General features: G+C 40.3%; 3 protein-coding genes across 4 annotated transcripts; 2 read left to right on the forward strand and 1 right to left on the reverse strand.

Annotated features, from left to right (window-relative positions):
* Positions 1-14,670: 14,670 nt before the first annotated feature.
* LOC139458937 (uncharacterized) lies at positions 14,671-19,733 on the forward strand. Its single transcript, XM_071240373.1, has 2 exons — positions 14,671-14,850; positions 18,893-19,733. The coding sequence occupies exons 1-2, from the start codon at positions 14,694-14,696 to the stop codon at positions 19,489-19,491; spliced, it is 756 nt and encodes a 251-aa protein (XP_071096474.1). The 5' UTR covers positions 14,671-14,693; the 3' UTR covers positions 19,492-19,733.
* Positions 19,734-26,350: 6,617 nt separating this feature from the next.
* On the forward strand, positions 26,351-29,385 carry LOC139459636 (uncharacterized). The gene is made up of 2 exons (XM_071241226.1): positions 26,351-26,544; positions 28,357-29,385. The coding sequence occupies exons 1-2, from the start codon at positions 26,397-26,399 to the stop codon at positions 28,989-28,991; spliced, it is 783 nt and encodes a 260-aa protein (XP_071097327.1). The 5' UTR covers positions 26,351-26,396; the 3' UTR covers positions 28,992-29,385.
* A 1,204-nt stretch (positions 29,386-30,589) lies between these two features.
* On the reverse strand, positions 30,590-60,732 carry LOC139458938 (uncharacterized). Of its 2 annotated transcripts, XM_071240375.1 has the most exons (5): positions 60,659-60,732; positions 44,097-44,551; positions 39,054-39,547; positions 33,531-33,694; positions 30,590-31,864 (listed from the first exon to the last, which is right to left on the reverse strand). In XM_071240375.1, exons 3-5 carry the CDS (start codon positions 39,539-39,541, stop codon positions 31,302-31,304), a joined length of 1,215 nt encoding a protein of 404 aa, XP_071096476.1. In that variant the 5' UTR covers positions 39,542-39,547; positions 44,097-44,551; positions 60,659-60,732; the 3' UTR covers positions 30,590-31,301. The 2 variants fall into 2 exon arrangements, with proteins under 2 accessions (XP_071096476.1, XP_071096477.1); XM_071240376.1 differs by lacking the exon at positions 44,097-44,551 and having other exon boundaries at positions 60,659-60,726.
* Between the last annotated feature and the right edge of the window lie 216 nt (positions 60,733-60,948).

Genomic DNA, 60,948 nt, shown 5'->3' on the forward strand with positions numbered 1-60,948 from the left:
AAATTCAATAATATAAATGATGTCATTGGATTTATCAAAAAGGACAAGATCAGGTTTGTTGGGCTGGAAACGTCTGAGGCTGTATACGGGCCTATTCCAAAGAATTTTGTATTTATCATTTTCCCTGACGCCCTCTACATATTCTACGCCCTCTACATAGGATGGAAAAAACCCACAAGCATTGCAAAGACGTTATTTTAATTTTTATTATAATTATTATTATTATTATTATTATTATTATTATTATTCTCCTGAAAAAGTAAGCTTTTAAAGCCGCACTCAGCAATAGTCATGACATATGACAGCGATCACGCTATGTATCAACCAAGTCACTGAACCTGACCATCCAATCCAAAGGCATTGACATTGTACTCTGGGCCACAAGAACCGTGAATTCTGAAATAAAGTATCTTGATTCTTGGATCTTTATAAGGTGATGTATATATACGAGTTTTACCGTACCTGGGGATTAATTATTCTCCAGTGGTCTGCCAAGTGTTTGTGTTACGACAGCAAACTCGCTACAAAGGCATATACTCGTAAAAAAGCATAGAGCCGAAACAGATATACACTCCCTTTCGCCTTCTCACTGCCCGGTCGCTGTTTATTGAAATAACATTGCATTTTCATCTTGAATTCCGAAATCCGCGAGTAAGTGTCAATAGCCTCGCGTCTCTGACCACACATGGCCAGTTATCTTTGTAACGCCTCTCAAATAAAACCTATGACGAATGCTTCTATTTGATGAAGAGGATCTGGCCAAATTTGACCAAGCCATCATGATTAAAAGACCTGCCAGCGAGACCAAACGTGTAAATATCATAGGTGGGATTTGATCGGTGACTGACATTTAACTGACATTTGCTAATTTCAACAGGTGTGAGTTCTCTGTTTACTACAAACATGATAATAGCCAAATCCAGACATTTTGTCTTTCAAACGACATGCGACTTTGAGAAAAGTGATAAATCCCAAACCCTTCTGAAATAGACTGTCCGGCAAAAGAAAGTATACACCCATGTTTGATTGTGGCTAAATGAAACAAACAAGAAATTTACGTATTACCAATCAGTGATAATTTAAGTCCTGGCTTCCTGTTATCCCTCGCTTTCGCATGTCAGTGCTTTTGCGTGTTGGCTTCCATTTGTCCATTGCTCATCACCTATGGGCGCACTTAACTGTTGGCTTCTCTTGTTAAGTTTCCACCTTTGTTATCTTATTACCTTTCTTGTTCTTACAGGTACACATATGTTTTCTGCTTCATATTCACCTGACCAAGGAGTAAGTATATACTCAGAATCGTTGTGTTCCTCATAATAAAGAAGCTGACATCCATACATTCTCTTCCTTAAGAAATGGTTATTCGATGGTGATGTATTTGGTACCGGTATCATAGGCAGTATTACATGCCTCATGCCAATAAATATGTCACAACAGGTCAGTTAAGTTTTCGTAACGTTGACATTTCAAAACCTATTTCCAAGTGTATACTTTCTTTTTTCCGGTAGTCTATGAACAAAATCCCTTCAAACATACGTGTAACGGGTGTAACGGGTGTAACGGGTGTAACGGGTGTATGGCCCGAAGGGGTTCACAAAGTAGACACAATTTATGAATAACGACTTCTTTAATACTGTAAAGGCGACGTTTCGGTATATATCCTTATCATTGTGTAAACGATCTGGTTTTAATGGCAGTTACTGTTCTCTCACTCGTGTTTTGAGAGCCCGCTGGTGGGCACTTGCTGCATCAACTATCGCACAAAATATTTAACTCAACTAAGTCACTGTACTTATGAACGCGTAATGACAAACTCGTTACATGTGTCATTATCGGGGTGAAAGGGATTTTATTAGCTGTATAATCCTAAAGTTCAAAAATAAAAGCGACAAAACCCTTTCCATAGCCAAAAGAAATATCTGCTAAAAGCAGTCGATTGTATGTTTCCGACTGTATCGTAATCATGTGTTTATGAATTACTAACAAATAGTCATGATACTAGGTGATCGCGAAAAGGTGAACATATCCTGACCCTCCGGTGGCAACCCTCATTAACACATGCAAAGGTAAGGCAGTTGTTAACTGAAAAAAACAAGATATGGTACAGGTCAAATTAGGAATTGCATTGGACATAATTTGTGTCACTGATGCATCAAATTGTAAATGTCCTCCATAAGCCTACCACAAGAAAACGTTTTGAAAGCTTTACCGAGGTCTTGACTGGTGTAACCTTGATGAAACAATTTTTGAGCAAGAGTCGTATGACGCTCTCTTGGACCTTCGAAGAAAGAGCATGCTCGATTGTACCTCAAAAGTTGTGAAGTGTAGACACCAAAGGTTGGAGCCGCAGGAACATTGAACGACATGTGAAAGTTGACTCTTGGAAAGTTGAATTCATCCTTCTTGACATAGTCTTGGGGATAGATTCTACACACTCTTTATGCACTGATATAAATACTAAACCGATGAGGCGGTCTAACTGGTCTTCTTTATTTCTAGTTCAAGTGGGCAAGTCAGAGTAAGGGCCATTTGATGTTATTGAACGATATTAGATCATCAATATACCCAAAGCTTAAGTTAAATTTCTTTTCCAGATTACCTTGTTTTGACCTTGCCAATCCGAGCAGAAACTCTTATTCATACACACTGAGAAGCAACTCAGTGTGAAGGAGAGCACAACTGGTGTCCACGGGGATGTCTACTCCTTGCCTCCATGTCCCAACACGTTTGAAATTTAAAAAGTAGTCAAAGCTGGGTCATAATCAAATACTGTTTACAAGCCATTGTTTATATATTTCAGATAAAGTACAAGCCAAGAGTGGCTGTGAAGCATTTTATGAGAAATTAATATTAGCTACACTCTACGGAATCTCTTTCGGTGGATTTTCGAGAAAGGTTATTCTCTGGCGTTGACGTCATGTATATGCATTACCATCCAATGAGTACACATTGGGTGTTTCTAGATGCGCAGAGTTCAAAAGTTTGTAACATAAATCTGAAAAGAAAAGCAGTCAACTAAATAGCGCTTGGCGCTTCGTAGGTCAACTCAATCTAAAGATTTCTTCAGTTAGTATAGAAGTAAGCCAGTTTGCTTCACCAGTGTCACAGAACAGAGCGTTGGTTGTTCACACGTATATATATTACAGTAACTACAACACTTGCCGATTTATTTCATGACACAATGCAGACAGTTAAACAATATTATTGACAATAATTAACGGATTTAGGAAAACCATTGCAGTTATACTGAGTTTAATCCAACAACTATTATTTAAAATTCGTAAAGATGCCGTATACTGTTTTCCAATATGACGATCAGCTTTCATCAGTAATAACAAAACAGAAATCTCGTTTGAGATACCCCATACACGTCTATCATATAAGTAGATGAAGTGCGCTATTTTACTAATATATATATACATATGTATATACATATATACATACATACGTACGTACGTACGTCCATGCATACATACATACATACATACATACATACATACATACATACATACATACATACATACATACATACATACATACATACATACATACATACATACATTGGGTACCGTACGCATTCATGCATAGGACACGTTTCAAAAACAGGTCTTACCTATTTGTTTTTACCCACTAAACCTATGGACCACATTTTGATGAATAAAAGCGACGACACTGTTCCATAATTGAAAGGTTGACATGTTTGAATTTTTATTGCTTTTAAAAACCATGAGTAGCTAGTCCTATAAACTTCTCTCCCTTCAAAAAGGAATCACGACATACTGCGGTATGTGTTTACAATCCGGGTAAGATTGGCGATGGCTATATTCACGTTATGGTCACATTCTAACTTGTCATGTTATGCTGCACTTCAGCCAGAATTTACATCGTCATACACTAAAGTATGAACGCGTAGATTTACATGTACGCTTATTTACAATTAATACACTAATGACAGAAAGTAAGAGTAGAAATAGAGAAACTTATGTACATTAAAATTGCTCACTTAGACATATTTTTTTTTCTTTATATACATTCTATGTATGTACTTTCCTAAAAATGTTCACATGATTAGGTAAAGCTGCATTGCCAACTATCATCAAGTCAATATTAACATCACACACTGCAAACACGAAAACGTCGTTTTTTTTCGTATATGGTCATTGGACGGAAAAACGACTAAAAATTCATTAAAATTGATTAATTGGTGAGCGTCTAGAAACTGTGCAGAAAAGGGTCGAGTTTTTCAAGCGTAAAATCGACGGAAAAACGATGATTTTTGCTCCGCCTTGTACACCTGTTAATGGCCAATCAGATGGCGCTGGTCCCCCGACGCACGTGATTCCTAAGGCTTCCTTTCGAAAGCTTTAGGTTTCGTATTTCTGGCATGCCTTGCTCTAGTATCTGTTGCGCGCGAGATTTGCTGATAAGCCAGTTTTAGGATATGTAACATGTTAATCGAATTCAGGCACGCGCCAAGAAGTCAAACCAAACAATGTTACCAAGTTTATTGTGGTAACATATCCCTCGGCTATGAACAGTTACCCCTATCGAATAATGGGTTGTGTTCATTTGGTTATAATAAAAACTATTTTTTTAATGTGAAGTTTACAAGATATACGGCTAGGACGAGAGGTCTGTCACATGACTTTCTTCACGTGACTGTATTCTTGAAATGGCGTAAACACTGACTACTTCCACATTCCTGGGGAAAACCCTTGGAATTCCCTGGTACGAATTCATACAGAAGCGTGGTTGCATGCCCTCGCTACAACCCATCCCAGAGAAAAAACAAACGAAAAAAACATCCAAACTATCGTAGTGACAATCTACAGCAATCTATGAATTTACCTTAGTATCTATTTGACACATCTTTACAATCACCTTTCAACGATCGGCCAATTGATCAGTGATCACAAAGGCTTGAAATAGTCACAGGTTAATTAACAACTTCGGAAATATCTCCCGTCACGTTTATCGTGCCGGCCATTTTGACGTATTGTACTTGATGTAAATGTATTACGACGCTCTGTCATTGTAATTGACGTACTGAGGTAATTCTCATCTAATGAGGACATTGTTTGGAATATATTTCTCGTAAACATACTAAAACATGGGGATGGGGGGGGGGGGGGGGGCTATTTTATTCCGGGATGGCCTATTAAAGTTAGCAGTAAGTCAAGGCACCATGCGTGTATATGATCTGTTATTATATGTGTTTAAATTACGGTTTGGGGCGTTAGTAAAAATACACTGACGCACTATTCAAATCAATTGGATAATTGAATATGCTTTATTTTACATATTACATAACAGCACTGCACAACATTTGAACAGTTGCAGTAACACACTACGGTAATCGCATTAAACACCATTTTCAACTCTACAGTATTTCAGTATATCAGTTATATCACGGTGTACAAACTGATGTGGGATTTAAATCCGAATTGGTTCAGGCCATCCAACGGGTGTTCGGGAAAAGGTGAGCGTATCCTGCCATACAAGTGGCACCCGTCACAAACACATGCAAGGACAAGTCAATTGTTCACCTGAACAAAGCACGGAAACACACAATGATGCCCGTCCTCACTTGTACCGAGCATGTAAATTATATTGTCCGTCAAAAACATGGACGAGTATAAACAATATGTTCATTCACGTAATACATGTCATACATTTTGACCAGACAATCCAGTTATCATCACCAAGAGCACCGATCTACGCAATTGGGATACGATGACATGCATCAACCAAGTCAGCGAGCCTAACCACCCGATCAGGTTAGTCGCCTTCGAACAAGCATGGGTTGTTGAAGGCCTATTCTAACCCGGATCTTCACGGGTAACGTTTTTGATAATAAGGTACAATGAAATTTTGTATATGTCCATAATAAGTGTGTAAATGGATAATATATCGATACACGTCAATTAAACGGCTGCATATGGTTATTCGATTAACTCTTTTACAAGTCTATATTTCAAGACATGTATTTGATATTCATAATAACTCCACAATAGCTACACAATGGCGACAAAACGGTACCAGCATCACATATCTATATAATTACTTTTAAGTTAAATCATGTATCTAAATAGTAAATTAGAACAATTAAAAATATACTCTTCCGAAATTTTTCGGGGTTTTTTTCGTTTGGAGAGAGGAGTAGTGACAGTAGTGACTGGTATGTGATGGGTGCAAACAGGTGTCGAGTGGCTGTCTCAGATGGCTCTAATTTCGTAGCTCTAAAGATCATGACGGCGATAAAGACCGTGATGCAGTTTGTCTCACAGTCCCTGAACCATATTATTTTCCCTTCCCCCCAGGCCTTACTGCAATGCTATAGCCCCAAATGAAACAAGCCTAGATGTTCAACGGGTTCAGGCTGAAATTTCCATCTCACTTGGGCTCCTTTTAAATTAAAATATAGTTTCTCGTTTTAACCAAAATAATGTATTTTCAGGGACTAAGCGTTTGTCTAGCCGTGAAGTACAACTATCCAAAAGATCCCATGCATGTCTATATTTCTTCAGACATTTCTTCTCTCCATGTTCCTATCTATATGTATCAAAAAACAAATGAATTAAATATTACAGCACTGGTGAATAGGTTATATGCGCATGTAAGCGTCGATCTTCAATATCTTTTGCGCAAAATACATATATACTGATGAATTAACGTAGTAATACTACGCAAATATATGCCCAGATGTATACATAAGTTTCATCTCGTGATCTTTATTCGTGATTTAGCTCTTTTTCTACATTTGATTATGAGGTGTTACATCACACCAGAAAGCCAGGATCAAATTCAAGTCATAATTTCATGGTTCGTCTTGTATGTTGGAAACCAATATCGCAACATGGCTGAATATTGCTAAACGTGGTATTTACCCAATTACTCACATAATTATTGCATTTTCTTCGTGCACGTTCTACAATCATCTACGATCGCTATCTATAAGGAGGTATATCTATATTCATCCAAATGTACATACATATATGTCCACATACATATGTATTAAGCAAGTCCCACATTCTTCCTTAAAAGATAAATGCTAAGCATTTCCTCTGTATGTATTTATATATGTAAAAATCGTTTTTATGACTACAGTGATTTTTGCAAGGCTACTCTCATAAATGTCATGACGCATTTGAGGACAGGGTTCTTCTATACTCGCATTAATGTGCTGACTTATTATTGCGTTAATTTCATGATTTACAGTATTCATGAGGAACATTTCACGTGGGACCAACAGAGGGAAATATGACTATCGACTATTTTTTTATATTTAGCTAGCTCAAACGATCTATTGGTTTGATTTATTGTTATGGTATCCACAAAATAAGTAGGATCCGGTTTTTTTCCGTTTTTGTTGTTCTTTGTGTAACGCCGCACTAAGCAATATTCCAGTTATATGACGGTTGTCTGTAAATAATCGAATCTGGACCAGACAATCCAGTGATTGATATCACGACCACCGATCCACGCAATTGAGATACGATGACATGCATCAACCAAGTCAGCGAGCCTGACCACCCGATCCCTTTAGTCGCCTCTTACGACAAGCATAGTCGCCTATAACGGCAAGCATGGGTTGCTGTAAATCTATTCGGAACCGGATCTTCAAAGGTCAAGTGGGATTCAACTGATATGTTAAGATGAAATAAAACTGAATTATATGTGCTGTACATATCAAAGTTTGCCAAATTGTTACAAAATGTTTGGCCACAGCAAGGCTACGTGTTCACAACTTATTGTGGTAGGCACAGTATAACTCACGAGTCTGGACTGAGGGAGGGCGGTATTCCTCCTTGTGGGTCACCTGCTTGGCAATATGGGACGGGAAAACTGCAGGGGGTGAGGGCAGTTAAGTTGATGGTACAGACAGATAACAGAGATCATTTTACAAATGTGAAACCTCATTCCACAAAGGAAGAGGCGAAAGCTGAAACTTGGTGAGATTTACCGAACAAAGGCAGTTATTTCTAGTTTCTTACTGACTCTCGAGGATACATTTAATAAAAATTCGTGTGTGCGACACTAAATGTGGATCACAATCTTTCTGTCTTCTTTCATTTGTCATCTGAAATACCATCCCTTCGTGCACTTGTGCTTCCTGCTCAAGTTACCAAACACATCCTGTTTACGTACACCTGCAAGATATATATTACCCCGAGGAGAATTTACGATTCTACGTTGATACGTTTAACTGCTGGCCTGGTAAGCAATGTCATATTTCTTATCGCCAGGGATCACAGGTGTGATACCAGTCTCCCTCAAGGAGACGTCTGATTAAACTCTTTGCTTCGTCAATGCTTCGTCTAGCCCAAACCGGTAACTGGTACCACTAGCAACGATACAATGGCTACAAAGACTTACAATGAGTCAAGCATCCGTCACTCGATTTCCATTTTGATTGATTGTTTGATTGATAGATTGATAGATTGATACATTGTGAGTGAGTGAGTGAGTGAGTGAGTGAGTGAGTGAGTGAGTGAGTGAGTGAGTGCCTGTTTCACTGGTATGTCCGGATCTGGTTACGGGTCACCGGCTTAGCGTCACCGATCTAGATATATCTATGCAGGAATAGGTCATCCATGCGGATAGCGTAATCTCGAATAATGTATTCAGGAACCTTTCGTGAACAACATTTATTGAAAATGCTACCGAAGAATCAAACAACTTTAAGATTTGGCTTCTGTGGTGGAATCATTCTAATATTTCACATAACCGTTAACGTACTTCTTGAATGTTGTCACGCCATTCATTCAGACAGATCTCGAAGATATGTTAATATCTATGCGAGGACAGCGGATTAGATATCGCGAGGCCGGTTCACAATCCGTAAAAGCCTGTGATATGCCATGAATAGCCCATTGCATCTCCTGTACAAAGCCTTTCTTTTGTACGTGTTGTCACAGAGCCACAAACTTAGGTCAATTGATCAGATAAAAGCAGGACTACTGGAATCGGTTGAGGTGAACTTCCCGTGACATAAACTCCTACTTGACAACCGCTTTAAGAAAGTGCCGCCATTCATGTACACAGCCCTGTGGATGAATGAACGACCTAGCGAAGCCAGTAGCGCCACCTAGTGAGATATAATGGAAGAAGAACAACCGAGAGTTGAATCTTGACATACTCCGGTGCCATCTGCAGAACCTTGTTAGCAATGGCACAGTGATTTATGAGAGTTTAAGTGAGTCGGATTTTATGCCGCCTTAGCAATATTACAGCAATATCACGGCGGGGGATTCCCACATTGTGCCTATGATATGCAGAGAATCGAACCTGGACTTTCGGCACGAGGAGCGAACGCTTTTACCACTAGGCAACGCAAGCGGCCTTGATCATATGATCAACCTAATGTGTTTTCATATTTCAGATGTTAAACTTTGCAATCACAGATTATATTTATCACCACTGTAAAATGCAAGGATATCAGCATATCATCACCATCACCATCATCATCATCATCATCATCATCATCATCATCATCATCATCATCACCATCATCATCGCCGTCACCATCATTATCATCACCACCACCATCATCATCATCATCACCATCATCATCGCCGTCACCATCATTATCATCACCACCACCATGAGCATCAGCATCGCCACCGGTATCGTTATCACAGGTATATACGGTACTCCACACACAGATTAACGAAGGGCATATATTTGATCAGGGGTTAGTTAAATATCTATTACAGCTGTGTGTCAGTACATCCAGTTTCTGTAGGTGCAGAAAAATACCAAGTCGGTCAGCTGTGAACACGGTTCTTCAGCATCGGACATCAGCTGTCCTTGACACGAACATTTCAGCGCATTTGAATGGATTTAACAACAAGTAAGGTCATCTTGTGCGGGACGGTTTTCGTAGGCAACAGATGGATTAGCATATGAACTATGATTCTCCTTAGGTAGAAAAAGATCCACGATGTTCGACCTGGTAGAAGTGTGTAATCAAACCGCACAGCATTAGTCTTTGATTGACTGTGGCGTCAAAACAAACTCATTCATGTACTTGATCTGAATGTTCATCTTAATTGTTATGGATAGTCACGGAGCCGTGATCCAGAGAACAGGGTGTCATTAGATAAAAATGAAGTAATAATAGGATTACCAGAAAAAACGGGGTATAACACCCAAGCCAATAAGCTACGGTCGGGAACACCAGAGTAAGTCAGTACAAGATTGAAAACTGCCCCATAAGAATGTATGACAGGCTAGTCGGGTATTGCTTCTTGTATATGTGAAAACAAAGTTATTAAAATTAATAGCAAAACTGATGAAAGTCACCAATAAACGTGTATACGTGTTATATCGTCACTGCAAAAATAATGAGAGTTGTCTTTAGTATTAACATTCAAATACGTGATATCTGTATTAACGATATTGTCTACGTTCCACCGGTGAGTAAGCGTTAGCCTTACTATCTCGTAGTATAAATGTTGCAAGAAATTGTATTTCTGATGACATCACGATACGGTTTTTTACGATGCATCACGTCTGCACCAGCGCTTGATAACAGTCTTGTGTTAGGGTGTTTCAGTAGTTTAAATTGCTGTTCTTGATGTTGTTGAATAAACTTTGATACTATGAACAATATAAGGTTATATGAGAGTATGACTTTAGAATGGTAACTTTCGTTAATGTATATCTGATATAATAGGATGACATAAATAGAACAATGAGTAGTACGTCCAGATTAGTGTATAGGCAACATTTAAAAGTAGATAAAAGAACACAATCGCCCGGAATACAATGTATAATTCTGGTGCACTTCCATGTGACTATATAGCATACAATAAGCTTTCGGGTCCCGTTTGGGTCGGTTTGGGTGGCAGCTTAGATGTCCATAGAGTAGGTTCATCTCGGAAACTCCCATATAACTGGGGCTCCTCTTCAATTTAAATGGAGTTATTTGTTTCTTTCAAAACTATACAGTTTTAGAGACTAAGCATTAGTCTGAATAGATATCACCAGTTTGGAATTTGAAACGAATCCGTTTACAGTATCAGAACACTGTTTAAGTGTCATGTACAAATGAGAAAGTGGAATCCCGTCAATTAGGCGGACGAACCTTTAAACTATTAATAAACATTAAAATAAGCAATATCGGGAAAATGTATATGCATATACTATCTGGCAATAAACACCAAGATCACCTTCTAAAAAAATTAGTTTTTAAAGCTGCTTGATATTCTTTTGCGTATTTGACGAGTATATAACTTTCGAAAGTATAAATCCTTTTCCTATACTCAGATGTTCCTGAGCCTTGCGCTTTCCTAATTATTTTGACTAAAATTATTACCGTTATCATTGTATTTGTTAATGGGAAATACGCGCCGATCAAGTACGTGCCATAAAATAAAGCGACATTGTACGATTTCGAACTCATCACGAGACTGTGTTTATGAATCACTGTCAAATAGTGGTGACATATAGGAAATACGGAAAATTTGGACAAGGCATTTAGCAATCCGCATGCGCAGAACGATTGATTTCAGTACTTCCGCTAAGCGCTTCGAGTACAGCGTCAAACTCGGCCTGTAATCTGACACGCGAGAACTGACCAATGAAATCTGAGAAGTAGGAATACTGGTAGACGCTGTTGCTTGATTGACAATGCCAATCAAGAAAGGGAGGAGCTTGATGATATCGTTCTCTCCCAGTAAATTCCGATGTCAAATAACGACGTTATTTGGACGGAAAAACGATGGTTTGAAAGCGTCCAAATAACGTCGTTTTTCCGTCCAATGACCATATACGGAAAAAAACGACGTTTTCGTGTTTGCAGTGACAGGTACCTTTCACTATAAACAAAAATAATTTTTCTACATTTATGTAATGTTTGATTAAGTTTTTATGTTGTTAGAACAAATGTAGCTGTATCACAAACCAGACATGGTAATGGTTGACAGCATGAGTATCATTTCACGCCGTCGGGAAGTCAACACTAGTTCATGAAACCAAGAGTTACCTCCCCTTTCGTCTTGTCAATGAAATCTTTGTTTTTCTTTGAATGGACGTTTTGAAAAACTGTTGTTCATGACAAACATGATGTATCTCCCTTTTCGTCTTCTCAGTATGCATAGTTTGTACTATTGTTGTCACTTTGTTATGCCTGCATAGGGTATTCATAGTTTTATGTAAACGGAAGAGTATGTAATGAAATGGCCAGATAGGCAATGGAAGTCGGGAAGTCAGAACACTGTAGTTCATGAAAACTAGAGTTATCTCCCCTTTCGTCTTGTCAATGAGATCTTTGTTTTTCTGTGAATGGAGGTTTTGTAAAATCTTTGTTCGCTCACAAATCGCCTAGCGGGGACAGAGGATTGGTTTACAGTGACAGCGGAATTGATGACCAAGTTAATGTACACAAGTTCTTTTTACATAGAATAGAATACATAATTGGTAATTATGAACATACAAAACGTTTTAAGAACACTGATCTTATTACACTCTGCTGCAGATGTACCATTTATGTTTATTAGAGAAGAAGCTAGCAGACCACCACACATTGTAACAATAAGACCCCCATACAGGTATATGTCAACACTGATGACAAGGGTCTAGCAGAGACTTGTGGAACCCACAGCCCTGTTTATGTTGAGAGATATTTGGATGTATTCTTATTAGCTAACCCTGAGGCGTCGACGACAGTTTGACAATTAGCAAACCAAATTAAGGGTTGTTAGATTAAGTTGCTTAGCAAAATTATTTCTGTTTGAAAATATTAAGGCCTGCATTAGACAATCTATGGCGTTATAAGCTTGACGTCTCTATTATTCAAGATTAGGTGAGGTTAAATGGTTCAACAAATCCTTTGCTGGGTTCGTATCCTCAATTATGAACATATGACCTGTATGTCTTCTGGTTTTTCCCCACCTTCACCTGACACTCGTGATATGACTGCAATACCCAACATAAGCTTTCTCTTAAGAACTCTCTAGCCATCTAACGGTAAATGTCCAATGGTGACATACGTGGATGATCTCAACATATCTAAACTACCTGGAAACAGAAAGTATTCACCCATGTTTGATGGTGGCTAAGAATGAAACAAACAAGAAATCGTTATTCGATGCTGATGTATTTTATACGGGTATGATAGTTGTGTTTTGGACCTTAAATTTGCCGTGTTTCGGCGACTGTTTTGGTAACGTTTTGATAGCGTCTGTAATGTATTGTTCAATCCCGATTTTCAAGTGTATATTTTCTTTTGCCGGACAATTTATAAATAGATATTGAGGTGCAAAGGAATGTATACCCAGTTTGTTTTGTTATGTAATAATTGAAACTTGAAAGAACGTTGTTAAGTGTGATTACGTCTGTTTTACCCATCACTTATTCTTCCAACAGTTTGTAAAAAGAAATCTGTGGCTGGGTAATTGTATGTAAATATAATGAAGACTGTGGTGTATTTCAGTTTTTAATTACAACCATTCAGGTGAGTTTGCCTGTGCAACTGTTGGGAGACACCCTGGAATGAGCACATGGCTGAATAAACTTAGTCAGATGAGCTCTCCTGTTGAGTCTTAATTACCAATACATGACAAAGACTGACATGACTTTTCTGTAAATTGTACTGATAAAAATCAAATTGATTGTTTTTAGAAGATAAAATGTTTCAGATACCCATCTGCTATTTTGTATTTTTGCGATGTTTTTTTTATATTTAAATGTTTAAAATTATCTTTTCAAAATTAAAACCACGTGGAAGTGTTTTTTGGGTGCTTGCAAAGCGCCAGTACAGTTCATTTCTGGCTACAATATCACTAACTGCGTATATTTTCTATAAAACTAACTGAGTGTAGTTTCGTTTGCTCCTCAGTGTAGTATCACAAATATAACATAAACATACCACGAATATGGTTGGAAATATATCAATCTTTAAAATTCAATTGTTATAATTTTCAGATTTTGGTTTTCTCACCCAGCTAGAAAGTAGATAAATGTATGTGTTTACATAAAACGGACGTCAGTATCGCATGTGTGTCAAAACAAACGACTTGTAACGTTGTAGAAAAACTAACAAATGATTAGCTGCGCCAGGACGACCTTTGTCAACGAAATCGGGGACATACAATTATAGAAATAGTCGTGTAGGATTAGATATGTTTGAATCAACGCTATATGCACGTCAACGAACGACTTCAGGAACGTGACGCGGCCTCTGCTGCTGATGTTGTTGTGTGGACATAAGGATGAAAAGGACGTAACTCTGCCCCGAAGTTAAACTGAGGCGACCCTCTACGCGTACGCTGTGTATTCAATCGAGGTACCTTTGGGTTTTCTTTGTCTTTTAAGCAATATTCTTAAGTGATGCCACGACCTGTTGGTACAAAGGTCAAGACTCTGAGGGCAACTTGTGTTTAGAAAAATGTATCATCTTTTCTCCCTTTAATCCTTGGACGGTAACAAGCTCCAATTACGTGAAGCAAGCCAATTCCACTTAACCTGTAGACCTAAAACCACAAGCCAACTCAAGGGCACTTTTAGGTAATAAAAATCAGCCCCTGTTAATTGACATAGTGTTTGATTTGACTTAGCTGAAATACACCCTAACATAATTAAAGCTTTCGCAATATTTCCATTGCAGGGTGTTGGATATAAATGCCCGTGATCCTGTCACTATCCTCACATCAGGTTCGTCTGTTGCTGAATACCATCCCTCGTCCACAATGTCGCCTCTTCGTGCTGCTATCTTGGTTTTTTGCCTGTTTGTAGGCGTGGCTGTGACTCAGACTCAGGACGGCGACACCGACGGCAGCAACAACGTCGACGAAGACCTTGATGAGACAAGCTGCAGGGCCACTCTTCAGCAGGCTCTGGATGCAAGTAAGTTCATCTTCATCTTTTCTTAAATGAGTGGAGTAAGTTCATCTTCATCTTTTCTTAAATGAGTCGTGACATCCGCCAATAGAGTGGTGTACGGGACTTTACAAGTCAAAAGGTCTAGACAGCCCCGCCACTGAATGTTGAAAGTTATACTTTATTCATAGGCTCAAGTGGCCCACATGTCTCAGGCGCGCCTATAAGGTCCCTTAAGCAGGCCAGAATCCGATAATTTGGAGTTTGAATTTCAGATTCACACAGATTATGATTCCTGGTTTACTAACGTTATGCCCATGACCCTGATTTAAAACAAAGTGGTGAACGCTGCTTTGAACCGTTTTTCACTTACAGAGCGTTAGTTAAGTGTAGGTGAAAAAACTTTAAAGTGGTTAAAGCGTTTGTTCGTCACGCCAAAGACCCGGGTTTGATTCCCGACATGGGTACAATGGGCCCATTTCTTGTGTAACCCGCTGTGATATTGATGGAATATTACCTAAAAACGGCGTAAAACCATACTCACTCACTCCCCATCGGTAATTGAGGTCGCGTTGTCCCTAAATAAAGAATCCGACAAACATAATTCAAAAATTCATTTCGAACCACGCTAGGATTGTTTAGCCGTCAAAAGGAATGCGTCATATTAAGATATAATAAAAGTAGTTCACGAAATAAATTAACATTTTATCAATACACGTCGATATATATAAATGTAATATTAAACTATCGATCTATCTGATGAAGAACGGATATTTACTGTTTGGATCGGTTTTTTTATAATAAAAAACACGTCAGCTATTCCTTTCTTATAATGGAGTTGGGTGGATTTCAAATCTACATGTACATAAAGTTCTTTAAAATATACTTTTATGAGTCAGTTCCAGCGTTTGCGCTGTTGCATCTTTTTGTTAATTGTATCATGTATTTTGGCCTTTAGCCTGTACTGAATCAACGTTGTCAGGTCCCACGTTGCAATTATTAATGCATCGTAAACTTGATAACATAATATCGAACAATGTGGTATGCCTTTGGTTGGTTGGTTGGTTTGTTGTTTTACGCCGCACTCAGCAATATTCCAGCTATATGACGGCGGTCTGTAAATAATCGAGTCTGGACCAGACAATCCAGTGATTGACATCATGAGCATCGATCCACGCAAATCGAATCGATGACATGCATCAACCAAGTCAGCGAACCTGACCACCCGATCCCGTTAGTCGCCTTTTACGACAAGCATAGTCACCTTTTACGGCAAGCATGGGTTGCTGAAGACCTATTCTACCCCGGAATCTTCATGGGTCATGTGGTATGCAAGTATGAGAGTTGAATTGTCAATGCAAGAGAATAACCAGTCTAAAGTACCACCGAAACAGATTTCATTTAGCCTAACATTCTACACACACTACATCATTGGATAGGTGTCAATAATGTCTTGCACAGCGTACCATGGGACCGACAGTGCCGGTTTGAGTCTGTTTAAACAGTTTACAATTAAATAAGGTACATACTCGTTTATCCTTTGTCTCCATACCCCGCCTTCGTGGCATGGTCTAGTGGTAGAGCGTCTGCCCGGAGAGCGGAAAGTCGGTATTCGATCCCAGGCCGCGTCATACAAAAACATTTCAAAAGATGGCACTTGTTGTTACCCTGCCTGGCGCGCGGCATTTAGGGGCTAAAAACAAGGAATGATGGGCTCGGAGTCAGTATACTGTGTCTAAATTGGGTATTCATGTTAAATTGCGGCATGGTGTTGGTGTGCTAGCTCTATAATATAGGCATTAGTCCGGACCAGTGAAAGCACACACACACACACACGCACGCACGCACGCACGCACGCACGCACGCATGTGCATGAACGTCGTAAAATAAGTGTAACAATCTTGAACTCGACGTTATAACCCATTTCACCTCACCGAATATCACGCAAGAAGCAGACGTCCAATCAGATTTTAGTGACTGTTCCTTCGTGGTTGAAACAAGCGATAACATCACCAGCACTCGACCTTTTAGTCTGCCTCACAGACCAGGGGAGGACATTAAGAAATGATTTGACAAGTCTAGATTGCCTCAAGTTCTGGTCTCCATTTGTTTTTTTAATTTTTGTAAATAAGATTAATTTATTTCTGGAACTTAATGTTAGTAGATCGACTGTCATGTGCCGCTTCATATACAACATAAACGTCTTGTAAAGAATAAATTCCATCTGCCTGCCTTGGTGCGCAGGATAGTACAGTAAACTACAGTTATAACGAACCCAAAGGGACCACTAATTTTAGTTAATTATAACCGTAGTTCGTTAAAAACATAACTACAGCAAATAGTCGGGACAAACAAAGTAAGTTCTTTATATCCGTCAGTGTTCGTTATAAACGTAATTTACTGTATATCGATCATATACCCAACAACAAAAGTTCCTGTGACACCAATATTTTAGTGTATTTTTCAAACAAGTAAAGTTTGGTTTTCAATATTGTAGTACATGTATGGAATCAAGTCGCAAAAACGCAACTGCTGCAGAAATGCAAAAGTTGACTTTTATGCAAGCCCCATGCGTTTCACTACCCAAGAATGGGTATAAAAACATGTGCGTTAACGGGATTCCATATGCATTGGTTAGCATCGTCCTGACAGCAACCACTCAGAAAAACAACAAAATTACGCATCATTCAACATTACGAAATGCCACGCCTGTCCGAAAATGAGCGCCTGCGAGCCATTGGTATTCTTGAAGCAGGATCGAGTCAACGTCCACAGAAACACCATTTGGTGTTTATGGTAACGTTGGCAACAGACGAATGCAGAGACAATCCTCGGAGTGGCAGACCACGCGTAACCAATAATCGACAAGACAACTGGATTCAAACAAAACACCTACGAAAACGATTCCAGCCAGCAACAGTGACAGCAAGAAACATCCCTGGCCTTCGTCTACGCTGGACGGCCATGTAGCGGGGACAAGTTCTATTCACTGACAAGACTCGTTTTCACCTCAGCCACAGCGATGAACGGATTCGAGCGTACCGACGTCGCGGTGAACGTTACGTCAATCATTGTGCCATGGAAGAAGATCGGTTCGGGGGCGGCAGGGTTATGGAATGTGTTGGGATTGCAGCAAGACAGAGGACCCGTTTGATAGTGGTAGAGGACAATGGACAGCGCTACCGCGACGAGATCATCGGCCCAGTTGTTCTACCGTTTTTGCGTCGTCATGGCCCAGGCATTACCTTTCAACACGCCCGGTCTCATATTGCTCGATTTGTACAGAATTCTCTCTAACAAAACAACGTGAATGACATTCCCTGGCCGGCTCGCTCTCCTGATCTCTCACAAAATCGAACACATGTGGGATGAGATGGATCGGCGCCTTCGACGTCAACCACGTGTTCCACAGACATTCCTGGAACTTCGAAACATGGACAGATATCCCACAGGACTTTGTGCGACGCCTGGTCCATTCCATGAGACGAAGATGTGCTGCTTGCATCGCAACCAGAGGTGGACACAAACGCAACTGATTTGTAAATTGACATTTTGGAATGTTCATGTTTGTTATGAAATCACGCATTTTCTGAAGTCAGTATGGCAAGTTAAACCATTTGAACACTTACAGGAGTCTTTTATCTGTTGCAAACCGAAAGTGTTTCAGATTTGGTAAAAAACATAACTTTGCATTAAATCTTATTCAATGTCACAGGAACTTTTGTTATTCAGTATATATGAATTTAAATGAAAGAGCAATTGGACAAGAATAACAAACGGGAGATTAAACACACCGGGTATTGGAAGTTAAATGAGCTATAGACTTAAAATAATCAGCATTTTTGACAAATATACTACCGGTAGAAAGAAAGAAACTTGCCAAAAACATTACAACTGTTATTAAAACACTGCAAACATAAAATCCAAAACACAGCTATTTGTTTCGTTTTTAGCCGCCATCAAATATACTTTCTTTGCCTGACAGTTCATGTCATTTTGATATTTCCGGAAGATTGCTGAAAGCTCGAACCAATATACATTTCCTCATTTATTCCGATTTATTTTTCAGAGAACAGCCAGAACAAGAAGGGAGGCAACCGGAAGAAGCGACAAATAAACCCTCATTACCCCTACGGTAATGTCATCAACAACGCCTACCTCCGCGACACCTACTCCCACCAACACCACTACAACTACAACTACGACAGACGTCTCCTTAGGTTCCCCTCCGTCCCTCTCCTTGAGAACCGCTTCGACAACCTCCCGATCTACCGCTTCTTTAACAGCTTCACCCCAGCCGGCACCGTACGCTCAACTAGTCGTCTTGTCCGCAACTATGCCCGTCTCAACACCAACTACGCCGACGCCCTGTACGACTTCGGCGTCCTCCCCCTCGTCAAGGTCCAAGAAGTCCGTTCCTCGTCAGTCACCAGAACCGTGGTTCAACCTGACTACGTCGCCGAAGTGTTTGGAATTCCAGGGACTGAGGTTCGTCTGATGAGAAATGGCTGCCCCCTAGCGGATTACCCCCACACTGCTTTCCCTTGCCTGACCTTGTCCATTAATAGTAGCCTTCCCTTCGGTCAAGTCATCCGCCGCTTTGCCTACATCCCAGGATTCGGTTTCGACAACAACATGGTCGTCAACGGACCATTTGTTGCAAAATAACTTTTTAATCTCGTTTGAAGCATACAAGAATGTTCATGGTTGTTAAATATGATTTAGCATGAAGTGTCAAGCAGATGATGTATCACCTGGATGATTTATTTGATTTGGATCGACCACGTTTAAATGCATCTGCACATCCTGACATTCTGGTATGTGTATCTTCATGAATATGTCAGTTTTGATAACAACGGTCATCTGCGATAGCCTGTTTTCGTGTGTTGTCTTTTGTCCAATAAATTATTGCAGTCTGATCAAAGTCTTTGATGTATCATATTTTGATGATGGAATGATAGATACAGAAAACCTACAGCTGAAATCGCGCTGGATTCAGCATTCTCCATGTCCCGAAAACGGATAGGGGATTTTTGAACTGCCATAACATAGGCCATCTTAAACTTTTTTCACTGTGTTCAATTATATGTGCATATTTCATTCAATTTGTTTGACAAGGACGAAACTTACCATGGTGATAGTCACATGTTCTGCAGACATAATGGCAATACTGATTGTCATGTCACAAATCGCGTACATTGTACGTCCACGAGGGGGGCGTTCCGATCAGTACTCTGGTGTGACCAGTGTGGGCTGTTGTCACTGCTTTACGCCTTTACTGACAACCTGATCCCGTCAGTCGCCTGTTACGACAAGCATTGTCGCCTTTTACGGCAAGCATGGGTTGCTGAAGACCTATTCCACCCAGGATCTTCACGGGTCATCCTAAACAATAGGTATGGACGTAATTTCATGGCAAACAATCCATGCTTATGTCCGAGGTATAGACGCTATGTCAGGCCAAACGATAGGTACAGACTTTATTTCAGGTCAGACAACCCATGCTTATGTCCGAGGTATAGGCGCTATTCATGTCAAACAATCCATGCTTATGTACACTCTTCAAACGCACAGGTAGATTTTTAGTAAATTTATTGTACCTATTGAAGTCGATATATTTAATTTAATATCATAGATACAAATATGACATTTTGGAGCTCGATAGTCATATGTAGTCGTTGTACAAAGGCATTGAAAACTGTTCATTGTCATGTCACATAAGGCCACAAGGTTGCGCTGAACTCAGTATCTCGTGTGACCGCCCTCGGCACTGACTGGATAAGTGTACGAATTCTGTCCTGCGGAATTCTGCGGAAATCTGCTTGTAACGCGTTGGCCAGTTTTGAGAGTGTCTGCGGCGTGTTCTGACGTTGACGTACACGTCGATCGAGTTTATCTCAGAGGTGCTCGATTGGGTTGAGATCTGGAGATCTCGACGGCCAGGGAAAGACGTTGATGTTGGCAGTATAAATGTAGTCTACCGTGACACGAGCTATGTGCGGTGGAGCGTTGTCCTGTTGAAACAGCTCCCTCTGGCGGTCAATGATTGGAAGAAGGTGAGGTTGAAGAATTTGATTCATGTAGCGATTTGCTTAACCAAATTTCCCTGAACCACAACCAAGTCAGATCTCGTGGTGTAGGACACACACACACACACACACACACACACACACACGCACGCACGCACGCACGCACGCACGCACGCACGCACGAACGCGCACACACACACACACACTCACTCACACTCACTCACACTCACACTCACTCACACAAACACAAACACACGACGACGATAAACACCTTGTCTTCCATCCCGCCGGTGAAGAAGAAATCGTGGTTCATCGCTAAATCACATTCGTCTCCAGTTTCTCAAATTCCAAGGCTGTAAGGTGTGGCACCATCGCAAGCGTCGCTGTCGATAGATCTGTTGCAAAACGGGGACAGTAACTGGTCTTCGGGGTCGGATTCCAGCCTCGCGAAGATGGTTCCTGACAGTCTGGTCCGATATCCTCCTCAAACCAGGGATGCGTCCTGTATTCTCAGTAGCTGTGGCATTGCGATGACGTAGGTGGAACAGTCGATCCCGTGCAGGGGCAGTAACTCTTGATCGGCCAGTTCTCGGACGGTCTGCAGTGAAATTGAACTGTGTGTATCGGTCACAAAGGCGGCAAATGGTGCTGTCGTGGACGTTGAAGTTTACTGTTTTCCTCCATGACATTTTTTAACAAATGTGGAAACAATGCCGTTTAAGACATTGCAAATCGACAATGGTTGCGTTTTGACACACCATTTGTCGAATATCAGGCCAGCAACATTTTCCAATAACATATATCCAATTTATATACCGGAAATTTTGTGTAGTCAATTTCAGTGAATTACATACTCCCTTTGCGTTTATTTTTTTAAAGAGTTTATGTGGTATAGACGCTATTGTTTTATCATACCTCAATGTCAGAATGGTGAGAACTGATTGGTCTACGTAATCTTAATAGTATACTGTGTATCCCGTCTTGGAAGAGAATTAATTTCTCACCTGGGGTATAAATCCCTTATACCCCACCACGAGCAAGTCAGGCTGCTCGTGTATTTCTGAGAGGCAGAATAAATCCCTTTTACCCCTTTTCAAAGCATAAATCCGCACGCTTTTTCCGAGTCAGACATAACGCAAGCCAGCCTCAGTTCAATCGAAGAGCTCTTTTCTATCATTTTTTAATTCTAAAAAAATATTTTACAATGTCATATTAAAACAGGTTGGTGAGATAAATTCGTTGTAGCAGGATCATTCGGGGTGCATGGGGTTTTATACGTCCTTCGTTAGGTCCCTCGTTAGGTCCCTCGTTAGGTCCGTTAGGTCGTGGTATAAAACCTAATGCGGGACGCATAAACTCCAATGTACCTCGAGATATCCTGCTACAACTTTTAATGTCATGAATTTATCTTACCGCAAACCTAATTATATTTCAGGTATGCCTAAAGCGTGCTTATTCCTGCTTTGGTCCGAATCGGTAAGAATAACACAGTTAAACATCTATGGTAAGAGTAACTTAGAGTCATTCCCGCAGGATCTATATATATATATTGATATGTTTCATTCGGAAATATCGTAAACATCGGGGGAATGGCGTCTTACATCATTATCTCGAGATACAATTACGGTTGGTATGTTGCAAATGTAATGGCAACATTTCGGCAATTCGAGCGGGGAAAATAAGAAATGTTTCCTTGTTTAAACGGATTACTTTAAAAATAATAGAATGGGCATCCGACATGAACGTGTAATGTAAGATAATAACTGTTACATTGATGTACTTAATAATGCAGACAAACCGATATTTGAACAATTTTAATTAAAATTGCTTCGACTCCCCATTTTCCCCATGCTTCGCGCCCCTTTATCAAACTTGCCAGTGTTTATTCCCATCTGTATCTTTTGATGGTGTCAGCGGTTTGTGGTTAATACGGCCAGTGTGCCTGGTCAAATGTCACTGTCACCATCTGTACACTTCTCTATTTACATACCACCTGTGTCGCACACACTTGGTGAATGGTGAGATGGGGTGAAATGGGGTTCAACGTCACGTCCAAGATTATTGCACTTATATAGCAACGTGCATGTACGTGTGTGTGTGTGTGTGTGTGTTTAACATGAATACCCCACTCAGACACAGTATACTGACTCCGAGCCGACCAATCCTTGTTTTAGTCCCATAATGCCGAGCGCCAGACGGGGTAACAACAAGTACCATATCTTAACGTCTTTTGGTATGACGCGGGGATCGAACCCCGGACCTTCCGCACTCCGGGCGGACGCTTTACCACTAGACCACAGAGGCGGTCCTTGGTGAATGGAATCTGGAACACATATAGGGTCTTCATATAGGTGCCAATGGTGCCGAACACGCTCACTCATCCACCTGATGTTACGTCGCCTGATTTGTGCCTCCCGCTCTCCCCCTGATATCTGGACCCTTCGCTATATTATGACACAGTCTATCCTCACAATCCCGAACTCAACCCAAGAAAAAACATCTGCAGTGTCGATAATCTGTGAGTGCATCCTCCTTAACGGTACACAGAACACCTACATGTGTATCTGCCCTCATCAAGTTCGATACAAAAAATACATCTTTTTAAAAAATATAATAAAAATATTGTGACTCTAAAATAAAAGATCATGTAAAGTGTCTCTTAAACGTTTACATTAAGCCTTCTTCATCTGGTACGAGGCGTTATTTGAACCAATGTCAACACAGAAAGAGTCAAAGACTGTTGTTTTTTAGTGTTAAAATGTCAAATTTAATGATACTGATGGGTCATGTGGTTCTTGGAGACACACACCCGGCCCAAAGCAAACAAGAGGACAGAGCGTCCTGGGGGAATAATGAACATCTACACAGTCACAACAAAATGGCAGATTCAAGTGCACGTGTCTTTATACAGTATTTAATGTATTAAGAACTCCTCCATTTGTGTTATTTATTTACATGTTCATGAAGTGCAATATTTACATAGGAAAGGGTGGATATTTCAAACACCAAATGCTTCTGGCGGTGTGCAGGGGCGGTCGGGCAGCCTCGTGGTTAAAGCGTTCGCTCGTCACGCCGAAGACCCGGGTTCGATTCCCAGCATGGGTAAAATGTGTGAAGCCCATTTCTGGTGTCCCCCGCCGTGATATTGTTGGAATATTGCTAAAAGCGACGTTAAACCACGCTCACTCACTCTGACGGTGTGCGTGTTTGTTGTTTTACGTCGCACTCCAATATTTCAGCTAGATGACGGCGACCTGTAAATAATCGAGTTTGGTCCAGACAATTCAGTAATTGATATTGTGAGCAAAGATCAACGCCGTCGGGGAACAATGACACGCCATCAGCTGCCAGACCACCTGAAACATTTTACTTGACTCTTACGACCAGCATAGGTTGGGACATATTCTAACCTGGAATCCCCGCTGGGATGTTCCTGGTGGATCTCCTGGCTGTAGTTGCGTTGAAGGAACATAGCAGAAATTGAATTGTCTTAGTATTTTATGAATGTGAGAAGCGTCGACGTTTAAATTGCTTTTACAGAATGATGAACACAACAGGTAAGATCAAAGACTTGTAGACATCCTACTTCCCCAAATAGCCCTGATTCTGATTCTTGGTTTATCAGCACCAGGCCCGTGCTGGTAGGTTTGACTAAAGTGGTAAACCGTCGTCCTTGAGGAATGTCATGGCATCCTTATGTTTGCTATAGGGTGAGGTGAAATTGGGTTTAACGTCGCGTCCAAGATTATTGCACTTATACAGCGACGTGCATGTACGTGCGTGTGTTTGTGTGGCTGCTTGTACTAGTCCGGACTGATGCCGATTTATAGAGCTAGCCCACTGAGATACCATGCCACAGTTTAACATGAACACCCCACTCAGACACAGTATACTGACTCCGAGCCGACCAGTACTTGTTTTGGCGAGCGCCAGTCATGGTAACAACAAGTACCATCTTTTAACGCCTTTTGGTATGACGCGACCGGGGATCCAACCCCGGACCTTCCGCTCTCCGGGCGGACGCTCCACCACTAGACCACGGAGGCGGTCTGTTTGCTATGGCCTCTCATCATAATACACTACTGTTCAAAAGAAGTATGCACATATATGGACTGAAAAGAATATGAAAAATGTACACCTTTCACTTTAAATAAAACTTCAGTCATTTACGGTACATCAAGCCACAAGACAATTCCATGACACTTGGTGAGTAAACAAAATACATTAAAACAAAAATTGGCAATTTTTCTCGCGTGCTTTTTTAAGTGTGATGCAACTGTTTCATCTCTTTCTACCATAAAATACCTTAATATACAAAACTCACGAGTGAGTGAGTGAGTATGGTTCAGCAATATTACGGCGGGGGACAACTGAAATTGGCATCACACATTGTACCCATGTCGGGAATCGAGCCCGGGTCTTCGGCGTGACGAGCGAAGGCTTTTTAACCACTAGACTACCCGACCGCCCCCAAAGCGAAATGTACTGGTTCTCCAGGTAAACATATAATATTTGTGTATGTGTTTTTTTATGTATGTGTATGTGCGTGCGTGCGTGCGTGCGTGCGTGCGTGCGTGTGCTCTAGGTACACGTATACATGTAATAGAATTCGCACAAACTAAAATATCATGGAAGCTAAAGCTATGGGTTAATGTGTGTTGTTTATGGGTTAATGGGTGTCTAAGGTTTAGCACTGTTATTAACAGTATTTCTGTTATATCAGCTTAATGCAGGAGATATACCCGCAGTGATGTATATTATAGACTTAACAGACTTAGCACCCGCAACTAACATAATTTGCATAAAAAAACACCGAAATTTGATAGTAATGATATGATCAAATACACCAGACACAATGGTTTGCAGCATTCAACAATACATGATATGGCGAATAGCCAACCACTTACCTTAATTAATAAAATGAGTCTATTAAAACATATGCTTCACGATATTCGATCGAAAATAAAAATAATTTTGAATAATAATTGTTTGTTTTGTTTTTTGGTTGGTTGGTTTTGTTACAGTATTTGTTTGCTTTTGGGGGTGGGGGTAGGGGGGAGGGTGTATGGGGGTGCGTGGGAGGGTTTACACAGAATTAACAAATACAAAAACGAGAAATTGGCAAGAGTGACAAACGCTTCAAAACTGCTCATCCCTCCTGCCCATACAAGGATAACATTTTTCCTTTTGTTCGACAACTTCGTCTTCAACAACGATACTAAAAAAACAATTACTTCTCCTCTCTGTGTCACTCTACATACATCGACGTGCGTCGTATCTGGCGTATTAGACCTACAATGATATGTATGCATATATCGTATACACAACTAACAATCCACCGCATCAGCAAATACCGATAATTGTCTTCAAATACGACCAATGGAGATGGTATATACGAGACAAGTATGGCATTTGCTCCCAAATCAAACCTGACCTATACCTTAGCAGTTTGACTTTTTCGCGTCATAATTCAAGGGTATATATTAAGAGGCTCATGCTGTTTCATTCATCCCTTCAACTGAGTCTTGGTAAACGGGTGTCAAGATGAGATCCATGGTTAATCTCCTTTTGTTCGGCACAGCGTTACTGCTGGCTGTTTATGGTGCTGCCAGTACCAAATGTAGGGATCCCACAGATGAAGAAGGGCTTTCAACAGATGATGATTTCCTAGAAGCGGTATTACATCATTGGCGTAAGTAATCATTTGTCATATTTACAATGTTTTTCTACTATATATTGAAAATGTTATGGGCTTATGGGCACGGATGGTCAAGTCGTCAAGGCGCCGCAATTCGCTGAGCAGAGTTGCGCCCCTAGGAAACGTTGTGTGTTTGAATCCAGGTTCGCTCGAATTCTAGGTTTGTCAGCACCATGCCGTGCTTAGGGTTTAACTAAAGTGGTACACATCTTGAGACGTGCATCATATCGGGCTTTCCTCGCACATTAAGCTGACACACCGTGGTATAACTGGAGTGCTGTTCAAAACGGCGTAAACCCAACTGAGGCTTGGTGAAACGCGATTTGAACTGCATTTTTATTCACATCACGTTGCGTCAGCTTGTAGTGAAAGAAAGCCGATGTAATATGCTGAATAACGATGCAGGTCTTAGACGTTTACCACTTTGGAGAAACCACGGTGCGGACAAGCCTAACCACATAATAATTGGGACTCGAACCTAGAAACTTAAGCTGGCTTATGTCCGTTGCTTTGTGCGTTCATCGCTGTCATCTGACGACCTCTAGTGTATGTGTACGGCCCACTAAGGACCCATCAGTTGATTAGAGTCGCATCCTCTGTATCTCCAGGGTTCGGATTTCGATGAACCTCCACGAACCCCTGGATCAATCGCGCTCTCAAATGACCTGCCCTTGGTTTTCATTAGCCAATTTGATTTGCCACCGTACTTAGTCTAACGTGAGGTGAGGTGAGGTTTGACGTCGCGTCCAAGATTATTGCACTTATATAGCGACGTGCATGTACGTGTGTGTGTGTTTGTGTGGCTGCGTGTGATGTGGATTTATAGTGCTAGCTCACTGAGATACCATGCCGCAGTTTAACATGAATACCCCACTCAGACTCCAAGCCGACCAGTCCTTGTTTTAGCCCCTTAATGCCGAGCGCCAGACAGGGTAACAACAAGTACCATCTTTTAACGTCTTTTGGTATGACGCGGTCGGGGATCCAACCCCGGATCTTCCGCTCTCCGGGCGGACGCTCTACCACTGGACCACGGAGGCGGTCACTCAGTCTAACGGACAAATCAGAATTCAAGTTAGAAACCAGCCCCAATGTTGGGTTGGCCATATCAACAACTTGGCGGCTCGTCCCATTGATAACGATAGAGTTTGCGAGAAATTCAACAGCGAACAACGTACAAAAAGACGCTTAAGAAAGTCCTCAATAGTCTATTTGATGGAAAGGACGTCTTATGCCCACTTAAACACGATCTGGCAAGTCCCTTTGTTACCAAGCATTCCCTGTGATATAGGAGGAGGGGCATTCTGAGAGTAAGCCTTAGGTGTCACAAGCCTTGGGTTTCATGCCTGGTACATTGGAAAAAACAAGCATAATGGCGATCGCATATGCGTGGAGATATGCAGTTTGATGTTTTGTTGTCAGTCGAACGTTGAAATTTCAATTTCCCTTATCTCAACGTTGGATTGGTCGGTCAAATGTTAACAAAAATCAAGGGCAAGGAATTTGAAACCACACCGGGAATGGATACAGGGGTTAGTGTAGGTTAGAGATGGGGGTATAGAGGATCATCGGTACCAAACAGATTTCACGTTTGTCATGAAAGATAAGCGTGGCTTAGCTGGCAATTTAGACGCAGTTGTATTGCAATGACTATGAATAGAATGACAGAATATCAGATGTTCGGCCCCAAAATTAGTTCGTGTGGGCTTGGACCGCATTTATATGATGCATCGAGTTATAATCACAAATTTTGTTTCCTTTACCATTACAATTGCTGAAAAATAAATAGAATTTTTGTAAATGTAGGTGTCCCTGGGGAGGACGACGACGACGACGACAGTTGTGAAGATGACAGCAATGACAGGCCGAAGCGGTCTGCTGACTATGGCTACAACGGCTTCAGTGACTTAAGTCCTAACCTACTTGCATCCAGAGGCGGCATCGGCAGCTACGGCGGCTACGGCAAAACCTACGGCGGGGGCTACCAGAGATTCCAGACTAGTTATGATGTGCCAAAACCAACCTACCAGAAGTCATTCAATGAAGGTAAATGGCAGCTCGACAACAAGCATATGGTGAAGAACTACTACAAGAAAGGCACCTACGAGACGGCCAAGAAGTTCTTCATCGCTCTGCCATTCGTCAAGATCATTCCCGTGAAGACTACAACGTCTATCGACTACGTTGGGCGGCTGCAGACGTATGACGGCTACAGGGTGAGACTGTGTCAACACTGCAATAGCGGCTATCCACGGATCGAATTCCAGTCCCTGGGTAAACCTCATCGCAATGTCATCCGTCGTTTTAACTTCCTTCCCAACACCAAGAGGTCAAGGACGGAGTACGGTGAGCCCAAGATCATCCAGACTGGTCAAGCTCGTGTCAGCAATGGAGACAGTTATGGAGGATCCTACGGCAATGATGTATTTGGAGCTCACTAAGGGAGACGACTCTCATTACCTTACACCCATACGTTTGACATGCCTAGATCTCTCGTCAAAACAGCTATGTTTGATATGCGAATAAACGTATATTGATCATTGATTGTTTATATATATTGCAGTGAAAATCCGCGTAATGGTTTAGTTGGCACTTTACAAGACTTTACGAACGCAAGCCTAGGGTGCTGGTAGAATATCCGATTGATTGATCAGTGATGTGTTTTGAATAGTACCAACTTAATCTTATGCTGGTAAAAAAAAAATAGTATGTATTGTAAACACTTGTGTGACATGAATGACCTGTCGCTAGGCAAGCAAACATTATTTACACTTTTTTCGGACGTCCAAAAGCAAGACATGTGTAGCTATTGTTCTTAATAAAAGCAAATAGGTACATTTTTGTCAATTTGTTTTCAATACCTTTAATGGTGATGTGATGTGAGGTGAAATATTGCACTTGTATAGGGGGGGGAGTGAATATGGTTTTACGCATCTTAAGCAATATTCCATATACTCATGTCGGGAATCGAACCCGGGTCTTCGGCGTGACGAGCGAACGCTTTAAACACTAGGCTACCCGACCGCCCTCACGTGTATAGGGACGTACATGAAGGTATGTGTGTGTGTCGGTCCAAGTACTAGACCACTCAGATACCATGCCACAGTTTTACATGAATGTCCCACTCAGACACAGTATACTAACCCTGAGCCGACCCGTCCTTGTTTTATGTCCTTAATGCCGAGCGATAGGCAGGATAAAAACAAGTACCATCTTTTAACGCCTTCTGGTATGACGCGGCAGGTTCGAACCAGCGACATTCAGCTCTCCGGACAGACGATCTACCCATTAGACCACGGTAGAGGTCCCAGGTCTTATGGCAATAGGTCTTATGAAACAGATCGAGCAGTGGATAATGTAGATAAATGTGAAACTTAGCTGCAAAGGAACCACCCACTTACTAATCGCTGTGTAAATGTGATGGCCTTTTAATCTCATGATGGGGTTTGAACCAGGGACATTCTGATCCCTGGTCGGACGTCTTGTCCACATGACTATCGAGGTTAACCTGTCCTCGTGTGTACTAGGAAAGTATGCCATATGTAGAATGACCTCCACAATGATGGCATCATCCCCCGTCAACAGAAGGCACGCCCCAGGCCGCTATGCTGGGTGAGATCAATTTTACTCAAATTGTGTATGAATGTGTTCAGTCTAGCATTGTGAGCCATTTCATTAAAGTGCCGACTACACCCATCCAGACTTTGAGCGATTGTGAAGTACTGTTTTGAATAGGTCCATCTCTCCATGAAATGTCATGGAATAGATTGAACACGACTCTATTCTTGACAGAGATATCTTTCCTTGATACACATAAATGTTTCATAATATGTCAAGCGTATCTTATATGTAGAATGACATATTCAGTTATTCTCAAACAATGGGTAGTATGTATATATTGATTGTTTATGAAATTTAAGGCCCTGAGGGAAAAGTGTATTTAAAGTGTTTACTCAATATATTGTGTAGCAAATGGTTGAAGATCATACGCGCGCAAAATGGTACATGTTAATCACAAGAAAATTTGTAATGAGGCATATTTAACTTTATTTGACAATAAGGTTATTTTATTTCTGAATCATGACTGAAAACGATAAGTTGGCACATGTAAATAAGACAATCCCCCGTGAATACATGAAATCACCATGAAATCCATCTGACCGCTATATCGTGTGGTCACTATTTTCAACCAAAGAATCTATCAACGGCTTGTTTCAGCGAGCAGGCAGCCAATGAGTGGTCAAAATAATGAGCTCCCAGTTTACATCGCACAAACGGCAATATTTCTTGAATTACAACGTGCGCAACACGAAATATAGGCTGTCTGCGCTTCACAAGGCTTTAATGTTGGACAAAGTAAAGTTGGTACACAGTTCATTCACAAATTATGCTCATATTTTTTATGTATTTTTTTTTATTGATTGTGTATCATACTCTCAAACCCCTTGTTTCACTGGAACAGACTGAAATAGTTACACATAAATTGTTATTTTATTTGAGTGAAATTACACATGGTCGAAAAAGGCAACTTTACGAATAGGGAGGTCTGGTTCGGGAACATGGTAGGTTGCGTGTCATCGTTCCCCGATGGCGTGAATCGTTGCTCATAATATCAATCACTGGATTGACTATTCCAAACTAGCTGATTTCCATGCCTCCGTCATACTCCTGGATATATTGCTGGGTGATCGTTGAAGAACAAACAAATAATAACTGTTTAGGCAAACCCGCACACATATGCAAGAAATGTTTCATACCCATTCATCGTTCTTTTGCAACTCCATTAGATAATTCAGATAGATCTGCGCTTTAACAACATTGACCCCCGGACCATAGTGAGTTCCATCCAGACTCCGAACACCTCGTGTCAAATTGAATGTATCAAACATCGGCACGTTATACTTCCCTACAATCCTCTCCATGTTCCGGTTGTAGAGTTGAGCATTTTTATTGGTGATTCCCCGTTCAAGTTCCCTTCGCCATAGTCCGAAGCCACTGAATCCAGACCAGAGCAACTTTGGCCATTTCCGCTTGGTGTGGTTTCGCACCGGGTCTATGATCGCCCTTGCAAAATTCGAATTATAGTTTTTGTTGAAGCGCGCCCAAAGACCACTCCCAAACATAACAATAGATTTGGGCGTGTCCAGAATGTTTTTCAACTCGTCTGTCATGAAAGTCGCTCTGTGATCAAACCGACCACAGTATATAAATTTCGCTTTCACCGTTCCGTCACAGAGAGTGGGTGAATAGTCAAGATGATTCCGACAGTTCTTGTAGGGAAACACATACTTCCCTGCACACTGTTGTTTTATCTCTGTAATGAAAAACACCAGCTGCAGAGTAGATAAGCATCACTGTACTCTCTATTTCGTCTGTTATAGAACTGACCATTTCGTATTTTGTGAGTATGTGATTTTTCATTCATTATTTTAAGACATGAAATTGTTGTAATTTAAAGGAGGAAGACAAACATTTTACATGAAAAAGAAGAAGATTAATTACAACGTCCAGCATGTCCATGACTGATTATAAACACCTGAGGATAAATTACTTTCGTGTACATGAAACTAATCACTGTCCCCACTATCGCCCACTCACACACACGCATACAAACACATAGGCACACACACACAAACACACACACACACACACACACACACACACACACACACACACACACACACACACACACACACACACACACACACACACACACGTCGCTATATAAGTGCAGTAATCTTGAACGCGACGTAAAACCCCATTTACTTCCTCTTTTGTACTGAATCCAAAAGCTCCATAAAATTCCATTAAAAAAAGAAATATATTGCTTGGTCCAGCAAATGTACCCCCAAACTCCTGTCTAAAAAAATTAACCATAATCCTTAATACAATCAAGAAAGGACTTCATTTATATTCACAGAATGTATGAGATAATTGGAATTAATATCTTGATTCTTGATTGCTCAAAACATTTACTTGAACGTTTGCAATGCCAATCTCAATAAGTTCAATTCTGTCAAAACGTTTGCTTTTTCAACTTTGTACACCACTACCCACTTTACAAACTTGAGGAAGATAATCCTTCCTTGATCCATGGGGTATTTGTTACTTAACGTCATGAGCATAGATATAGTTTGTCAAAAAAAGCGAATTTCATCTGAAGTGTATTGAGAAAACAATATATGAAGTGCTGGACCTTATTGATAACTTGTATATAAAATTTGGGGGTAACACATTTTGCATGAAGAAGGCATCCCCAATGGCACCAATCGGGCTCCCCTTCTTGCGGATCTGTTTCTTTATCCATAAAAGTTGGAATTTATGCTTGGATTGGCAAAGTAAAAAAAAACGTATTTGGCCAAGACATTTAATGTAAGCTTCTGGTATGTCCATGATCTGATATCATTCCATAACATCAAGTAGACAATTCCCTTCCACTAATTTACCCACCTGAACGAGAAATAAAGAAACCAGTGAGACCGCCTCGCCTGTCTCATATTAAGATTCATGCATATAGATTCAGAGTGGTAAAAATTTGGTATAATCGAGCGTCATACGCCTTGACACATTCAAGGCATCAGTGGAGCTTTCAAACATTTCCAAATATGACGCATCAGTGACATATCAGTGATACATCGATGCAATTCCCTTTTTGACAAGAGATTTCTCGTGGGTATTTGAGTATTCATTACATGTGTAAAACACCGAGTGAGACCCTTGAAGATCCGCGGTAGAATAGGTCTTCAGCAACCCATGCTTTCCGTAAAGGGCGACTATGCTTGTCCTGAGAGGTGACTAACGGGACCGGGTGATCTGACTTGGTTGATACATGTCATCGACCCCAATTGCGTGGATCTATGCTCATGATATTAATAACTGGATTGTCTGGTCCAGACTCGATCATTTACAGACCGCCGTCATACAGCTGGAATATTGCTGAGTGCGGCGTTAAACAACAAACAAACAAACAAATATCATACCGACTGAAGCATTAGATACCAGCCCGCCATGTTGATAGTCTCCCTTCACGATAATGAGGAAGGCCAGGTACATCTGACGCACGAGAGAGTCGCCATAGAAGTGGAAGGTTCCTCCTTTGAGAAGCTCACAGGCAGACTTGGACGTGAAGTTTTTCACCTGACATCTGGAACAAGAACAGATTACAAGCGGAAATCTGTGCACAACTGAAGATGACAAACAGAATTCTAACCCAAAACAATGTTTGGCTCGAACCAAAGATCAAAACACAGATGGGTTGGTTCACAGCTTTGAACTTATATAAGTACCACATGTATGAGGTGAGTCAGTTTATTGTGATAGGAATGTCCGGACGAATTCAGGTGTATTAGACTATTTTGGTGACAACACAAGCACAGGCGTGGTGCTAACAAACCAAACTTTAAAATCAAGAGGAACCTTGGATTCGAGCAAACGACCATTTGATGCTGTCGCGATTAAAGCTGTGTACATGCAATAGCAGCACTTTAGACAGGATCACACGCGTCGGATGCATCCTTTTCTAGTGTAGCCGTTAGATTCTGACCATAGGCTCTAACCAACCATTGTGTACATGCAATGGCAGCACTTTAGACAGGATCACACACGTCGGATGCATCCTTTTCTAGTGTAGCCGTTAGATTCTGACCATAGGCTCTAACCAAACCATTGTGTACATGGAATAACAGCACTTTAGACAGGATCACACATGTCGAATGCATCCTTTCCTAGTGTAGCGGTTAGATTGTGACCATAGGCTCTCACCAAACCATTGTGTGCTGTTCACTTGTAGGCTTATCATATACACGCATAGTTTTATCTCTTCATTTTCTCGTTAGGGATGCTTGGGACTGGTTCCTTGTGGTAAAAGGGGCGGTGGGGTAGCCTAGTGATTCATGCGTTCGCTCGTGACGCCGAAGGCAGAGCTCGATGCACCTAATGGGGACAATATGTGAATCCCATTTCTGGTGTCCTCCGTCAACATATTGCTGGAATATAGCAAAAAGCGGCGTAAAACTCAACTCACGCATTTCATCCTTATGGTAAGTCGATCGGGGGGTCACAATATATAAACTACATGAGAACGTGTCATTGATTACATGGATTGTTGCCCATGGACTCAGCCTCTGGTTTGCCTGAACAAATATTAAGTTTTTGCAGTTTGCCTGACCAGATATTGAGTATTTGCAGTTTGCCTGACCAAGTTATGAGTATTTGCAGGTCGCCGTGAAATGGCCGAAATATGTCGCTTTACTGTCTTTATTCCTTAAAATATAGATATTTTAAAAATACATTTTCATCTACATGCTGAAGCTGAAAGGGACCCTACTTTGATGTTAAATGCTGGAATATGATACAGACAGTTGTAATTTAACTTGGAGAAAATTGAGTGAATCCTTATTATATGAGTTAAGTTTGCACCGTTTACGCCATACAAATCCCGACATTAGGAAAAGTGATGCATGTCTAAAGTTATCGCTAAGCAGTTTTACTTAAAGGCATCTAATCCTATCAAGACATTTCTCCAAATTATTTCGACTCAGTCTATGAGGGCAAGTGAACTAGCAATACGTGAACAAACGCTTAAAATAGCTGCCGACAGAATTGAGGATAGTACAGATCAAGAAATATCTCGTTAAATTGAAGAATACATTATTTTAAAAATATATAAATTTACAAAATGCAATCTTGATTCATGTAATGTTTACTGTCATAAAAAAAACTGCACCAAACAATGTCTTTCACATGAATAAGACTGGCAGTAGTGAAAACGTGGAGACAGAAACAGTTCTGTTTTTCAGACGAAAGATTTTTTTCATAGTCTTGTCTCTCTTACATGCTCAAGTTTTCTTTGTTAGTTGTTTAAAAGGTCATATATACTAAAACGATGATTGAATTCTTTTTGCGAATATCAATTGTCCTATATATATTAAGTAAATTTCCGAGAGAAAAAAGTCAATAACATTTGTGGAAAGTATTTTAACGTCCAAGTGTAAGTGCTGAAATCAAACGCTCTGCACTCGGCTTCCAAAACAAACATTTTGGGGGCGTTGCCTATAGGTATTGGCGCAGCGGTGAGTGAGAAGGTGTTCATTGGCTGATGTGTGATTGTCTGACGAGTGTCAGAATTCTTGTATTTCCCTAGCGAGAATTCTTTTTTTTTTTGTGCCTTATAAAGAATCTTGATTTTCATTGGTTAATCTATATCACGTGACGAAACAATACATTTAAATGCTGACCTAACAATAAAAAACCTACTCTTGCAAGTGTGATCATGATCACTCATAACCTGTCACGTGGTCAATATTGACTTCATGCGCGAGTGGCATTACACGATTTGCCGATCATTCTGAAGATCTCGAATGGTTTTTTTAACACAGGGCGGTGGGGTAGCCTAGAGGTTAAAGCGTTCGCTTTGTCACGCCGAAGACCCGGGTTCGATTTCCCTACAAGGTTGCAATGTGTGGAGCCCATTTGTGGTGTCCCCTGCCGTGATATTGCTTGAATATTGCTAAAAGCGGCGTAAGACCATACTCACTCACTCACTCAATCACTTATTGTAACAAATCAGAAGACTGCAAAAAAAGGTTAACTGAAGCACTTTAGAACATGAATTACAGTGTGACAAAAGACTTGATAAATCTTGGCGAGAATATTGTTATGTGTAAGGTTATTAAACAATTCTAAACTTACTCTCGGCGAGGTCATCATACGAAAAACACCGAGTAGGTTGACTAATCGAGTCATTAACCTCTCCAAGAGTACCTTATTCATAACTACATTTCGCAGATTTTCTATTACTCAAGGGAGCATTTGTAGGGGGGGGGGGGGGGGGGGGATCTACAAAACTATGTACTTACTAAATATTTTCCAAGAATCCATTTTTAATTTAAATTTGACGTTTGAGTATTTTTCACACACAACTCTACATTCTTATCACCACTGCCAACAAACTATTCATTTTGGGCATTTAGGAATATTTCTGAGCACGCTATTTTTTTTTAAATTCACAGTCTGTCAGCCTGACCACCCGATCCCGTTAGTCGCCTCTAAGGACAAGCATAGTCGCTTTTTACGGCAAGCAGGGGTTGCTGAAGACCTATTCTAACCCGGATCTTCATGGGTCTGTCGCGGGTGCTGTTGGGACCAATGCAAACGTTGTTGACGGTGCCGTTGAGTCAGTGTGGGCCCGACGTAAGGACGACAACATCTGATTTCTGCCGCTCTTAGCCACGGGATGGCGTGGACCTTAAATGGTTGCAGTTGTCTGTGATGTTCGTCGCTGTCTGTCACGTAGATATTTCACCCGGATGTAACGGTCCTGCGCTGGAGTAGTGACACTCGTTCGTCCAGAACGAGGCCGACCTTGGACACAGCCTGTCTGTTGACATGTTGTGCATTTAACAAACAAAATACCTGACTTGCGTTTCCAATGCAGACAGATGGTTGGGCGAGGTGAGGTGAAATGGGGTTTCACGTCGCGTCCAACACCACTACATTTAAATAGCGGCGTGCAAGCTTTTGTTACTGTTAGTGTGTGTGTTAGTGTGTTAGTGTGTGTTAGTGTGTTAGTGTTAGTGTGTGTTAGTGTTAGTGTGTTAGTGTGTTAGTGTGTTAGTGTGTGTGTGTTAGTGTGTGTGTGTGTGTGTGTGTGTGTGTGTGTGTGTGTGTGTGTGTGTGTGTGTGTGTGTGTGTGTGTGTGTGTGTGTGTGTTTTGTTAGTGTTCGGGCTAGTGAGCCGGTTTTATTATATTAACCCACTGAGATACCATGTCGACCAGTCCTGGATTTATAGTATTACACTATACACTCGAAGGCAGAGTAGAGCGTCCGGGGTTCGATCCCCGGCCGCGTCATACCAGAAGACGTTAAAAGATGGAACTTGTTGTTACCCTGTCTGGCGCTCGGCATTAAAGGGCTAAAACAAGGACTAGTCGGCTCGGAGTCAGTATACTGTGTCTGAGTTGGGTATTCATGTTAAACCGCGGCATGGTATCTCAGAGTGCTAGCACTATGAATCGGCATCAGTCCAGACTAGTACAAGCAGCCACACACACACACACACACACATACACGTGCATGCACGTCGCTATATAAGTGCAATAATTTCGGACGCGACGTTTAACCCCATTTCACCTCACCTCACTTCTACTGGCAGACACTCTTTCCAATACACCGTGTAGGCGATTTGTGACAGAAAGTAACCCGGAGAATGATATAATTGTAAGAGGCCAAGCCATAATTGCTCTTCGTCCCCGATTACTGACATGTCATTAAAAATGTTTCTGGCAGGAATGTTTATAAACACTCGTATTGCCGACCTTAATATGCTCAATGTCGCATTGAAATCGATCATATTCTGGAGGGTGGGGCTGTTCAACGGAGTGTCTAGTGTCTACGATACTCGCCTGTTGACACCATAACACACAATCAGTCAAGCCTGACTGTCAGGTGGGGCACAGGTGGCCCAGTCGTCTGAGGCGCCGCGATTCGCTGTGCAGAGTTGTTATTGTTAAGACGTTACGCAGAAATATCGCATAATGATAAATTCCGACTCCCTGCCTTGGTGCTTTGGATAAACACGCAAGGATGACTGGGTCTGTGTGGCCTTCAAATTTACGTTTCATAACCACCGACACTGTCAGCTACAGTTTCACCGAACCAAGAGAAAGAGTTAAGAGTATCGGGGAAGTTGGAGACCGAACGCCAGGCGTACGTAGCGCCATAAGTCCCAGTCTTTAACATAGCCTATTGGGCGGTTGGATAGCCTAGTGGTTAAAGCTTTCGCTAGTCACGCCAAAGGCCCGTGTTCGATTTCCCATATAACTGCAATGTGTGGAGCCCATTTACGGTGTCCTCCACAGTGATATTGCTGGAATAGTGCTCTGGACTTCTTTTCGACGGAGCAAATGAAACCAGATCCGTCATTATTCTGGAAATTAAGGACAGATTTCCAACGCTGTCTAGACGCTTTCCAATTAATCAGTTTTTATAAATGTTCCGTTGATGTTTTGTCCAATGTCCATACACGAAAACAACCGTAAGTTTGTAGTGTGACATCACTCACTCTGAAATCCATTGATACCGAACTACATTAGCGCGATATTGCGTTGTAAGATGTTGTAACTTTACGTTCCCGTCCGATATCACTACACCGTTTGTCTCGAACACCTAACTCGATATATAGTCCAATAATGATACGGTAAACAATCAACACTTTTCTGTTTGCCCGGATGTGTGTTTTGAAAGACCTTTTCCTTTCAGGTCCCCTGCTTGGTCAGTAAACACAAATATAAAGAAATACCCCATGGTATAGACATTGTGGGCGCAGTATATTAACCGGTCGTGTCACATTTGCACCATGCCACACCGTCTATTGAAGTAATGGCCCGATGAGTGATCTTGCCACAAAAGAACACTGTGTACAGTACTCTCTCTCTCTCTCTCTCTCTCTCTCTCTCTCTCTCTCTCTCTCTCTCTCTCTCTCCCTCTCTCTCTCCGACTTACCTACTATCCTCAGGAATCCATTTTGAATACTCAGCATGCTTTTGAGTTCGAAGGTCATAACATCCATCACAAACACATTCTCTTATTGTTTTCCTTTGGCATACGTTGTCTGAACAACACGGAGTACTTCCTCTTGGCTCACACAACACCCGGAACCAGCCTGCTTCCTTCCGCCTGTCCATCCAACCAAAGTAAGATATATTTCCACACTTTTTATCCGGCCTCTCAAACGTCCCATTTCTCGTCATAAAATAGAGCCCTTTACGTAAGTATGTTTCAATGTCGTCTTCCTCTTCTGCAGATAACGATCTACTAAACCATGCACCTGTCATCATATGACGCAATACACTTGGACAAGAAGGGACTTCATTTTCAGAGCGGATGGATACATCATAATGCATTGTTTGTTGAAACCCTGTATACAGCAACACAGCCAGGGCAGACAGGCAAGAGAAGACGACAGTCTTGTACATGTATATCCTCCTCATGGGTGTCTTTAAGTGAGAAAGATAAATAAAACAGGAATTAGTACAACTTAAATAAAACATTTTCAACATAACCTTGATATGTGTGTACAAATAGAACAGATGAAATTATTTGGGTATTCCAACTGAGCTAACCTACAAAGCAAAAGAAGGAATACACTGGAAAAAATGATTTGACAAAAACATTACAAACGTTATCAAAACGTTACAAGGCTAAAAAAAAGTCGCAGAAACACTGCAAACTTAAAGTCCAAAACGTATATAATATTTGTATAAAATGCATCCCCGTCGAATAACCATTTCTTGTGTGTTTCAGTTTTAGTCAAAATCAAACATTGGTGTATACTTTCTTTTGCCCGACAGTTAAGGTCCCCATCAAACATACCACCATTGAAACACCCTACAGTACTGTACAGAAAGTACTGCTGTAGTAGATGATCAAAAGGTCATCTATTTTTGAATCGACTGGTTGAGTGTGTTTGTTTGTCACTCTATGGTTTGGTCAGGTCATAGATTTGTCAACATTATTACAACCAGCTGAACCAGTCAACATTTTGTATTATTTATACAACAATTAACGATTCGGTACACATTTCTTTAATATATTATAATGATTGCATAATTTAATATTCGATTCCCCAGATGGGTACAATGTGTGAAGCCCATTTTCCGGTGTCCCTTTACATCTGTCGTTGGCCCAGCCTACAAACTACATATTTGATCCTTTGTAAAATGGGTGGACTGTAGATCTCTATGACAAACTCTTCTTTCTGAACAGCTTTGATCTTTAGTCACAAAAGCTAAATATTGGATTTAACGACAACGCAAATATTTTAGACGTTATAATGGAAGTTTAAACAGGTAAATGCAGACATTTCGGATTCAGGGCAAACATAGAAATATACAGGTAACATGGACAAACACTCTTTGAAACTCGCCATAAAAAGGATTTTGAAAATGTATTTGAAGAAGCTATATTTTATGTGTATGAACATAATACATTGTAGTATAAAGGAGATACTGCCATTCTTGGTGTGTCAAAAAAACAACTGAAACATGTATGTAGACAAATAACTAACCTATTACTTAATAACATTTGTTTCTAGGTAGAACAATTGTGTTTTAATTAAAGAAATATTATTAGTGAAAGGGTATGTTTTAATATTCGTAACGTTCTTGTAATGATTGCTTTTTGAATAATATCAGTGTTTTTGAATAAACAAAACACTTTCAGCGTTTCTAAAATACATTTTGTTTTAAAAAAAAGTTAACATGTTCCGAATGGCATTGAACCGCATTGTAGGTCTGAACCGGATGATGGGCATGATCCGCACCATGGGAACGAGCCGGATGCTGGGAATGAGCCGGATGTTGGGAACGAGTCGGAAGGTAGGAATGAGTCGGAAGGTAGGAATGAGCCGGAAGGTAGGAATGAACCGGGTGGTGGGAATGAACCGGATGGTGGGAATGAGAATGAGCCGGGTGGTGTGAATTAACCGAATGAAGGGAATGTGTCGGGTGGTAGTTATGAGCCGGCATGTGGGATGGGCCGGATGGTGTGAATAAACTGGATGGTGGGAATGAACCAGATGGTGAGAATGAACCGGATGGTGGGCATGAACGGGAGAGTAGGAATGGACCGGATGGTAAGAATGAGCCGGATGGTGAGAATGAGCCGGATGGTGTGAATTTACCGGGATGTGCCGGATGGTGGGAATTAACCGACGGGTGGGAATTAACCGGGTGGTATCAATAAACTGGATGGTGGGAATGAGTCGGATGGTGGAAATAAACCGGATGGTGGGAATGTGCCGGATGGTGGGAATTCACCGACTGGTGGGAATTAACCGGGTGGTATCAATAAACTGGATGGTGGGAATGAGTCGGATGGTGGAAATGAACCGGATGGTGGGAATGTGCCGGATGGTGGGAATTCACCGACTGGTGGGAATTAACCGGGTGGTATCAATAAACTGGATGGTGGGAATGAGTCGGATGGTGGAAATAAACCGGATGGTGGGAATGTGCTGGCTGGTGGGAATTCACCGACTGGTGGGAATTAACCGGGTGGTATCAATAAACTGGATGGTGGGAATGAGTCGGATGGTGGAAATGAACCGGATGGTTGGAATGAACCGGATGTTGGGCATGGGCCGGATGTTTCAGTTTCACTTGCAAGGTCGTTATGCTCAATGTTAATCCGTTAGGATCTGGTTATCCTTATTTTGGGGGTTATGTATTTCAGGTAGCCAATTCAATTTAATTTAGATGACATGAGAAAACTGGACAACATTTTACAAATATTTTTAACGATACGTGTGGTATGTCAGGGATTGGGTGCAGTGACAAATGCAAACCCAACGCGTTCCAATATCTAATAACATAATAAAAGACATTAAAAGATGGTACAGTGTACGTGTTGTAAACCTGTCTGGCGCTCGACATTAAAGGGCTAAAACAAGGTCTGGTCAGCTCGGAGTCGGTATACTGAGATAAACTGCGACATGGTATCTCAGTGAGCTAGCACTATACAATCGGGATTAGTCACAAGCAGCCACATACACACACACACTAACTAACTAACTAACTAAATAACTAAATAACTAAATAAGTTCAATGATCAATGATCTTGAACGCGACGCTAAACCCCATTTCGCCTCACCTCACCAATATCTGACACATGCTAATGTTCAAATTGATAACGCGATTCAGACATAGTCCGGGGTCATGTTGGTTCAAGGTACACCCCAGGTCCACCCCAGGTCCACCCCAGGTACACCCCAAGTACACTACTGCCTAAAAGTTCATTCCCCTAACACGCGTTGAAAACGCGTGTAACACGCATGTGACACGGGTGCTCAACGGGTTGCACACGGGGTGAGCACCCGTTGGCCACGGGTGTGCAACGGGTGTGCAGCGCGTGTGCAACCCGTTGCACACGCGTGTGCCACGCGTGTAACACGGGACCGGGTTCCAGTTGAAGTTGACAAAATTATCAAATGAATAGTGAGATAAAACAAAACAGTGAGATGTGAAATTTGAGTTAATGAGCGGCCATTGAGCTGTGTTCACCAGACCGTAAATACAAGGTTCGCCCGTCTTAATTAGTGTTCGGTTGTTAGACTTTTATGGCATGAACCATTGTGGCTAGCCGACAGTAGAACAGTAGTGAATTTAGATGCGAGTTTATTGCTAGGGGAACCCCCCGAGTGTTGACACGATTGTCGCGGGTTGGTAAATGTTCGCCATTAATAAAATGATTGTTTGTGGATTGCGAACATATTCATTTGCCCTCACGAGTCATTCCATTTGATTGCAAATGTAACGTTTTCGTTCGCCAAATTATTACTTTAGACAGTACAATTATGATATAGCCGCCACCACTACTAATGTCTCATTATTTCACGTAGGAATATGTCCCATTTCCCCACACCCCACTTTCTGTTTTGTATTTTGAAAGAATAAATAAAAGAAGGTTTTGTGTGGGACACTTTTATACTAATTATAAGAGGATTTTGTAAATGAATATGAACAGCCATGCTGTCTGACTGTTGATAGAATTTGAGATCTTCACAATCACCGGGTGTGACCATGTAGACAGAATCTCGTTAGGGTTTGTGATTTTTACATTTGCCCAATGACCATAGTGAGTATTGCTGGGGATACCAAACGTAACAGTTTATTATTAGAGGTTGTGAGTACCTATACCACGTAGATAAGATATCTTTAGGATTTTAATCCTTCTTTGAGAGGCATTTAGAAGTTGGAGTACTACGTTAGGATAAAATTTATGGGTGACATTAATCCTTTTCTTTCTCTGTGGGTAATCCTTTCACGTTGATTGGAGGAAGTCACTCAACCAGGTCATGACAGGCCGTGAGTTTACTCACTAACTACTGTGAGCGTTTTTGGCGTAACATCTTTTCTTGTATAAACAAAGTGGGGATAAACCTCAGTGTCAAAGACGATCAAACTTAGTTCGAATCCTTGTTTATATGTGACATCTCCCAAATGGGGCCATTTTCATAAACTTGGCAAGTGATGATGAATTTTGATATTAATATTATTATAGTTTATGAAATTGTTAATAAAACTTTAATAAAATTGTGCTTCACTCTCACGAAAAATATATTGTCTGTGAGTAAATTTATATGTCACGTTTCATCGGCATTTTTCAATGATATTGGGACTACATGAAACATGGCTGGTTTTACATTTCTGATACAGGTGCTTGACTGACTGAGTAGTTTATGATCAATTAGATATGTTTAAATCAGTCAAGTTTGCAACAATAGATGAATAAGTTGATACATTTGGACCGCAGTTACCGATTAACAACTTAAGACATAGAGACAGGGAGGAGATATATAACCAAACCTATGGTCCTGTTGAGACAGTTGACAGTTAGAACGTTGGATTAAATGACAGTAACTAATTTGAACATTCCCAAGTAATATCATAAAATACATCATAACTCATAACAGTCCGAGAAACAGCTTCCAGCCATATACTAGCATTGAAGGGACAATCGCTTTTGACAGTTTAAAAATAAACTCACCTTTAGGTGCTTGGCAAGTCAAAACTGACCTCCCTGAATATGTTTTTTAGGTTTGACAGCAACTATGCTTGTGGATGGGGGGTGGCAAGCGTGGCAAGCGTGGGAAGGCACGGCGTCGGCTGGCGAGCATGTGTGGCTAGAAGTCTAGCGGCGGTATCCTTCTAGTAGTCTCTTGGTCAGCTTCTCATCCTGGGGGTCGGGATTCTGGTAGAGGCTCTTGGCAAGGAGGGCGGCGGTATTGGCGACGAAGTGGTTTGAGGTCGGTACGCCACTACTCTGGAAGAAGTGGTACAAGTATGTGTAGTTTGTGATGTCGTACTCGATGTCCTGTCCCCCCTTCTTGTGCACCATGACTCCTTGTTTGGCGTAGAGATGTTCCTTTGGGGTGTTGATCTGGTCAACCTTGAGATCCGGCCGGGGCTTGTAGTGGTTGATCGGAATGTCTGACTTTTCCACTAGTAAATAAAGTTCTTTGGTATGACCTCTTTTATCCCTGGTGACGTTATCCTAATGTTCAATTTCAGTCTGCCTCACCAAGCGTAAGAAAGCATTGTATATGTTCTGATAAACCACACTGATGCAATTAAGCAAATGAATATTTGCTGTGGGCAAATATCTATTTTCTATATATATATTTGTGGATATGAAGCATTCTAGTTAATTGTGGATACACTGGGCAGACAGAATTGTGTTTATTTCCAGGCCATCCTGATCGTCGTTTACTACTATAAGGTGTATGTTTTGAAGATCAAAGGCGCCGCACAGCATTTATTAGATAACAGACGGGGTCGTCCGTTTCGCTTTAAACAACCACCCCCACCCTGTCTGTAGGAGTTATATAATCGGTGCGCAAATAACTGTGTCAAGTCCACTGCCGGGCTGATACGGTGTCAGTGTCAGCGATGAACATGAATGCTCAAATTATAGACCTGTAGCACTCACAAGTTGCTTAGCCAAAATATTTGAAAAGTGTATATTCAATTCTCTGATAACAGCACATATAACCTTAGAAATAGATTCAACATACAAACAATCAAATGTAGAACACAGACCTATGCTTAATAATAATTTCTTCTGGATATTATCAACCTGCGGAACCCTCTATCCGATGAAGTAACTAATGCTCGCTCATTAAAAGAAATCAAATCATTAATTAATCGTTCTGATGCAATTACTAATAATTTTGACTTCAAATATTTTCATAGATTGCCAAATTGTCCACTGTCGCCTTAGGCTCAGCTGCAGTGACTTAAACGCTGATAAGTTTAGACGACATGTATCAGACATACCAGACTGCACTTGTGGATATCACCTTGAAGATGCAATTAATTTTTTTATGACTGTCAAAAAATACGCTAATATCAGAAACACTGTGTATTTCTACACACATGGGTATGGTCTAAAAATGATGTTACGTGGCAGTAGTTAAGCAGTTCTACAAACATGACTCTTCTTAAATCAGTTCACGACATCATTGTCAATAGCAAAAGGTTTGAGTAGCTTAATTTTATGCATGTAGTAAAGGAAAACTGCATTACCTTATTTCACAGACACCACTTGCTTCAGTGTATTGGCTTCGTGTATTTCATTTGTGCATTTTGTATGTTTATGTTCATCACTCTCTTATATATATCCAGCTGTTGTTAAGTTGTTACCTGGAGAGGTATTACATAAGCAAGTTTTGCTTGTTTACCGATCCAGATTTCTTTTGAAATAAAAATACGTTTAAGCCAACACAGCTAACCCTAAAACACATGATTGTAAACTATTCAAAAAGGGGCACTAATCTCTGGCTTCTTCTCGGGTGTTGGACTCAAACTCAAACTCATTTATTCTTAGAATAACATGACATACAATTATCTACAATTTTATTATGTACAATTTAACAAAAATAATAAAAATAGGATACGTGGATACTAATACAATTTACCAATTGTATTGTACACATTGTTAAGGAATTTAGATAGGCCTTTCAGATTTCTTACACTGTTAGTTGTCATAATTTTCTTAAATGTTTGGAAACTTAAGATATTGCTTATTTAAGAGTTGATATAGCCGTTGGTGAAAAGCTTCACATTGGAATAAATAATGCAATTCATCTCCCACAGCGAAAGATTCACAGAGTGGACACTGGCTGTCTTCCCTGGGAATGTTCAGCCATCGACCAGTTTCAACTGGTAATCCTTGGTTAGAAAGTTCTGACTTTAATTTTGAGAGCAGTAGATATTTCGCAAATGAAGGTTGATTCTTCAGGTAATACGACCTTTGGATTTCCGCTTGGGCTTTCTAGCTGCCGTGAGTCAGTTTGCTCGTTAACGCAACCGAGCGTGACAAGAGACTGGGCTACCAAGGACAGCTAAATAAGCTTAAGCATTTTTTTAAACTGATTGGTTACCCGTGATCTATGAAGATTTCAACAAAGGGCGCATGGTAATTAATTTCTTCAGCCTAAACAAACAGACAAATAACGGCGAAAGCTCATCGGATGTCGTTATTTGGAAATACCCCTGATGGTTACAGTTTAATAATAAAAAAGTATCCCTGAGTGAAAGCATTTTCGGATTTCGGATTGCGTGGATGATACAATTACTACGCCCTTGTTGTCATCCACATTTTCTGGTATAACCCTACACTTGTGTATTTGTCGTAATTCACTTGCTGCTCAGTTAATGAATTTATAACATGTATACTTAGTTGTAGCACCACTCAGATTATAAAGGTTCAAATTTGGTCTTTCTTGTACCTGGGGTAATTATTCAATCTAAATCCAGGTTTGAAGTGATGTGGAATGTGAGTTATGTGATATGCACGTGGCAGCCCAGCAACAGATGTATGATCAGTTGCTTTACTTTTTTTGTAAATCAACTGATCATTCCCAGACATCAAAGGATCAACAGGAAATACGTTGATTGATTAATTACTGTTATCTTGCACAGTGGATATGTCAAAAGTAAGTGTTTACATATGAAGGTAGGTTTACTAAACCTAGGGAATACACTCATATCATGGCGTGAAGTACAGATGTAAAAACAACATACTTTGTTCAAAGGGTAACTGATAATACACTGACTGGCACCTATGTGAAACAACTGAAACAAACTAAGTGATCAGTTAAGAAACGAACACGGGTTATAATATCCGATACATTTAAATAACGTTTAAAAACGATATATTTAAATATTTTAATATATTTCATATATATTCCAAATATTGTTTCCAAATAATTATTATCAAAGTATTTGATTCTCACAGAGACATTTGACATCGAATAAGTATTTTTGTACAGCTGCATACGCAATGGGTATTGTTCCTTTATGTTGATATTCCCGGATACGTTATAACTTTGGTAGGTTGTAATAATGATATTTGCATTTTGTTTTCATTCATTCGCTGCAGCTTTGAACAGAATCATTCTTGTTCCTTTGCGTTTGGTTGGGAAGTTTTTCGATGCGCGATAGACGTTGTTTTCACAAGTATTTTCTTTTGTAAGCGTGTATATGTTACAGTCAATGTGTAAAATATGATTCACTCAGGCAATTTATTAAATATCTAAATATTTCAGTCATTTTACAAATTGACTGAATAATCCATTCATTTATTTAACCGACTGACTAAAAATGATAAAGACGACCAAAAGAGCTTAAACACATCACAATATATTAATTATGCTAAGAAAAGAAGCCAAACAATACAGAACTGTACTTGGTGATGATATTAAATATAAACAAATATTTGGAATTCGTTATCATATTAATAAAGATGGGCATATTTTTCAGTTAATTTGTAAAATAAACTGAATATTTAGGCGTTTAATAAATTTCCTTAGTGAAATCTGTTTACATTTTGAATGTAAACATATACACACGGTAAAATAAGCAATGTTCAGATGAAATATTTACTTTGTGTTGCAAGTCAAAATAGTGTACACAAAGATCGCACAATTATCAAGCAAGTGACTTACCAAAACTGCATCACCATTACCGATGCTCCCCACAAATATACCTACATTTCCAAAACTGTATTTCATTTTTGTTGATCAATGTGACCATACGTCCTTCTACTTTCAATAAAAATGCGCTTACGAGTCTAGATTTCTGCTATATCATCCGGGTACTCACTGGGAAAATACAGTAATGCACAGGTAACAACTACTCCCGCGGAATTGCTTTAGATCAGTGCTCTTTAGTACGTTGATATACTAATATATTGTGAATGCCAAAATGATGTATCAAGGATCAAGTAGAAGATACATTGACCGTAGCGCTGGGAGTTTATTCAACAGACCCGTGAAAATAACACTGCTGTATCTTATTATTTATTTTAGATGACGCAGTCAAAGCTCACTTCTCCTGGCGGCCATTATCGAATGGCCAGCTAAAACACCACCCCGCGCTTACGTCTACAGGTCTCTTCCTGTAGTACGGTAATTAGTATTCTCTCCCTCAAGTGTATCCTCAATGATATAACCCACCCTCATTAATTACATGCTGCTCTTTTCCAGCCTCACGGCTATGAAGCTGAGGTAAAGAGTCCAAGTCATCATAAAGTAATTAGGGTCCGATAAAAACAATGCGCCGCCAAACCTCATACATATTATCACTGAAAGTCGTACTACAGACGGTTAATGTCAAATCACAATAAAAGCATTTCAATTGCAATAACATGTTCCAGGACCATGTATTCTCTTAACACCATCGGATTTAGAAGCAATGGTCGTATAAAACAAGACAGATCTATTTAAACACAACAGTATTCATGTTATTCCCACAAAATCACATAAAGAAAGGAGACATTAGCAAATACATGTGTATCATCATTTTTCGTCAGGATAACAAAATTTTCTCTCCTTGTTACCACCCCCAGGTTAAGCTTAACACGGGTCCTCCTTTGGTCAAAAGTTTGTTCCCCCTCCAATGAGTGTGTCACGCGTTGCACACGAGTGGCGGACGGGGTGCACACCCGTGTGCATCGCGTTGCCTACGGGTATCACACGCGTGACCAATCCGATGCACACTGGTTGCGTAACGCATTGCCCATGCGTGTAAGGGGAATGAACTTCTAGACAGTAGTGTAGCTGGAATATTGCTGAGTGCAGCATTAATTCACTGCAAAAAAAATCCATATATACAAGCTTGTATATCCTTTGGAAAGATGATATTTCCAAAGGATATACAAGATTGGAATGATGATATATACCAAAATATACAAGTTTGTATTTACGACATATACAAAAATATACAAATTTGTATATATGGTGTATCCAAATTTGTTTTCTTTGTATATATTGGTAAAGGGAGATAATGATTATGTATTTGTGTATAATTATTATATATGTGCAAATTGAAGTGTTTTAAGTTAAGCACTGTGTTTCTTTGTAGATGTTGGTAAAGGAGGATAATTGCTATGTATTGCTCTATAATTGTTTTGTATGTGCAAAATAGTATCAGCAAGTTACAAAAAACTGATATAGTGGCGGGTAACATTACTGGAATGTTTAATTAGTACTCCACACTGTTAGCGGAGTACATACTGTCCTTGCAATGATATTGACGGGTGGGCGGTTGAGGCGTCTGGTACTTTTCCTGGCGCGGTGCTTGGTATGTGAGTAGACTTTATGGTCAAATGCACAGAGAGGATTAGCTGTCGGGGGCGATTGCATTGGCGGTAACTTCTGTATTGAAAGTGTTTGAGCTTGGATTCGTTTTACGGGGAGGCCGCGATGTGTTTTGTAACATGCTCGTGCTCATATGCCAACAGAGTGGATTGCACAGAGGATGAAAACTATGATATCACTAGATAGACACAATTTTTATGGATAACAACTTCTTTAATACTGTAAAAAGGCGACGTTTCGGTATAGGTCCTTATACCGTTGTCAAGCAAGACTGAATGAGGGACATAGTGAAGAATATATATAGCAAGTGGATGATTAACAATAGAGGATTAACAGTAACAACAAGGGCATACAAGAGTGGGATAACATAGGTAGGTGTGACAACAAAGGGATTATGCTGTCACAACACGATGGACAGAAAACACATAGCTAGAAGCCAATGGGGGCATGAAGCCAATAAACAGGTGATTATTGGTTGATGAGTTCATGGTAGGCGGATGGGATGAAATAGCCTTTATCTCTGTTGATTGATGGCTTGTGGCGGCGAATATGGACTGCTTCTATTAGTTTTCTTTTGGTGAAGTCATGGAGGTTGTTGGCGAGGATTTGGACGTTGTCCCAGTTGATGATGTGATTGGGACAGTTGATGATATGGTCCGAGATGGCTGATTTGCTGTCGGATTTGATGGTGGAGGTTTTATGCTCTTTGATTCTGGTGTTGATTGGGCGGGATGTTTCACCTACGTAAGATTGCCCACAGTTGCAGTCAATTTTGTAGACTACACATCTAAACCCCAAGAGGCTAAAGGTGTCTATTTTGGGTATTTTAAGTTTAGGGGTGAAGATATTTGATTGTTTGCAGTTTTGTTTAAGATTTTTAATTTGGTGTTCATTTAGGTAGTTTGTTATTCTTTGGGATATTGGGGTAAGTAAGGGGTGTTTACGAGCTAGAGCTTGGTTTTTAGGGCTGATGTTTTGGTTTATTAAGTTTTGGATGAGAGGGTTTGATTGGGACGCGGCCCAGAAATTTAAGCTTAGCTGTTCCCTGCGTAGACTTAGTGGCATTTCTCCTGTTAAGTTTTCTTTTGGTGAAGTCATGGAGGTTGTTGGCGAGGATTTGGACGTTGTCCCAGTTGATGATGTGATTGGGACAGTTGATGATATGGTCCGAGATGGCTGATTTGCTGTCGGATTTGATGGTGGAGGTTTTATGCTCTTTGATTCTGGTGTTGATTGGGCGGGATGTTTCACCTACGTAAGATTGCCCACAGTTGCAGTCAATTTTGTAGACTACACATCTAAGCCCCAAGAGGCTAAAGGTGTAGTCTACAAAATTGACTGCAACTGTGGGCAATCTTACGTAGGTGAAACATCCCGCCCAATCAACACCAGAATCAAAGAGCATAAAACCTCCACCATCAAATCCGACAGCAAATCAGCCATCTCGGACCATATCATCAACTGTCCCAATCACATCATCAACTGGGACAACGTCCAAATCCTCGCCAACAACCTCCATGACTTCACCAAAAGAAAACTAACAGAAGCAGTCCATATTCGCCGCCACAAGCCATCAATCAACAGAGATAAAGGCTATTTCATCCCATCCGCCTACCATGAACTCATCAACCAATAATCACCTGTTTATTGGCTTCATGCCCCCATTGGCTTCTAGCTATGTGTTTTCTGTCCATCGTGTTGTGACAGCATAATCCCTTTGTTGTCACACCTACCTATGTTATCCCACTCTTGTATGCCCTAAGCGGTTTCACTCCTGGCCGCTCAACCCTAGATAACCTCGCCCGACTAGAACAAGATATTAAGACAGGACAACTAAATAAACAATATACCACAGGCATCTTCTTAGACTTCTCTAAAGCTTTCGACATGGTATGGCACGATGGGCTAATACAAAAACTTTAAAAAATAGGACTCAAAGGTCAGATAATAAACTACATCCAGGACTTCCTAAACAATCGTAAAATAACCGTGGGTATAGACCAAACTCTATCGGACCAATGTCCCCTAGAAAATGGCACTCCACAGGGCAGTATCCTCAGCCCCACCCTCTTCAATATAATGATAAACGATCTATTCGAGGGTCTATCCCCTAAAGTAAACACATCAAAATTCGCGGATGATGGAGCCATCTGGATCCGCACTAAAAGCATGAAAATGGCCAAAAATCTACTCCAAAAATCTCTTAATAAAATACAACAATGGGCTGACAAATGGGGCTTCTCCCTTAACTCAGAAAAAAACAACAGGAATAGTATTCAAATATAAAAACATGAAACCCGCCTCCCCAATCCTCCAGCTAAACAATCAAACAATCAAATTTAAAAAACAAACCAAATTCTTAGGACTTATTTTCGATGAACATCTCACCTGGGATGCTCACATCCAAAACCTAACAACTAAATGCAGTAAAGACCTAAACACCCTAAGATGCCTAACTGGCTCTAACTGGGGAGCCTCCAAAGATACTCTCCTCTCTCTCTACATATCCCTAATTAGATCAAAACTAGACTACGGCTGCGCCATATACAACACCCTAAACAATTCTCTATCTAAAAAACTTGACTCAATACAATATCAGGCTCTCAAACTCATTACACGCACCCAACATGGCACCTCCTACTCCTCACTTCAGGCCTTAACAGGAGAAATGCCACTAAGTCTACGCAGGGAACAGCTAAGCTTAAATTTCTGGGCCGCGTCCCAATCAAACCCTCTCATCCAAAACTTAATAAACCAAAACATCAGCCCTAAAAACCAAGCTCTAGCTCGTAAACACCCCTTACTTACCCCAATATCCCAAAGAATAACAAACTACCTAAATGAACACCAAATTAAAAATCTTAAACAAAACTGCAAACAATCAAATATCTTCACCCCTAAACTTAAAATACCCAAAATAGACACAACACTAGCTAGCCAAATAAATAAACAAACCGACCCAAACATAGCTAAAACTACCACACTAGCATACATACACAAAAATTGGCCAAATTGGTGTCACATTTACACGGACGGATCCTCAGATCCGACCTCCAAACACACGGGTTTCGGAGTCCATACCACACAACCAACTAAAACCACACAATCCTTCCGACTCCCAAATAACCAATCAATATTCACGGCAGAACTAATGGGCATGGCCTCAGCCCTCCACAATCAAGAATCCAAAAACCACCAAAAAATCCTAATACTTACTGACTCCCTAAGTGGACTACAAGCCCTACAAAACAAAAATACCAAAAACCGACCTAAATTAATAAATCAAATACTTAAAAGCTCCAACGACCTAACTAAGGCAGGCAAACAAATAACCTTCTTGTGGATACCCGCCCACGTAGGAATATACGGTAATGAAAACGCCGATAAAGCAGCTAAACTATCCTAAAAATCCCAGAAATAAGCTTAAACTTACCCATCTCAAAATCAGAAATTAAAAGTGTAAACAAACAAAAAATCACAAAAAATGGCATAACCTATATCTAAACTCAAATAGCCAAATCAAAAGAGTGCTCAGCAAACCACTAACCAAACCAAAAATTCTCCATCCATCAAAAAAAATCGACAGAGTAATCACTAAACTCCAAACAGGACACACCAACCTAAATAACCACCTAAAAATTTTTAAAAAAACACACTACAGGTAACTAGAAACCCCAGAACACGCACTCATCCACTGCACACACTACCTAACACATCGAACCGCATTACAAACCACCCTCAATCTAAACAAGGCTCTCACTCTAGAAGCAATACTAAACCCACAAAATAAACTAGAAAACTTCAAGGCCTTAGGCGTATTCTTAATCAAAACGGAACTAATAAAACGCATCTAAAACCATAATAACCTACCAAATCAAAATCACATAAACAAACAATCATCCACCATACCCAGCTCCCTTAGTTCTCCTCCCCAACCCCATCGGCATCTATTCCAAATCTCAAAATTCCCAAATTCTTTATAAGCAACCCCTAAAGCCCCCTCTTGGGTTGCACAGACCACCCTCGCCCCTTTCGGAAACACATTAAATGGCCTGGCCGGGCCCGTGTGCGAAATACGCATCAGTCGGAAAGCGCATGTTAAATCTCCAAAGTAAGTAAGTAAGTAAGTAAGTAAGTAAGTAAGTAAGTAAGTAAGTATGCCCTTGTTGTTGCTGTTAATCCTCTATTGTTAATCATCCACTTGCTATATATATTCTGCACTATGTCCCTCATTCAGTCTTGCTTGACAACGGTATAAGGATCCAAACCGAAACGTCGCCTTTTTACAGTATTAAAGAAGTTGTTATCCATAAAAATTGTGTCTATCTTGTCATCCGTCAACTTCTAAGTAATGCCTATCAAACAAGTTATGATATCACTACTTAAAAATGTTGAATTTGGTTTGTTCTGAGCTGTCGGTTTCATTGTAGATATACATTGTTATAATGTGAAATATCGGCGGAAACGCGGAAAATCGCGTTTCGTAAAACGGTAGTCCTTGCAAAAATCATCTACAAAATATTATCAAAGATTATTTTTAAAAAATACTACGAAAACATTGTGTTGCCGGACTACAATGGCGGATTGTCCTGTTTTCGTTCAGAGCGTTCAGCATCAAACATGCCTTTATTATTATTCATAACACAATCGTCGGATCTTACGTTTCCAGACATCATACGTTTTCTATCATGGATACTTGCACTATAGCGGGGAATGTGGCGTCACACATAAAAACTGTTAATACTCCGATGATGACTATGTTTATGATGAAGTTGTCTTTTATAAGTGAATGAGATGTTGAGCTGGCTTGGTCTAATTGGTATTCACTCCCTGGAACAAAAATATTGTTTACTAGCATTGTATTATGAGCAACCGGATGCGTAAATAACGTGTGTAATATATTCCCGTATCATATTTTATAATACTTGTTCTTTTAATATTGTTATCAATGAGAGAACGAAGATTACCTTGAAAAAACACAACAGCATGCATATGTTCTTGCAAAAGGAAACTTGATATATATTCATATGGTGCGAACCATATGTACATCAATAATAATAATAATCATAATCATAATCATAATCATAATCATAATCATAATCATAATCATAATACATCATGATGGCAGTTTCAATGTAACGATTAAGTATTTCTAAAGATATGGAAAATAAATCTTGATAACTGCTTTAATCTTTGATCTTTGGGAAAATAATAATGACATATTATAATAAACATTCTTCATTTGCACTGGTAGTTACACTGATTAATGAATTGAATTGATTGTCTCTGAATAGTTTTTGTGTACTCCAACCCTGCATTGAAGCCTGCAGCAAAGTCATACATGATGTATTGACGTGGTCCCAGCTGGCATAACTTCATCTATTCATCTGAGGCAACAGCTTCTTTTTGGAAACAACTGGGTCATCACTGATCCATGAATATATTCTTACCGCTATTGTCAACGTTGTCAGGAATTTGTTTTGTTGGCAAATCGAAATTGGTTATTCACTAGCATTCTCAAGCATTGATGTTTCATATTTCTTTACAGGAGTATTGGTTGATAACAACATCTGGTGTCACATGACACCAAAAGATAAGAGGTATATCTGAAGTCAATAATATTTTATTCAGGAAACAATAGTCAGAGTTAGTAACCCCACCAGATTTTGCATCATGTCCAAATGTCGCATTCTCATGTTCTAGTGTTTTAGACGCTGTCCGTGCGCATGCGTGATATCAGAAGGTCAAGGCGCATGCGCACATTAGTAGTCCTGCACAGTGGTCATGCTTCTATCATTCTCTTCTTTCTCCAAGTAGCATTTAGAAAATGTATGACTTGAGCTTGAAAATGCTATCATGTAATTTACATACACAAAGACCCATGTAGAGTAGAGTAGACTCCTCTCCCTTTGGTGCTGTTTTCTATGTACTTTAAATTAAAACCCTCAACATGCTAAACATAATTTAACAAAAGAAATTGTGTACATGAATGTTCATGGATAGTGAAAACATTAAAGTGTGAGGAACCTGGAAACAATATATATCACTGTCAGTGATAGAGTAAATATTACTTAAAGCCACATCAGCAGTATTGCTGTAACAGTTACAGAAATAATCACATTATTATTCATCTAAACAAAATTCTCCAAGACCAATTTGTAGCATTCGGCTAAAATGAGATTGTCCGATGTTTTTACACGACACCATAGTCGCTACTTTAGGCCATTCATCCTTTCCCACCTGACTACAAAACATCCCGCCTTACATTATTCTATTGCCTCAAACTTCCTAGAAATAGAAATATCACTAATATGTGTGTTCCTACTCCGTGCACGTAGCCCCACTGAACACGCATGTTGCATGTGAATCGCATCCTTCGACAGCAATTGTACACAGATGCCTTAAAGGGGCACTGATCTAACGCAATTCCCCGGACTGGTTGTTGCCTTTGTTATTGTTTTTTCCCCCTTGAGTACCCGGATGATACGCAACGCAACTGAGCGTGACCAGAGACTGGGCTACCGTCTGCAAAGACAGCTAAATAAACTTGGAGGCTGGAGGCAATATTTGCTTTACGAATTTTTGCATAAACACTGATTGGTTAACTGTGATCTATAAAGATTTCGACAAAGGGCGCATGTTGATTAATTTCTTCAGCCTAAACAAACAGACAAAAAGAACGGCGGAGCTCATCGGATGTCGTCATTTGGAAATACCCCAGATGGTCATAGTTTAATACTAAAAAAAGGTATCTATGCAGTGAAAGCAATTTCGGATTGCGTCGATAATACGATTAGAAGCCTAACAACATAGAAATGTACTTTTCAACGTAACATTTTCAGTCTCTTGGTGATGACATTAAACATCAAAATGTTTGGAATTCGTTATCATAATAATACAGATGGAAATGTTTTTCAGTCACTTTGTAAAATAACTGAATATTTATACGTTTGATAAATATGTTACACATTTTGACAGTAAACAAATATACACACTATAAAAAAAGCAATGCTCAGATGAAATATTTACTTTGTGTTGCAAGTCAAAATAGTGTAAACGAAAATCGCAAAATTACCAAGCAAGTGACTTATCAAAACTTCGTCACCATTACCGATGCTACCCACAAAAATACCTACATTTCCTTATTATCTCGAAAACTGTATTTCATTTTGTTGATCAATGTGACCATACGCCCTTATTACTACCGGTATCCATAAAAGTGACTAATGCGCTTACGAATTGCGCAACAGAGGTCGCGAGCTAGTCTAGATTTCTGCTCTACATCCGGGTACTCACTGGGAAAAAACAATAACAAAGGCAACAACCAGTCCCGGGGAATTGCGTTAGATCAGTGCCCCTTTAAGACGGGTCCTCCTTTGATCAAAAGTTTGTTCCCCCTCTAATGAGTGTGTCACGCGTTGCACACGAGTGGCGGACGGGGTGCACACCCGTGTGCAACGCGTTGCACACGGGTATCACACGCGTGACCAACCCGATGCACACTGGTTGCGTAACGCGTTGCCCATGCGTGTAAGGGGAATGAACTTCTAGGCAGTAGTGTACACCCGAGGTACATATGAAATCCACTGATTATAATATCCTTAACACTGGTATGAAGATAAACCAGTAGCTGATTAAGCCATCCGTTTCGATAAGCGAAATACTTGATATATTTAAACTACAAATGAAATATCTGACTAATGACCTTTAAGTTTTTTGTGGAATTTGTGGATGAAGTGACCACCTGTCTTCGTGATATGACATGCTTACCCTTAAAGATAACACCTGGTGGTATCACTGACACCAGGTGTTGGCGAAATGGGAATCTGTGTCATTGGGTTATCGAGACTGGTTATTCCCTGGCGTTGACGTTCTGTATTATTATTATTATTATTATTATTATTATTATTATTATTATTATTATTATTATTATTTTAATAAGTCACGTGGGCTTGTGTCCGCTGGAGCTACATGTATTTTCCTACACTCATTCCAATGGTGCAATGACATGTCAGGATACCTTGATTTATGTTATTCTTCTGTAAGACATACGCGAAAGCCTGTATAAAGCTGTTACTTATATCAAAATCATTATTCTTAATATAGAACATCAACCATACATTGGGCTTAAAAGGTGACAGGGCGGTAAAAATTATATGAATGGGTCGATGAAAATTGGCGATAAAAACGAAATAACTCATTTAGCAAATGGGGCACTCCCACAAACGTTGTCTCAATTGGAGTCAATGAGACTATTCAGCTTACAACACTGAGTATGGACAATGTTACACCGAGAACCTCCCTCATCTGGACTAACCAACACTCCCACACTAACCCAGCAGTAGTCCTGCACCATGACCGTGGAATATATTTATTTTATGAAAAAATAATAATCTAGAAATGCATACAAAAGCAAGTCTAGCCAGCTCAAGCTAGCTCTGAAATCAGCATAGGGATTTTTTTTATTTTTAGAGTCAAGAAGGATATTGTGTAATATAAGATTTCAGAGACTAAATGTTAGTCTAACCCAGCAGGTACACCCTGCGTCACACTGAACCCTACTCAAGTGTTGGGTTACATCCTTGCCCCAACAATGACCCACTTCTAATACGAATGTGACCCTGTCCTTTACAGCAAACACATGCTTTGTTGGTTGGGCGTTTTCCTTTTTAGTAATAGATTTGCCGATCAGTTGCCCGTTTAAGTCAATAATGTCGGAACAAATACAGTTAACAACTTATGTATTACCACAGCTCTTCGTCTCATAAATCACAAATGGATTGAAACAGAAACAAATAATACATAGTCAACATACTATACATATCTGCACAATCAAAACAGTCGCGACGAATGTGATGAAGAAGGACAATGCTTTGCCTCCGCCACGGCTGAGCACAAACTACACCCCTCTTTCACCACGCCCTGACTGGCTGGGCTATAGATGGAAGGGCTTTCTCCCGAGCTGTTATATGGATCACCTTCCAAACCTTTAGCTGTATGGACCACCTCCCCACCCTTTTAGCTGTATGGACCACCTCCCAATCTTTTAGCTGTATGGACCACCTCCCAACCCTTTCAGCTGTACGGGTCACCTCCCCACCCTTTTATCTGTATGGACCACCTCCCCACCCTTTTTTATCTGTATGGACCACCTCCCCACCCTTTTCGCTGTATGGACCACCTCCCCACGCTTTTAGCTGTATGGATCAGCTTCTCACCCTCCCGGCTGTATGGATCACCTCTCTACCCTCCCAAGATGTACCCTTTCCGTGGAGACCTGGTGTCATCACTGATTTTTAGTAAACCATTCACATAGTTTTGCCAATGGAATTTGTTTCGGTGGATATTCGAGACTGGTTATTCACTGTCATTGACGTTAATAATATCATGAAAATGATCAAACTTGTACGTACGGGAGACGTGCATAAAATATTGTCCCCTGTCTATATGTAATGGCTCATGAATGTTTCTCAGCTGGGAATTGGTTAATGCGTAAATGGGGTGTTCTCATTTTGCGGACAGGTATTCTTCAATTTATCTATTTCAAACTAACCACCCACGGCGGTACAGAAAAATGAACATATTTTCACAGATATTTGTCATGAAGACCGAGATAATCCCGAAAACAATGGGGATTAAGCTTAAGACCTTAGTTAGTTCCAGACAATATTTCAGTTACACGACGGCGGTCTGTAAATAATCGAGTTTGGACCAGACAATCCAGTGAATGATATTACGAGCGCAATTGAGATGCGATAACATGCATCAACCAAGTCACCGATCCTGACCACTCGATCCCGTTTGTAGCCTCTTACGACAAGCATGAGTTGCTAAAGACTTATTCTAACCCGGATCTTCACGGGTAATAGTGAGTGTGTCTACACATGTTGTAACTCTAACATAAAGGGATATTTTATTTTTTCACTTTGTTAATTATACAACTTGTGCCCATTGTACACTCAACTGTGTCCACCACTAGAATAACGCATATACATATACATGCAAATATGGGTATCATTTCGAAGATGCTTTACATTTTCTATTTACATGCCGAAACTTTGCAAACATAAGAAATAATGTGTGTTTTCACATCCATGGCTATAACCTGAAAACAGTTTCATACGGTAGCTGTTCATTTAGTGATGAAATCAACATGGACATTCTTAAACCAGCCCACGATTTCATTGTCATAGTAAAAGATGCGAACAGTACCTGTAATAATCTAAATACGTTTTGGATAAAAATATAAAATTGAGATACTGCAATCGTTTAGCTCGGACACCACCAGTTCAAGCTTACACTCACGTTAAGGTTAATTTTATGTATTGTACATATATATTCAACATGAACATGTCTATATAATGTAACCAATTGGATATTATATATATATGTTGAATATATAAATGTTGAATTCTGTCACAAAATTGCTTATATTTTCATTTCAAAGCGTTTTATTTGCTGGAGGTATATAGCGGTATGAAAATATCTCCACATTTGCACAGGTGCTTGTAAATCGTTTCAAGTGCCACTCGCCTTCGAACTGAACTGAAATGATAACAGTATTTATTGTTTTTTTGGCGAAGGAAATGCTTCTCCTTTGAACTAATGCGTTTCACGTCCATTTTGTTATCATGGTAGAAGACCCGAGACTCAGTTTTAGCCTTCGAAGTTTGATTCAAGTCATTTATTTGTTTTCTAACGATCAATCTAATAAATACCTTATTTCCTAGAGTTACATATGAGGCGCTAACCACAACACATTGACCTAGACTGACAATAGACAACAGGCAGTGATCGCGTCTCTCTGAAACAACAGCGAACGTATCTCCCAAAATGCAACGGTCATATCAAACCACGAATCATTTTACCAGGTACTGATAATATCCTCTAACCACTTCTGTTACTATTTCCCTTTTTCAATATATGTGTAGATGTATTCAAATCTTACCTTGTTACACGGATAACTTCTATCCCTTGAATAACGAAGCCTGTCCTTCAACACTTCCTTGTACCGTATCCAACGAGGTCTCAATGGGGTTGTTAAAAGCTGCGCATACCGGCGGCTTGTGTGCACAGACACACGGTCAGTTGTATAGACGTTTCTGACGGTGTGTTCATATCAGCTGAGTACAACGTTCAATAGTTTTATGAAGAATTTGAAAAACAAGTGCAGGACCCACTAATCACTGGTCAGCCTGGCTGGGCAGACTTGTTTAATGGGCCACTATCCCACAGCTG

This window comes from Haliotis cracherodii, unplaced genomic scaffold (assembly GCF_022045235.1).
Source record: "Haliotis cracherodii isolate W230 unplaced genomic scaffold, xgHalCrac1.p SCAF_13, whole genome shotgun sequence".
NCBI lineage: Eukaryota > Metazoa > Mollusca > Gastropoda > Lepetellida > Haliotidae > Haliotis > Haliotis cracherodii.

What these genes read in the sequence shown, in the direction of transcription:
- LOC139458937 (XM_071240373.1), top strand. Translation starts at nt 14,694, where the DNA reads ATGTCGCCTCTTCGTGCTGCTATCTTGGTTTTTTGCCTGTTTGTAGGC. An exon ending in TCAGCAGGCTCTGGATGCAA is followed by an intron (nt 14,851 to 18,892) that starts GTAAGTTCATCT and finishes TTTATTTTTCAG; the next exon opens with AGAACAGCCAGAACAAGAAG.
- LOC139459636 (XM_071241226.1), top strand. Translation starts at nt 26,397, where the DNA reads ATGAGATCCATGGTTAATCTCCTTTTGTTCGGCACAGCGTTACTGCTG. An exon ending in AGCGGTATTACATCATTGGC is followed by an intron (nt 26,545 to 28,356) that starts GTAAGTAATCAT and finishes TTGTAAATGTAG; the next exon opens with GTGTCCCTGGGGAGGACGAC.
- LOC139458938 (XM_071240375.1), bottom strand. Translation starts at nt 39,541, where the DNA reads ATGAGGAGGATATACATGTACAAGACTGTCGTCTTCTCTTGCCTGTCT. An exon ending in TGGATTCCTGAGGATAGTAG is followed by an intron (nt 33,695 to 39,053) that starts GTAAGTCGGAGA and finishes TTCTTGTTCCAG; the next exon opens with ATGTCAGGTGAAAAACTTCA. An exon ending in GGTATCTAATGCTTCAGTCG is followed by an intron (nt 31,865 to 33,530) that starts GTATGATATTTG and finishes TTTTCATTACAG; the next exon opens with AGATAAAACAACAGTGTGCA.